This window comes from Nuphar pumila, chromosome 13, assembly GCF_984573655.1.
Source record: "Nuphar pumila chromosome 13, dmNupPumi1.hap1.1, whole genome shotgun sequence".
Lineage (NCBI taxonomy): Eukaryota > Viridiplantae > Streptophyta > Magnoliopsida > Nymphaeales > Nymphaeaceae > Nuphar > Nuphar pumila.
In genome coordinates this window covers 19,326,945-19,399,033 of record NC_143261.1, presented here as the reverse complement: position 1 = coordinate 19,399,033, position 72,089 = coordinate 19,326,945, and the positions used below count along the sequence as shown (strand labels likewise).

The window sequence follows — 72,089 nt, the reverse complement described above, 5'->3', positions numbered from 1 at the left end:
GGAAAAAGGGGGGGTGCACAAATCGGCTCCATCCCTTGTGTCATCCCTATCTTCATACCCCTCATTGGGATTTCATTGATGCAGGTTGTTTTGATCAGATGGGACTCCACAGATGTGTTCTACATAATTCATTTAGTGAAGATCAACATTTAAATCGCCCAAATCTGACTTGCGTGCAGGATTTTTTGATAATTAAAAAAATCAATGGTTGACAAAATACAAAAAAATTATTATTTAACAAATCATATTTTTTTTGTTGAACAAATACGATCCAATGGTCAATTCTAGATGGGAGATGATTAGAACTATTTTTTTTAGGAGCCCGGAAGATGAGTGAAGATGGCCTCCCATCTTCCCATTTCAACTATGTAGTTGGCAACTCACCTCCCATCTCTCATTTTCATCTCTACTCTCATCACCCTCTCATTTTCTCTAGGATGCCATCTCCCAAAGCTAACAATTTTTTACTGTTTTGTTGATCAAGCCCCTACAAATACGACCTAAGGGGGGTTGGCTTAGTGGGGTGGGGCCTTGGCTGCTAAACGGGCAGTCAAGGTTTGATTCTCATAGGTGTCACCTTTCTGCACTAGCCAATGCTTAGGATAGGCCCCAGGGCCAGGGGTCTTAGCCTCGCAATTTTACGCTGCCAACTATAGGTATGGCAGGCTGAGGGGGTGCGGTTTCTTCGGGTTATAAATTAAAAATAAAAAGCCCCTACAAATATGACTTACATATCTTGCTTAGTAAGGAAGATATTTTGGCCATGACACACACAAGGGAAAGAGACAGGGAGGAGACATCACCTAACGTTCAATTGTATAAAATAACTCAAAGCAAACAAGAAATGGGGGTTAAAGATGGAAGAAAGGAGGCTAACCAGTCTTTGATTCCAAGGCGTATTTCCTTGGGAAATTCGTTGCTGTTGTTGGTGGCCACCACTTTGTTAGTTGGCTTGGTTTCCGACGACTCCTCAAACTTGTGATACTCTTCTTCCTGATCAAAGCCACCAAGCATTTCACATGTATCAAGTTTTTTGCATGGTATATGTGTGCGTGAGCAATGCACACCAGAGAAAACAATTTCACTTGCGAGCTTTTATTGATATTTACACGAAGAAACCACCCCAGGATCAAAGACCTAGCTACACTGGCTTTTCCTGCCATATTTATGGTCGCTGTCCTGGCAGTGTAAAACTCTGTGGGCTTACCCCTGCCCCTAGGGAGTCGCCACTCTTTGGCTTGCGCATGGAGTGACACCCATGAGATTTGAATCTAGACCACCTGCCTAGCCAAAGGCGTAGCCTGCCTCCGGAAACAGTTATTTTTTTTTTTTTTTAAAGCTCAGTCCTAGCCCAGCCCTGATTCCATATGAAATAGATTTTTATCCATTTTTGTAGCCCAGCCCAGTCCTAGCAGGGCCCTGACTGCAGCAAATAGTTTGATTTGTCCATATGAAATAGATTTTTATTAATAATTGTAGCCATTTTTTATTTTATCTCAAAAAAAAAAAATTCGGGGCCGCTGCCCCCGAAACCCCGACTATCGCACAAATAAAACTGTTTTTGCTACACCCCTGTTTGCCCCCCCCCCCCCCTCACATGAATCCTAGCTACGCCCCTGTGCCTAGCGACCTAGGTCCCATCCTACTACACCAAACCCTTTTGGGGCTTCACTAACGAGCTTATTGGTGCAAAAGTTTCAGATCTTCCTTGCCCAACAGGGATCATACCCAACTGTAGCCCAGTCCTGCCTCCGGAAACAGTTAATTTTTTTTTTTTTAAAGCTCAATCCTAGCCCAGCCCTGATTCCATATGAAATAGATTTTTATCCATTTTTGTAGCCCAGCCCAGTCCTAGCGGGGCCCTGACTGCAGCAAATAGTTTGATTTGTCCATATGAAATTGATTTTTATTGATAATTGTAGCCATTTTTTATTTTATCTCAAAAAAAAATTTCGGGGCCGCTGCCCCCGAAACCCCGACTCGCACAAATAAAACTGTTTTGGCTACACCCCTGTTTGCCCCCCCCCCCTCACATGAATCCTAGCTACGCCCCTGTGCCTAGCGACCTAGGTCCCATCCTACTACACCAAACCCTTTTGGGGCTTCACTAACGAGCTTATTGGTGCAAAAGTTTCAGATCTTCCTTGCCCAACAGGGATCATACCCAACTTTGGCCTTGTGGCAAGGGACGCGCATTTGCTAGTTAATAAGAATTTTTTTAAGTGCCTAGGAATTGTGGTTCTCTCTCCCCCGATGGTGGAAAAGGATGAGGTTTTGGTCTTTTTTAAGATGTGGATCTTTTTCTTTTCCCAGGTTTGGAGTGGCATACTTGTGTTTGTCTACATGTGCGCATACGCATGTGAGAGCAATGAAAATATTTCTAGGCGCCACAATGAGTCTCCCAACCATGCTGACAAATGGAAAAAATAAGAATTGTAACAACCATTAATTTCTCCTAAGAAATTAAAAAAAAATCATATTTCTCATTTTTTATCAGCAAAATTCTGCAAAATAGACATATATATTTAAAATGAAAAAAATATGTCATCCATTTTAGTTCATCCTTTGAGCATCTAATTTGAATTTCCTTATTATTATGAATTTTTTCTTGGCAAGGCCAAGGAAACAACCCAACCCAACCCCCCCTAAAAAAAGAAAGGAAAACGATCGGATTTTAGTAATCCTAACTGAATCTAGAACACCAACACACCTAGCAGACAAAATGCATCATCGAATTTCCTACATCAAGAGCTAAGTCACAAAACTTGTTCTCAAGAAAAGCCTAGTCAAGAAAAAATTCCAGATCTTTTTAATAAAATAATTAAGATGGCACATATAAAAATATAAACAAGAATACACAATATAAAATAAAATGTACTAGCAATATTTCCAAAATATTGTATTTGCAATATTATATCAGCCTTTGAAAGTATCACAATAAAATTCAAGATTCCATGACATGGTCAAAGAACTATCAATTGGTCATCGTCACGAGCCACGACTTCACACACCCATTGTCAAGTAAGCAGAGGAAAGAAGCAAGGGACACTACAGGAAAAAAGGGTTTTATTGGTGCAGAATTTGCACCAATGAAAACATTTACTGGCGCATTGCTGCGTCGCGCCTCGCTGGTAAACGCTTCCACTGGCGAAAATTGCATGCGCTAGCTAAAATCTTTTTCATTGGCTCAGATTCAGGGCTAGTGAAAATCATTTCACTCAGGAGTGAACGAGCTTAATTAAGATATAAAAAAAAAAAAACTTAACAACACCACCAAGCTAAAGGGATGTCACGAGTTCGAAACCCACACTGCGTGTCCCTTGCGAGTGAGTGAGGTGATTTTCCTTAATTATTTAAAAAATAAATAAACAAAAGAAACTCACAGTGAGCGTCCGAGACTTGATCCTAGCAGCAGCCTTGATTGCAGAGAATAGGTGCTCCTCCTCCTCAATCTTCTTCCTCCGCCAGTACTTTGCGATCTCCTCCTTTGTGATGCACACGCTGCTCGTGCTGCTACTGCGGCCCTTGTTCGTCATGCCTATCCCACCACTCCTGGACCTCAACCAATCATCCATACTGCTGCCTCTGTAGTAGTTCACTTTCTTCTCTACATTGGTCATCATTTTCTTTTGCTTTCTGCCTCTATCTCCTTTGCTTCCAGTTATCTATGAGATTACTTTTATTTATTATCATTGTTGCTTTATTATTATATAGAGATGCACAGATATTGTTGGCAAGCCTGTCAACAGACCGTTCAAATCTACTGATCAAACCTAACATTCAGCAATCTTGGTGTGTGCCCACATTCTAGATTATCTTTCTGTTTGTTTTTAATAAGGGAAATAGGAACGGTGGTAAAGAGCCTTTTTACTGGATGTTATGGAGAAGTACAAAACTTGGCGTGACTTTGGGTCATGGTGACCTAAAAAGGTTGGTAGCTGACTTCTCTGCTGCCTGTCTAAACTGGCCTAGCAGTTAGCATCCACCAGGTCAAGCTTTCTTTCACGTTTGTCGTCAGAGAATTTGGGTTGGGCCTCTATCTATATATCCGGAGAAGGTGCTGAGCCCTTTGTCCAGGGTTTGACTCCCATTGGTGTACCGGTGCCTTTAACTGGTAGGCTCTGTTAGGGATGGCAGTGGACCGGGGTAGAGGCGGGGGACAAGGTCTCCACCCCCACCCTATCTTAAAATCCTAGCTTCGATCCTCATCGTTACCCCTGCACGGGTTTTAATTTAAACCTTTATCCCTACCTCCATCCCCTTTTCATGTCCTCCATCCTTAGTTCAAACGGGGCAAGGCGGGGCGGGGCTTTGTTTCTCCTCGGTCCACGACCATCTCTAAAAAAGGATTGGGGTGGGGAGGAGCGGAGATCGAAAGTCTATCCCCACCTCCATCCCTACACAGGTTTTGATTTTAACCTCCATCCCCATTTCATGTCCTCCATCTCCGGTCCAAACGAGGCGAGGCACGTTGGGGGCCCGTTTCCTCCGGTCCACTGCCATCCCTAAGCTCCGTAAGGGCTTGGGTGGAGAGCAACTGCATCTTAGGGATGACAGTGAACCAGGGTGGGGGGCAAGATCTCCACTCCCGTTCCGTCTCAAAATCCTACCCTCTGTCCCCATACGAGTTTTGATTTTAACCTCTATCCCCACCTCCATCCCCGTTTCATGTCCTCCATCCTTGGTCCAAACAGGGCGAGGTGGGGCTCTATTTCCCCTTGGTCCACTGCCATCTTTAAAGAATGATCGAGAATGAGGCGAGGCGGGGTAGGGCTCCATTTTCTTTCGATCCACTATCATCTTTAAAGAAGGATCGGGAATAGGGTGGTTGTAAGACCTATAATTTTTTAGTAACTTTTTAAATAAAATTCATGAGGCATTTCTATGTGAAAATAACATATAAATTTGAAATGCGAAACGAATCAATTTTTACGAACCAGTTATACTTAGGATATTTGTATCTTTTCGAATATATGCTCAAACAGTCAGAGAGCCATAACTTCCTCCCTAAGTAAAATCAAGAGATTTGCACGAGCCAACTTTCTTAGTTAAGTCAATACGAAGAAAATGACGTTGTGATCATCGCGAAATTTTTCCTCTCATAATATTCTCTCTCTTCCTTCTCTTTTCCTTTCTAACCTCTATTTTCCTCCTCTTTGAAGGGAGAAAAGATAAAAGACGGAAAGAAAGAGAGAGAAAAAGAAGAGAGAAGAGAAAATAAAGAAGAGAAGAGGAATTCTTTTGCGGGTCTCACTTGACCTTAATTTTGAAAAATTTTGAAATAACTCGCCTCCGTTTTTTAAATATTTGCGGGAAAACTGGGAGACGGGTTCCGCTCGTCGGTACGAGGTTCGACCGTTCCTGACGCCTTTACCAGGGGTAATCGAACCAAGGGTCGAATTAATGCTTTTTGTTTTGCTAAGAAATTATTTAAGAATTTATCCTAAGTCTAAATGCACAATGAATCATGCTTGTGCAAATGCGAAGATGTATGCTCTTTTTGAAAATGTTTTGAAGAATTTCCAAGTGAATCTGATAAAGTGAAGAAATGATTCCTAACTTAGAACTTAAATCTTAAGTTCTAAGTTTTTAGAATAATCAAGAGCTTGGGAAAATAAATCTGGATTTTGGAAAATGTTTTTGAAGTCCTGAGATAAAAGAAAAAAAAGAAAAGAATTTTCAAAGTTTATAAATGGACTTTGAATCAGAATAGAAATGAAAATGGAATTGAATCAGAAGGAAAGATAAAATTGAGAAATCTAAAAATTGAGAAATGGAATTGATTTAAAAGTTGGAATTTTAAGATGAAATCTGAATCCAAGATCTGGATTCTGAATAAAATTCAAAGTTGAAGTTTGAATTTAGGATAAAAAATGGAAACTCGATCTGAAATGAAATGGAATTGGTTTTAAGAATTGGAATCAAGATGAAATTTGGATCTGAAATTTTGAATGGAATTGGATTTGGAATCAAGATGAAATTTGGATCTAAAGTCTAAGATTCAAAGTAAAGTTGGATTCTGGATCCTAAATGGATTTTGGATCTGTAATTTGAGATCCAAGATGAAGTTGGATTTTTGGATCCCAAGATGGAATTGGATCTGAAGTCTGAGTTCCAAAATAAAGTTGGATTCTGGATCCTAAATGGATTTTGGATCTGTAATTTGAGATCCAAGATGAAGTTGGATTTTTGGATCCCAAGATGGAATTCGATCTGAAGTTTGAGATCCAAAGTAAAGTTGGATTCTGGATCCTAAATGGATTTTGGATCTGTAATTTGAGATCCAAGATGAAGTTGGATTTTTGGATCCCAAGATGGAATTGGATCTGAAGTCTGAAATCCAAAGTAGAATTGGATTCTGGATCCTAGAAAGGATTTGGATCTAAAAGTCTGAGATCCAATGTAGGATTGGGTTCTGGATCCTAAGGAATGGATTTTTGGATCTGAAGTCATAGATCCAAAGTAGAATTGGGTTCTGGATCCTAAGGAGGATTTGGATCTGAAGTCAGAGATCCAAAGCAGAGTTGGATTCTGGTTCCTAGAATGGAATTTGGATCTGAATCTGAGATCCAAAGTAGATTGGATTCTGGATCCTAGAATAGAATTTGGATCTGAATTTGAGATCCAAAGGGGATTTGGTTTCATATTTGGAAATCAGGATCCAAGTTGAGATTTAACTTTGGATTTGGGTTTTTGGAAGTCCAACTGGGACTTTTGAATTATGGATCTGGGTTTTGAAAACCCAGATTAAATTTAAGAAAGGTCAAACTTTTGAGAATCAATCTCAAACTGTGGTTTTTTTGAATAGATAAGAAGATGAACTTTTGAGAATGAGTTAAGAACTTCAAAGTTTAAATGGAACTTTGAAATTGAGTTTTTGAATTGAATTGGATTCTTGAAATCTCAAAAAATTGATTTAAGAATTTGAACTATAAATGAATTTCAAAGTCAAATTTGGACTTTGAATTTGAAGCTTTGAATTTGGAATGAATCAAGAATATAAAGATTGAATTTTGAAATTTCAACGTCAAATTGGACTTTGAACTTAGAATTTAAATCTTTGAAGTAAGATAGAAGAATGAATTAAACTATAGATTGAAGAAAGATATTTGAGATCACTTGGATTTTGAAAGAGAATTTTGGAAATATGATGCAATTTTTTCCTAAATGATGAAATGAATTTGAATAAATTTGAAATTGGATTTTTGAAAAGCTATTTCATTCTTTAAGTGAATTAAGAACGGGGTTGAGGATATAATATATCCCTGACTATGGTCATTGGATATATTATATAATAACCACATTTAAATTCAAATGAAGAATAAGATACATTTTTTTGTGCTTTTATAGAATTTAAAATGAAATCAACCCTCAATATACCCTGACTATGGCCATTGGTATATATTTGAGTTAATCCTAAGTTAAATTCTGATAAAAGAAAGAAAATAGTTTGAGAAAATATGATAAATTTTGAAAGTGGATCCAGTGTTATTTTGTAAAAGATAAAAATTCTAAGTTTTGTTTACACCCCGACTATGGCCGTTGATGTAAATTGTCAACTTAGAATTAACTTACCTCTTACGAAATGGTGCACGTGCCATTCGTGTTTCACCATTGTGGGAATTTTGAGAAATAAAGGAAAAATGCATGGAATAAACAATTCATGGCATTTTATAATGCTCATCCGTTCTACCTAAAGCAAGAAATGTAAATTTTCATTAAAGTCTAGATATTACAACTCATAAAATCAAATTTACAACTTCAAATAATGACTTTATCTACATATTTCCTGCAAAACAACCTGGTTAGTAATGAAAAGAGAGAGAAAGTTACATTTATCAAAAAAAAAAAAATCATATATCAAGATATACATGATGAAAAGATGAATAATGACATGCATACTTATATACATATATACGTATATATATATATATATATATATATATATATATATATATATATATATATATATATATATATATATATATATATATATAACATGCACTTAGTGTAGATGGATAAGGGTGTGCTTGAGTGACTCGAAGCTATGTTTGCAGGTAAAAATGGGAGCTTGCTGTGAACAGTGACATGGTGTCATTTTGTCGCATGTACTGGAGGTGGGCCGATAAAATATAATTTACAGCAAAATATATGTTGTGAACTTCAAAGAAAGAGAATTTAAATGCTAGAATATGAACAATTTTTCGATATCTAACCATATCAAGTTGTGTTATCATCTTAGGATTTAGCCTTATCCCATCTGTAACATGATGAATGCATTGAGGCCTTACTGCTCAAGGCCACTGGAGAACTTGTTCAATAAATATTTTGCAAAAATGGGATATCTGTGAGTAGATGCATAACTACCTGTTAAAAATCATTAAAGCGGACTTATGGCAGTCTCAGCTGAACCATGGTCATGAGTCATGTCAAAAACAGACATATAAAAGGAAAGAAAGGAAGGATATACAATTAGATATACAGCTATTCATCGTTCCAAATCTGGAATTTTATTGACAGAAGCTTCATTGTTCATTGGGAGAAAAATCTATTAAATATATATTTTGCAGCAAATATTAAGAGGGGGATTTGAAAAGGGAAATACATACCTATGATCGTACCATAGTCTGTCTTCATCAGATATACAACCACCGATTTTATCAAAGGAATCCAAATATATCATAGCAAACGAAAGAAGCTGTATCCCTGATTGCTTCCAAAAGGCAATAGTGGTAGCATCACATGATTGATTCCTGATTTTAAACCCATTTTAGAGAAAGGCAGAACCAACACTTTCAGCCGTGTTACCCAACTGAGGAAAGGAATTGCTGGCATAGCCAGCGGTCACCAAATGTCCTTTTAGCTTAATGTATTAACGAACACATCAGCTATCATACAGACCTATGAGTAGCTCAATTAGATTCCAAAATTGTAAAGGCAGACAAACCAGATCAACGTCTTCTGCCATACTGAAATATAAGGTTAGCATAGACAAGCTGTAACTTAATATCTCAAGAACCATTGTTATTGACAAGCACTCGACCAGATAGATTACAGTAATAACGAAATTGGGAGACCCAGTTCTCCAGCCACAACTCAGCATACCAGGAAGCATAGACACCTAAAGGATGGTTGTTCTTCAGGAAACGATCTATCTAAAAAAAAGGGAAGCAGTATTGCTGAATTCATTTATAGAGAGGCCCATCCTTACTTGAAATATGGTGACCAACCGAACCTACTGTTTAAAGCGATCATACACAAATCTAGTAAAAAGAGAAAAGAAAATGCACAGGAGACTTATCACTATAGAAATGCATGATGAAAGGAGTTGACAATCAATTTTAATTTGGTTTTATAGTGGATAGCCTCATTGTTTATGGACTAACGGTTGAAAGGGAAAGGTATGGGGAATGGCATCGTGCCTTTGGTTGCCCAAAATGCACGGACAGGGGAAATGCAATCAAATGTAAGAAGGCAAAAACTAAGGGAAATGTAAGAAGCAAAATCACGGCCAATGATATAGTTCATGACCCCATTAGCCCTAATGGTATTTGATGATTCCCTTGTTGAAGCATACACCATTTAGAATGACAAACCAGAGACATATAGGTGAAGTGCAGGAGATAGTATACCCAGGAAATGGGAGATGCTTGATGTAATCATGATCTGGATACAATGATCTACACACTCCGCATAGTAAGTGTGATGATCTGAAACAGATTCCACTATAATACGCAGGATCTAAAGACATATAACTTGTAATTGCAAATACAGGAAATAAACTAACACCTGAAGCTACTAATCAAAGATAAGATACAGATGGGAAGAACGAATGGGTTTGGCAAATACAAGAGACCAATGATGTGAGGAGATGATGGGGGCATCGATTTGGTTCATACATATAATAAAAAAAAAAATCAGCATTGCAAAATGAAGAGGAATTGTTGGAATATAAATATTTCGTTAATATTGCAAGGTGTAAACCGATGATGCTATATGCAAATCGACGTTCACACGGATGCCATTTACTAAAAAAAATGAAGAACAGAAACTACAGAATTCGTAACAGAGAACTTAGAAAAAAAAAAGAAGAGGAATAAAGGGAAAGGGCGGAAGTTCTTACCTCGGTAGAGCCTCTGCCGTAGGGTCTACCTTCTTCAACCGATAGGAAGAACCCGTGAACCTTGCAGAAATCCAGAGGTCGGAAAGGCGCCGAGAGATGAGGTTGAAGATTGATTGGGTGATGCTCGATGCCAGAAAAAGATCGATCTGGATGTCGGCCTCCGGTGGATGTTAATGATCTCCCCCCTTTGTAGAGGCTCGGAGGTCTTTTCTTAAAGGGAGCCTCGAATGCTCTGGAAGGTGAAGTAGTTGGGGATCGGATGGCTGCCGAGGAGGGAAAAGAAGATGGTAGGGTAGAAGACGGTGGCTGTAGGAGGAAGGAGAAGGTGCGGGGGTGGAAAACGGATGGTCCAATGGGGCCTTCTGCGAGTTCTTCTTAAAGAGGAGAAGAAGGTTCGGGAAGGGCCGAGCGGTTAGGGTTTGCGGTTGTTAGAGATGAGAGGTGAATGGAGGATCCGGACGATGGTTTCACGATGGAGGGTGCGCCATGGTGAAGAGAGAAGAGAGAATGGAGAAGGGTGATGAAGAAGGGTGCGGCTGGGTTTTTCCCCTTTTCCTTTCTTACGAAAGATTTTACAAAAACCCTAAAAGAAAAAATTACTGAGGAGCCCCTTTGTTTTTCAAGATTTTATAAAGAGGGGGGGCTCCCGAGGTTTTTAGCAAAAATTATTTTTCAAAAAGGCTCAAAATCATTTGTTTTTCTCATAAATTTTCCAATTTTTTGAATTTTATGTTATTTCTCAATTTTTTTGTATTTTTAAGTAAAAAATCTAAAGATTTGTGAGAAAACAAAGATTAAAACCAAATTTTTTTTTGTGTTTTTGCAAAAATATTTACAAAAAGGAATTTTTCTGAGAATTTAAAAGCTATTTTGAGAAAATTTCTTTAGAAATGGGTTTTGATCCGGATCTTGAGGAAATATGGATTTAAAGCGCTGGATTCGGATCCGGAGTTGATTTTGAATATATCAATATGAATTTTAATTCAGAGAATCTGAAGAAATGACTTGATTTTCTCAAAAAACGGGGTTTAGGGGAAAAAGAGTCATTTTTACAAAACTTTGAAAAATTTGGGGTGTTCACAGACGTATTCAAAAAAATTTTAAAAAAAAATCACCGAAAACCCAAAATTTTTGCGGGACTCATAGAAATGTTGGTGGGACCCACAAAAATATTCTTCAGAAAATATCTTGTGGGACCCACAAAATATTCTATAGAATATCCCATGTGGGCCCCACACAAAGGAACCTCTTGAAATTAAAATAAAGTCAAGGACAATCAAGGGATTTGATTTTTCTAGAAAAAATCAAAGAGGAGGTGGGCTTGGGCTATAAATAGCCCCCCCACTCTCTCTCTTCTCATAAAAATTGACCCCCCTCTCTCCTTTTCTCTCTCTCTCTCCTAAACCTCCTCTACCTAGCTTAGCCTGCCTGAGTGGGTCCGAGCCTGCTTGACCTGGTCTGAACCTACCTAACTTGGTTCAAACTCACTTGACTTGGCTTGAACCTAGTTGAGTTTAGTTAGAGTCAAAGTCCCTTTTGGTCCCAAACCCAAGTTTGATTCACTTGACTAAAACCCAACCTACTTGGGCTAAGTCTGAACTTGCTTGACCCAATTGACTTGCACCGAACTCAATTTGGTTTAAACCACTTAGGTTTAGCAGCTTGACCTACTCTTCCTCTTTCTCAACTAGGTCAAACTCATTTGACCTAGTCTAAACTCTAGAATGAAGGTTTGAACCTTGTTCGAAGCAGTCGAAGCATTCTGAAGTTGTTTCTTTACCGATCCATCTCTCTCAAGTATTTGATGTGATATATGTAGTATATCTTTTGAAGTAGTATCTTACCCTAGTCCTTGGTTGATGTTCTCTAGGATACTTCGATGTTCACGTGCATGTCTTGCGACTATCGTCTGATATATACATTGAGTTATGCAATATATGCGTTCTTAAAATTGATATCTAACCCTAGTCCTTGGTTGATGCCCTCTAGGACACTTCGGTGTTCACGTGCACATCTTGTGACTATCATTGGATATTGATTCCTGTGTATATACGTAGTTAAAGATTCATCGTCGCGTTGAACGATGTCAAGGCTACTGCTTTCTGCAATTTAAATTATGCTTTTAAGATTATCGTCGTGTCGAACGATGTCAAGGCTTCTACTTTCTGCAATTTAAATTATGCATTTAAGATTGCCGTCGGGTTAAATGATGTCAAGGCGCCTGCTTTCTACAATTATATATGTAAGATATTTCGTTCGGTTTCACCCACCGAACAATAAGTATGCACTCATTTATGTCGCCGCTTTATAAAGCACAGGCTTCTGCTTATATTACATATAGTGCGCATAAATGAGCGTGCAAGTGGATGATCAATCGTCAATACAATTCCATTGTTGCTACTCAATTAAGATTTTGCTTGACGAAGAAAGCCCCTATTAGAAAGGCTTCACCTTTGCACAAAATCATTTTTTTGTAAAAACCTAAGTCACTTGTGCATAGCCTGAACATGGCCCAAGGTTTCAATAAACCTCGATGAATGCAAAGTACGCACAACGGTGCACATCCATCCCTGAGTTAAATGTAGCAATTTCTCCTTCAAAGAAGATAAATGCTTCTGAAATTTTTGAGGAAGTCCAACAAGCTTATAAAGAACGTAGCATGTTACTCCATCATGTAGAGGAGGTATTGCCGAAGTTGTGAATGGTACTTTCTACAAAGTAGAAAGGATCAACTCATTCCTGTCGTCGAAGCAAGGGAAGTGATGTCGAAATGATTGGCAAAAGAGTTGCCTGAACTAGTTGAATGGCATGATGATTCCCTATTGTCGGAACGCTGCCAGAATGACTCATTTTCATGTTCACCTGTAAGGGCACTTTACTCGTAAGGGTCGTAGAGCCAGAGTAGTTGTCGCGTCTTGACTAGGCTAACTACTCGTTGTGGTGATACATGTCGATCAGTCGATTCATTGAGATCGTGTCATATGCATGCTCATTGAGATACTGTTACACAACTAGACTCGTAAGAGCCGCCGTGTCAGGGTATGTTGTTCACCCGAAAGAGGTGAGATGCTCGTGATGGCCGTAGATGCCGAGAGCAGAGTCAAACATGCATATAAATAAGACTTAAGGTTTCAGAACCCGGCGCTTGATGATCGTGTTAGGGAAAATACTGAATGGGGTCGGGTACATATTCCTAAATGCGGGATGCACTGGCTTGCCTGAAGGGCATTCGAATATCCAATAAGTAATCGTAAGATCGACAGACCCCTTTCAGGACTAATGCTCATTATGGAAGACGATGATGATACAACTGCGAGTGACTTGTATTTGATTATGAACCGGACAGAGTTCAAAGAACTTTCCGTCACTCAGGAGGTATGGAGGTTTTGGTTATCCTTAAATATCTAATGATTGAACCCGATTACTGCAATAGAGAATGCATCTGAACCAACTTGTTAGGGTTATTCCGGTATGAGTTCTACCATCCTAATATGGATAAGGTCAACAAGCTTCTAGGATATCTAAAATACATGGAATAATCAACCCCTAGAACATCGCGTTGATGCCTAAACAAAACTTCTTTTGAGTACTAGGGAGTGAACCGCTAATATCACAATAATACATTAGCTCTAGGTTCAGTGATGTATGAATGTATGAGTGAATGTATATTGTTGTGTCAAGTCTTACATAACCTTAATGAAGGTGTCATGATCGATATACTACTGGACCGATAGGACAAAGTCCCGTGTTGTATTTATACGACTAAGCGAAGTTCGAGGAGTTTGCGTCTTAGGTTCGTAGGATACAAATGTGCCAAGTATGAAGACTTGAGCTTAACATCCTAGAAGAGACCCTGAGGAGGTCTACGCTAAGTCGTATAGACTTGAGCGAGATATTTAAATCACAACTCAGAAAAAGGCTCACGCCAAGTCATGAAGGTTTGAGCGAAATGTTCAACTCATAGCCCTAAGGAGGCTCTCGCGATATATGCTAAGTCGTGGAGACTTGAGTGTCGTTGTAAACTGTGACCCTGAGTGGTCTTTGCATGAGTTGATGCTTGATTGAATGTAAGGATGAATGCTTGCTTACCATACCAGCAGTGGTTTTGACCCTGTTTAATGAAGATTTCAGGTGTTGAATCTGCATTGCGATATGCGAAGCAAGATGACATCGAGTTCTAGGGTTTCTCTAGACAGTGTTGTACTGCTTTTTTTATTAAAACTAAGTACTGCTTTTTCAAGCAGTGATGTTTGTAATAAACAAGTGGTTTTGATAAATGAAACACCTTGGTGGTCAATGAATGCTTGGCTATATACCTGTGACTTGCCCGGAGTCTTCTAAAATCGATGACTCATTATTATTTATTTTCACTGCTAAAACCTTTTCTAAGTTCCGCTGCAAAGAAACGAATTTTATGAAATATTTAACTTAACTTTGTTTTGAAAATTCGAGGCATTCCAATAGGACAAGGCAGACAATGATCGAGGATGGGGATGAGAGGAGACGGGGCAGGGAAAAGCATAAGTCCATCCCCCCAGTAGTTTTGATTTTAACCTCCATCCCTTGTTCAAATGGGGCAAGATGGTGGGTGGTGGGGTGGGGGGGGGGGGCTCCCTACTGCAGCTAGTTACTATAAACCATAAGTTTTTTTAGTTCCAAGTAAGTGCAAACCTTTTGTCCCTAATTCTAAATATTTGTTACACTTTTTTGAAATTTCAAATACGAACAAAACTTTTTTTCTAGAAATAGTAAAAAACTACTGCAGGTCAGCATCTATCGTCCTCATAAAATTGAAAAGTATTCATTTATCCTCATAAAAAGAAAAAAAAGTAGACTATTTGAACTCTTATTGATGAAGGGCAATGTTGTAATTTGGCGTGTGATGTAATCCGAGTTAAACGAAGATATTAAATGCCGGCCCCTGTTTGATAGTTTTTAAAAAACGTTTGTGCCCATATTTAAAATTAATTGCAAATGTTTGGTCCTAAAACAAAGTTTTCCCCTTTCATAATTCAAGTCTTTCTTGTTGATCCCATGAATGTTCATGTACGTATATTTCCTAGTAAAAAAAACAAGTTTTGGATAATGAGAATGTGACGGGCATGCAGGTCTTTTATGATCTTCAAATATCAAGAGCTCAATATTTACCAAAATGTTAAAAAACATGATCTAAGGTATGATTCCCATCAAATCATCTATGTTGAATACATCCCCATGGTTTCTAGTAGGTGGATGTGAGCCTTACTCATATTTTGCAGATGATTGAAGTGTTTAGCTTGCAATCAATGAATTTAAAGTTCAAAATATCTTGCTTGCTTATTGAAATATATTTATTTTGTAAACATGCTTGTTTAAGTTTTGGTCAGTAGAATTAGAGTCCAAATTTATTTATTTATTTTTATTATTATTATTTAAAAAAATATATTTTGCCTTTTTTTTAAAGGAAAGATGGGGTTAGGCAGACCCCCACCGGTTACACAACCAGCTATTAGGTTTTGAACTTGCAACATCCCAACACCTGGTGAAGTAGGCTAACAGCTCCTACCAAACAAGGGGAGCCCCTGTCGGTAAGCCAAATCGAGCTCAGCTTGTTTAGCTCGGGTTCGTCATGAGCTCACCACAAGGCTGGGCCAAGTTTGAATGCAGTTGGTTCGGCCCATTCACCAGCCCTACGGCTTTTAGTCTATGTCACAAGGATACGGGCACAACTTGATATGTGACTCGAGTTGACAAACATGTTTGAAAATGTTTTCAAAGATAAAATACAGCGACACAGGTTTTTTGAATATAAATAAAAACTATTTTTTGATGTTTGAATATATGAAAATCATATTTTCTACTGAAATATTATTAAGAAGAAATAAAATAACATGTCATCATCGTGTCACATTTACATGTTCCAATACGACGTGTCGTTGTGGCTTGGCTTTTAGGCAGGGCATGGTACCGACGTGTCGTGTCCTTTCGAAAGAACGAAGGCGTTTTAGTCGGTCAATAAAGAACGGTGGCGTTTTGCAATTTGGATTTTGGGACCGGCAAAAAGCGAAAGAAAGATCGATGGGTATGTGCGCGAACCGGCGTCGTCTGTGATGCCACCTGGCACAGGACCATCATCATTATCATCAGAAGAGTAGGGGGGGGAGAGGTTGCTGATTTCATCCGGTTTTCTGAGGGGGAGGTGTTGGTGGGTTAGGGTTTACAGGATATGATAGTGAAACGGATGCGTCTGTGAGACGAGATGGTGACGAGGATGCGTGATTTCTGCGAGTGTCGCGGTCCGTCGGCGGCTTCCGTCGCCCTCGTTGTGGGTTTCGTGGTCGTTTTCTGTTTTGATGTATCGCCGGCGTCCGCGGCTGCAGCCGATCCCGACATTTGCCCGGCCGCCCAATCGCTCGCCGACGCCGTCGTCTTCGCGAGCCAATGCCCCCTTCTTTCCCTTGCCACGCCGCTGGAGGTGCCGTCTTTCTTTTTTCCTTCCTTCCTTCCTTCTCTCTTCCGCTCTTTCGATTATCTGCATTTGTTTTCCGTTGTGATTCAATTTGTTGATCCGGATGAGATTAGGCTAATCCCCTTTGTTGTTTCCCTTCCTAGCCCTATGTTGTATCACAAGTGTGATGGAGATGATTCAGTTGTCGATCCAAATGCTGGGTCTAGAATTGAGTCGGATTGCCGTGTTTGCTTTCTTCTATGAAAAGAGACTGATGAATTTATCCCGGAAGTCTATGATAAATGCGTTTCTTCGTTTGTCTTTTTAAGTAACGTTTAAAGCAGGTTGTTGTTTGTTGCGATTCTTTGCTATACCGTGCAGCTGTATTCATCTGCTTATTGACCAAGATAAATAGTGTGCAGATATGTTAATTCCTTCATCTCTGAGTTCCATTCGAATCTAATCGGCAAATTTTTTGATGCGATGCATTCAGATTAGGTTCAAGGGGATAATTTGTGTTGTTTGAAGTTATTATGTGATTGAGTTCAGAAAGTTATTAGTGTAACGTTATAATTTTGGGTAAATAATGTCTACACAAGAATTTTTGTGCCCAAAGTTCAAGAAATGAGCATTAAACATGTTGATGTATGGGGGTGCAATTTGGAGAAGGGGTGTAGTGTAGTAGAGAGAAACAAATACTTATGCGCGTTGGAAAAGGGGGCGTTGGGCTGGAAATACACTCATTAGGCTTTTTACTAGTCTTTGCTAAAAGCCCTCATTTTACATTATGACTTCACGATTGGGCTTAAACTCGATTTTATAGATCCCACATATTGTTCTTTGGGATTATTTTATTCTGCGTTAGTATTTATCTGTTTCCTCTAGGATATATGGGACACCCTGTTTGTCTATTATTGAAGCCTCAACGGAGGTTTTACAAGCTGTAAAACTTCAATGAATAAGCAAAGGAGTTGTAGAAGCTTACTGTCTTATGGATTGGAGACTGCATGACATCTTTCTTATTCTAAAGGAAACAACCAAGTAGGCATTACCTCAGGAATCCTTAGCATTAGTAATGGAAATGTTAGGTAATACAACTAGACAATCACTCTTGCTCTCACCTGTTGGTCCTTAAGGCCTTGTTTGCATGCTAGACAAAAACTATTTTCATCAGCAAGTTTGCCTTAAATTTATTTCTTCATAGACAAATTTTATGCATTGTTTGATTGCAGCTAAAAATTTTGGAGAAAAAAAAAACTTCCAAAATGCGTGTGACACTTTTTTTCACGTCGCTAGTGGACATGGAGAAAAAGGGGTCAAAGTGTTTTTTCTTGAGACTTTTGTACCTAAATAAATCCCTTCCTCTCATATGTGTTGGTTTTCTTGTTAAGACAAGGGATGCTATGTGGTCTTCAAAGATGAACAAGTCTCTCTCAATCAACTTCTCGTCCATCTGTGGATCCTAGAAGAAATTTTAATAATGGAAGTTATATGATAAGCAGATTTCCTTATCCATTCACAAAAAAAGTGTTTTCTTTCCAACACTAGTTGAGTGAAATTGCTAAGTAGGGAAGATAATTATAAATGGTAAAGGAAAGGTGGACGTGCAAGCCAATGACAATGGGAAAGCTGCTACCTATTTTTATTTTGTTATGTCATCTTTGAAGTATACAATAAAAAAGTTAATGCAGGTGAAGTGAAGTAGTGGAACTTTTTGAGGCAGAGTGACTGTGCTGTATGCTGCTACCAGCTGACCATTCTTCCACCAATTAATACCTCATGGTCCTTCCCGAGCTCCCCCCCCCCCAAAAAAAAAAACAAAAAACAAAAAAAAAACAAAAAAATCTCATGGTTCATCAAATACCCTCAGTAGCCCTTGCTTTCTTTCGGGGAAACAAAATGATCTTGTTTTTCCAAGTCATGAAGTTGGAGGAATCTATTTTGTCTGTTACCAGCTGATCAGTAAAGGATGAATTTGTAGAACTGGTTAAAACCATAGACAAGCAAATCTGAAGACAAGTCAACAAGGGTCTTTGTTATCGTCACCCAACTGTTCCAACACCTCTTCCGAAGTCAATCAAGTGATTTGCATTTGTACTTTCATCCATTTGTTAGAGTGGACCTTTCTATATTTTATTCTCAAGGCATCTCAAAATTCCACTTATTCATACCTGAAGAAGAGACGAAACTATGCTGAATAGTGGCAGCTTATGCTGCCTCAATATGTTATCACAATACATGTCCATATAATGACTTTTATATCTTTTTGTGTTCATTTACTTTTGTTAGAAGTACAATCTTGGCAGGTTGGTCTTATGAATGTTGGGCATGTATTGCATTCTGTATTCTTTGCCTTTTCTATATTTGATGGCACTTTTTTCTTCTTTATTTGTTCTTCGAGGCATATAATCTTGGTTTTTTAAGCAAGATGAGTATGGTGTGCATCCTTAAGTCAAGTGTTTTTTATTTAGGTTGTTGAATATGTGCTTGTTTATTTATGTTAGATGCCTCTTTGATTAGCTGAATTTCTCTCGAATAAGAAATTGGACAAAAATATAATACAGATATGGGTTTGGATGACTTTTGTTGTGTGTTTTGAATTTTGGACCCGCTCCGATCCATGACCCAATCCGAAAATATTTTGGTGACTCGTACAATGGGAATTTTCAATGGGGGTTTGTGTGGTAGCGGAGGGATCGGGCTGTTAGGCACAACTTGTCTAGTTTTGTAATTTTCCCCTTTGTACTGGCTAGGGTTTTATGCCTTTGTCATATCATATATGTAGATGCCTCTTTTTGAGAGTTGAGCATAAGAGTTTCGAGTGTATTGGGAATTAGGGTTTTGAGAGAGCTCTGTATATTGCCTCTATATTTTCTTACATCTTGCTATCGGATTTTTTCTCCTCTTTCACCCATGGACGTAAGCTTAATTGTCGAACCACGTAAATATTGTCTTCTCTTGTTTGCTCCTCTTTATCTTATGGTTGGCTTCATTTTGGTTGTGGTGTTTTCATAACAAACTGGTATTAGAGCGGTTTTACTGATTCACAATGTTGATAGCTAAGTATGGTATTGAGAATTTCGATGGTGTCACGAGCTTCTGTTTGTGGCAAGTGAGTATGCCTGCTGTTCTGACTTAAACCAGATTGAAGAAGGCGCTGTTTGGAAAGGCGAAGAAGAGTCCCACCATGACCGATGATGACTAGAACGATTTCGATGACAAAGCCCTAATTGCAATTCAGCTTTGTTTGATAAATGGAGAAGCCCTAATCACAGTTCAACTTTGTTTGATGAATGATGTTCTCCAAGAGGTTCTCATGGAAAAGGCAGACACCCATTAAATCTTGCATCAATGAATTTAGTTCTATTACCATGGAGTTGAAAAATATAGATGTTAAGATTGATGATGAGGATCAAACCCTTTTATTACTGTGTTCTTTGCTTTCCTCATATAAGAATTTTAGAGTTACAATTATTTATGGAAGGGAATCCCTCACAATAGATGAGGTTATGACCAAGCTTATGAGCAGAGAGAAAATTGATGAAGAGTTAACTGTTAATGAAAGTGAAGATCGTTTAGTGGACTTGGTTGCTAAGGGAAGGACTAAGAAGAGATGTGAACAATAGCAATCATGAGTCAAGATCTAGGTCAAAACTTAAGAACTTGGCCTGTAATTATTGTCATAAGAAGGGTCACATCAAGTCTGAATGCTTTAAGTTGAAAAACAGGCACTAGAAAGATGATAGTAAAGTTTAGAAAAAGAATAAAACCACTGCAGAAACTAGTATTGCACAATCGGATGATGAGGCCGGTGTTCTCTTAGTGACTGAAGATAATAGTGGACTTAAGGATGAGTGGATTCTGGATTCTGCTTGCTTATTCCATATGTCTCCCAATAGGGATTGGTTCTCCACATATGAACATGTTGATTGTGGAGTTCTGTTAATGGGAAACAGTTGGTAAGGGATCAATTTGAATTAAAATGCATAATTGTGTAGTTAGAACTATAATTGATGTTAGATATATTTGAATTTAAAGAATCTTATCTTTTTCTGTACTCTTGATACAAATGGGTGTAAGTACTCAGCTGAAGGTGGAGTCGTGAAAATCAGTTAAGGTGCTCTTATTGTGATGAAAGACAGAAAGCTTGGAAGTTTGTATGTATTGCAAGGTTCTACAATGATTAGTTCTGCAGCAGTCACTTCATTAGTTCTATTAGATCCTTATATTACCAAGTGATGGCATATATGAGTGAGAGAGGTTTGACTGTCTTGAGTAAGATAGGTCTTTTGTGTGGCTAGAGTATAAGAAAGCTGGAGTTCTGTGAACATTGTGTTTTTGGAAAGCAATAAAGGTTGAGTTTCAGCACTACAATTCACAGGAATATTCATTCAGACCTTTGGGGACTTGCACAGGTTACTTCCAAAGGTGATACTCATTATTTGCTTACTCTTATTGATGATTACTTTAAGAAGGTTTGGGTTCACTTTCTAAAGCATAAAAGTGAGGTATTTAAGGCTTTCAAACAGTGGAAGACCTTGCTTGAAAAGCAAACTGGAAAGCATATCAAGAGGCTCAAAACTGATACTGGTTTAGAATTTTGTCATGGTGAGTTCAATGAATTCTACATGAATTAAGGGATTCTTAGGCATCACACAATTGTGAAAACACCACAACAGAATGGGGTTGCAAAACATGTGAACAAAACCCTATTGGAAAGAGCTCGATATATATTGTCAAATGCAAGATTGGGCGACAGAGTTATTGGCAGAAGCTGTTAGTATGGCGTGCTATTTGGTGAACCGATCTCTAGTGATGACCATACAATGTGAAACTCTAGAAGAGGTATGGTCTGATAGCCCTCTTGACTATTAAAATTTAAGAATATTTGGTTGTCTTGCATATGCTCATGTGAATGAGGGTAAATTTGAGCTTCGAGCGAAAAAATGTATCTTTCTTGGCTATTCATCAGGTGTAAAGGGCTATAGATTGCTGTGTTCTGTTCCAAGTCTCCTAAGTTTATAATTAGTAGTAGAGATATGACTTTTGATGAGACTTTTATGTTGCATCCAAAAGGGGAATCTTGTCACTACTACAAAAAGTGCACATAACATGCAAAGTTCAGTAGAAAAGGTAGAGTTGGAGATTGGTGATTATAGATCTAAGCATGGTACTTCACCTAATCAATTGTCTTCAACCCAATTGTCCAATGATATTGAAGCAGAAGAAATTGCTCAACAAGAGGTGGAGGAGTATACTATTGCTAAAGGGAGACACATGGGAGATATTAGACCGCCTCAAAGATATGACTATGCAGATATAGTTGCCTATGCCCTATCGGTTGCAGAAACAATTGATATTGGTGAGAGCCATGATCATATTTACATGCTATTTCTTCTTTAGATTCTGCTAAGTGGTTGGTTGCTATTCATGAAGAAATTGAATCTCTCCATAAGAATGAGATTTGAGAGCTTGTGAAGCCTTATTAAGGGATAGAAAATTGTTGTCTGCAAATGGGTCTTCAAGAGAAAAGAAGGTATCTTAGGATTGGAAAATACAAGATATAAGACACAATTAGTTGCGAAGGGCTGTGGTCAAGTGCAGGGAATTGAATTTTAATGATGTGTTCTCTCTTATTGTGAAACATAGCTCTATTCGTGTTTTACTTGCTTTGGTTGCTATGGTGACCTTGAAGAACACATTTCCTGGAGGTTTTGAGATCGAAGGTAAAGAAGAACATGCGTGTTTGTTGAAGAAAACTTTGTATGGCTTTCTAGACGATAGTATAAGAAGTTTGAGTCCTCTATATTGAGTTTTGATTGTTGTAGAAGCAAGTATGATAGTAGTATCTACTATGGAAGCTTCATTATGGTTCTTTCATTTATATGCTTTTTTATGTTGATGATATGTTAATTGCAAAGAAGGATATATCTGAAATCAAGAAGTTAATGACACAATTGGCCAACGAGTTTGAAATAAAGGATTGACAAAAGGAGATCCTTGGCATGCAAATTAAGAGGGATCGAAAAGTAGGAAAGTTATATTTGTTAATTGTTACAAAATAAATATATTAACAAAGTTTCGGCTCGTTTTGGCATGAAAGATGCCAAGCCTGTAAGTACTCTTGTTTCTCATTTCAAACTTTCAATTATTGTATCACCCAAATGAAGAGATAGAATATATATGCTATGTCACATAGGTGCGGGTGGGGTGATGCGACACTTTAAAAGAACTTGGGTGCAGGGGTGAAGGAGTCTATATATATATATATATTAATAGTTAACAGTAACACTAATGAAATAGAAAACAATTATCATAATATCATCAATTCATCATATATGCAATAAATCAAATTAACAATCTACAATTCTATTCTTCATCATAAAAACTAACACCACAATTAAATCAACCATAAATATATTATGGAAACAATGAAACAAGTAAAGCAAAAAAGAAGTAAATTATCCAGTATACTAATAGAAGAAGCAAACAATGCATAATTACATACCAAAAGTATATTAAGCACAATATATATGATGATGAGGTAATGATCCTAATAATTTTCTGATTTCTTTCTAAGTCATAATTTTATGGGTTTACATCCCAAAATTTGGAAACTTTGTTTGCATTAAAAACCTAATTTAAAAATGTTAAATACTTGCATATTTGATGGGATAAGAGCAACACTCCTTTGCATTGCATGACACATTCTTTCAATCCCAAATATTATGCAAAGTGGCAGGAAGGTGATGTTGGTTGTGTCCTTTCAAATTTAAACCCAAAGCTATCAAGACAAAATGTGTATGACAAGACTTTATCAAGAATCACATAATATAAAGCAAGTCACATAAGTATTTGAAAAAGTTTCATCTTCGAGGTTATATGGACAAACATTAATAGCGAGAGAGGAGAAAAATATAGATCCTATCACATGGTGGTCAGCATATAGATTAGAAACACCTCTTCTCAAACATCTTGCATTGAGATTGTTATTCCAACCTGTTAATTCATCTTGTTGTGAAAGAAATTGAAGCACATATGCTCAAATCCACAACACGAAGAGAAACAAACTTACTAGCAATCATGAAGAGGATTTAGTTTTTGTTGATTCCATTCTTTGATTACTTTTACGAACCAATGAAAAATACATATACTAATTGCTCTCTTAGTTATTTGACTATTTCTTAGTTTTTTCATTTAAATATGCAAGTATTTAGCATTTTTAAATTTTAATTATAATGCATACAAGGATTATCTAAATTTTGTGATGTAAACTCAGAGGAGTGTGATTTGGAGGGGGAGCATGATTTAACATTATAAATATGGACTTATCTGAGCCTACTCTTTATTCTTACGATGAATTTGATGATGAAGCAGACAATTATTAGGATTATTACCTCATCGTTATATACATTGTATAAGATATACTTTTGGTATGTAGTTATGCATTTTTTGCTTCTTTTATTAGTATAAATTACTTCTTTTCTGTTTGACTTGTGTAGGATATACTTGTCATATACATCCCTACCCGCACCACACCTATGTGACATATATATATATATATATATATATATATATATATATATATATATATATATATATATATAAATTTTTTTTTTTTGCTTATTTGACCTTGGTTCAAAGGGCCTTGACTCGATAAACCATCTCAAGCCCTCCCTTACACACACAGGTACCTCCTTCTTCTCTTTCTCTGCTTTTGGTTTTTGACTTCTCCTCTCTTTCTCTATCTCCTTCCATTTCAAACCCAGAGAGAAAGAGGCAGTGGGACAAATGCTTTTGGGATGTAAACTCAAAGGAGTGTGATTTAGAGGGAAACATGATTTCTTCTTTTCTACTTGACTTGTGTAGAATATACTCGTCATATACATCCGTACCCACACCCGTACCACACCTATGTGATATATATATATATATATTTGACCTTGGTTCAAAGGGCCTTGACCCGATAAACCGTCTCATGCCCTCCCTTACGCACCTAGAGGTACCTTTTTCTTCTCTTTCTCCGCTTTTGTTTTTTGACTTCTCTCTTTCTCTATCTCCTTCGGTTTCAGACCTAGAGAGGAAGAGCCCCCCCCTCTCCCCTCTTTCCTTTTTATACCCCACCTTTTCCCCCTTATTTATTAAAAATATCAACTAAACCCTTCTTTTATCATAAATATTAGCTAAACCCTTCTTTTATCATAAATATGAGCCTACCCCTCACATTTATTAAAAATATCAATAAAATCAACTTTTTATATTTACAAACATGGATCTTGGACTGAAACCCATAAAACCATCTCTCTCTCTCACACACACATCCGTGTCCCTGTACCTGCATTTTTTTAAAGTGCCATGTCATACTATCCGTACCCACACTCGTACTCATGTGACATAGGCTTGAACTTGATTGGTGTTTATTGCTCATGGAATTGAGTTCTTTTAGGACTCTTGTGGAGAAGATGGGGTAAGTTTGTTGATTGTGTGAGCATTTGATGGAAGTTAAGTCAAGGTGGAGATTTGTTGTGGTTGTCTTGAATTTTGGATCCGCACTTATCCATGACTTGATCTGAAAATATTTGGGTGACCGTACAATAGAAATTTTCAATGGGAGTTTGTGGTGGTAGTAGAGGGATCGGGCCTGCTGTCTAGGTTTTAATTTTTCCCTTTGTACTATTTAGGGTTTTATGTCCATCATATATATATATATATATATATATATATATATATATATATATATATATATATATATATATATATATATATATATATATATATATATATAGCCGCCTCTTTTTGAGAGTTGAGCTTAAGAGTTTTGGGGGTATTGGGGATTAGAGTTATATATCTCTCATTTGTATTTCCTCACATTTTGCTAGTGGATTTTTGCTCCTCTGCCTGTGGATGTAGGCTTGAGTGCTGAACCACGTAAATCTTGTGTCTTCTCCTGTTTGCTCATTCTCTTTTTCTTGTGGTTTGCTTTGTTTTGGTTGTGATTTTTTCATAACAACTTCTCGGTTTTATAGGTTTTAATGTGGTCTGAAGGGGTTTTTGTAGAGAAGGATTTGTAAGATGTAACTTCGGTAGAGCCTCTGCGGTCACACACATAGAGGCTTGATTTGGTCCAGACAATACAAAGCTCCTCCGACTTATTAAACTTTCCTAATGATTTTATAGATTTTGTGATACAGCTGTGGTTTGTTTGAACTTTTGAGCAATCAAAAATTTCAGCGGAGGAAGGATTTATGTTTTTGTTGATTTTAACAATACTTCTGGTTTTGGCTATTGCATTTGTTACTTCAAAGCTGCCTTTTACTTAGATATGTTTTAAGTAAAGTTATATTTTATTTTTGTCTGCCGTCTGAGCAACTGACAGAATTATCAACTATTGGAAGAGGATGAGGTGGTTGTATCTGGTTGGCTAAAGTGGTTTTCGGCTAACCTGGTTGGGGTGCATGCTCTTCATCTCAAATTTCTTTCTGATCCATCCAAAAGAATGGATGGATGCTCCTCTCCCCTTATCTATATGGCTGCCTTTGATGCATGCTTTATTAGCCATGAATTCTTCATGGTTTATCTTCCTACTTCAGGATAAAGGGAGATCTAATAAGATTCAACAGCATACATTTCATTATCATATTAGCATTCTATCACATTAAATATTGAAAAAGCAATTTTCGATTGTTATAAAATATTGACAAGAAAAAACATCAAGGTACATAAAAAAGTGAATTTAAATTTTTTAAAAATATTAAAAGGGCGTCAACATTTAAAAAATTTAAAAACTGAGGAAAAAATAAGGAAAACTTTTATTTTACCAGAAGAAAAAGAAAATAAGCATATAAAAGGGGAAAAAATGAAAAAAGAAAAGATGGCAACACATCACACATGTCAATCAGCCATAAGGTCGTTTCTGACTCCTATGGGCATAACATAGGAAACAGTTCCTGTCAAGAAGATGTTTCTTCTTTGGTGGAATTTTTAAAGCACATTTCTGAGAGATATAAGGTGCCTTTTGGTGATCTGGTAATTTTTTTCTTAATTGTTTTGTTGCCGTCTTTCTGTAGTATTAGCTAAAGAAAATGCTTGGATTAGGAAATTATACTTGTTGCATCTTTAGTTCTTTTAACATGAGAAGGTGATCAAGGTGCAATTGCTGCTTCCTTTGAAACAGTTAGCTTAGTCTTGAACAATTACTAGCTTTTATGTTGCTAAATTTAGTTCTTAAAAAAACTCGGGCTTCCTGACTATTGTGATCCTTGTTTCGTATCTTAGGTGGATGGTAATTCGCTTGACGAGGCTCTTAGTGATAAGTTCATGGGGGAGGCGTACACATCTGTACTCTTTTACGCAACCTGGTGCCCATTCTCACTCAAAGCAAGGGCTGAATTTGACGTGCTAAGTTCCATGTTTCCCCACATCAGACATTTGGCGGTGGAAGAATCATCTACCTTGCCAAGGTCCTTTGTTCTATAATCTTCTCACTTTTCATTCACTGCTTCATTTTTCTCTTCTACCCTCGTTCTTTGTTCACCTTCTTTGCCATGTCATTTGCAGTGTCTTTTCAAGATATGGAGTTCATAGCTTACCTTCATTTCTGATAGTAAACCAAACGTCTAGAGTGCACTATCGTGGTCCAAAAGATATAAACTCCTTGGTGCTCTTCTATAAAAGAATCACAGGTAGTTTATTCTTGAACCTTAAATTACAATGGCAACCAATCCATAACTATTTGCTGCTAAAATTGTGTCCCAATCATTTATGCAACTCCTGCAGGAACTGAAGCTGTAGTTTATCCCCAACCACTCTCATTTGGAAAGGAGATAACCATGAGAATTTGGGGTGGGTGCCTGAGGGAAGTACTCGTGAGGGAGCGCTACCTTGTCCTGTCAGTTTTGTTTCTGTGCTTCCGCTCTTTTGTGTGTGTATTCCCAGGGGTGTTTTCTAGATTGAGAGCCTTCTGGGCCTTGTATGGTCAGTATATAAACTTTGGGGCTATCTTCGGGAACAGAAGTCATCTGCTAGAGCAGGCAGCGCATGTGTTGAATTTGAAAAGGTTGTGGAGCAAGTTGAAGCTATCTAAGATGAGGAAGCTTCACAAAGGGGCAAAAAATGCACAAGTTTGGGCATCGTCCCTGGCTTCCGTATCATTGGGTGAATCTTCTTCGACTGCAAGAACAGACATGTAATGAAATCTTGCAGCTGTAAATCAACTTTGAAGGGTGTCCGAGACTCTGGGCTGAGCTGAGAATGGCATATTTTATTTTTCAGTTTTTTTTTTTGAGAGGTGGTGGGGGCACTGGCGTTTAACTTGTTTCTTTGGTTGGTAAGCGAATGTGGATTTGTAAAATTTGAGACTTTTGTATATTATTTCATCGAAACAACAGTTTGAGACGGACGTTTTAGGTTTGATCTCTCTCTCTCTCTCTCTCTCTGTTCTTAAGGTTATGTAAGGCTTGTTTCTCGTCCTCCCCTCATCTTGAGAATGAATGTCTGCAAGGATCTGCAGGACCCTCGATCAATCCTCTATAATCATGGTATTTATCTAAAACACTTAGGGATGTCAACGGTTCAGATGTTACCCGATATTTGACCCGAATCTGAATCCAATTAGTTGAATTCGTTTGCCAAATCCGGATTCGATTAAAAATTGGATTCAAATTTGGTATTGAGTTTTGCATTGAAACCCGAATTGAATCCGATTTAAAACCAAATCTGATTAAGTGTAATATCGGGTTTTAATTTAGTCGGATTCGGATTTGCTTTTAGCTTTTTTCATCCAACTCCCAATATGAATCTGAATCCGATTAAGTCGAATTTGGTAATGCCTAGATCTGACCCGAATCCCCGTTAACATCCCTAAAAAGCGTCGGTCATTTTTAAAGTTGTCTTTTATAATGACGGTTTCATTATCATTCCATGCTGCCAACATCATCTACTTCATTAAAGAACAGTGATGCCAATGATTATAGAGAGGAACGGTTTAATCTCTAAGGCTGCATTTGCATCCACACAGCACGCGTGGTGTTTGTCCTTTACTTGTCACTCCTGGGGTGTGACCAGTGCCTACTTTGTCGTGTCTTGGACATCATGCACCACACATGGGACAACACTCTGGCAGGACCGCTACATGTCGCTACAAAGCTCATGAATAAAATCAAATCAAGCTCAAGCTTTTTAAGCTCTAGCTCGAGCTTGAAATCGATGTTGCCTGAGGGTTTGTTTGATGCACCGCCCCCAAGTCCGAAATCAAACGGTGTGGCAGGTTGGACACGGCCATAGGCGGATGGGGGGGGGGGGGGGGGGCGCAGAACTGGGCTGTAGCCCAGTCCTGCCTCCCAGCCCAGTTAAAAATAAAAAAATTTAAAAGCCCAGTCCTAGCCCAGACCTGATTCCATATGAAATAGATTTTTATCCATTTTTGTAGCCCAGTCCTGACTGCAGCAAATAGTTTGATTTGTCCATATGAAATAGATTTTTATTAATAATTGTAGCCATTTTTTATTTTATCTCAAAAAAAAAAAATTTCGGGGGCGCCCAAACTATCACACCATTTTTTTTTTGCTACACCCCCGTTTGCCCCCCCCCCCCTCACATGAATCCTAGCTACGCCCCTGGACACAGCAGATGCACATTTAGCATGTCTGCCGCAACCAAAGAATGGTATTTCACCGTTTCACCTCCCTATTACGAAATGAACAGGGACAAAGGGAACAAAAAGTTAAAAAAATTTGTCATTCACTCCCGGCGTTTCTCTCGTATTTCTCCCTTGACTCTAGATCTCCCCTCTTGATCTCACTGCCTCCCAACCTCGCTCCACCTCTAGCAAGTGACGACCAGCATCCCTCTAGCAAGTGACAACTATTGTCCCTTCAGCGAGCCTCAACCACCATCCCTTCATCAAGTGACAACTATTGTCCCTTTAGCAAGCCTCGACTACCATCCCTTCAGCGAATAAGCAAACTCTTTTCGAGCCTCAACCATGGTCCCTTCAGTGTCCATCTGGCAATCATGCAAGCCTCTCCGAGATCTCATCCTTTCGGCCAACACATATTTCTCTCTCTGGTCTTTGGGCTCAATGTTTGTTGACCCTTCGTTAATGTTGATGCTTCATTTCGTCTCTCTCTCTCTCTCTCTCTATATATATATATATATATATATATATATATATATATATATATATATATATATATATATATAATGTTGTTATAGGATTAGACTTTAGGGAGGGATATTCAGGTATGCTTAGATTTTACGGATTTTAAATCTTGAGTGAATGCATATTAAATTGATTTTTTTTTGTTTCAAATATGCTTAGATTTTAGGGATATTCATGCATGCTTAGATTTTAGGGATTTTAACTCCTGGATTTGCAAATCTTGATGATTTTTTGTTCATGACATGTATGAAGAAAATCATCTTTGCATTCATATTGTTGTTCGAGCTTTTTGTACACAATAGGTTTTAGGCAATTGTATATTACTATGTATGAACATGTTACATTTAACCAAACATCGGAAAATTTTATTTCATAATTGGATCCAATAGGATACCAATTATAACATTGAGATAGCAAAACAATGGTTGTGTATTTGTTTTTATACAAGTTTTATACTGTTTTGGTATTTAGATCCAATTTGAGATCCATATTTGAGAAAAAAATCCATGATTTTCGATAACCATTTATAATTGGATCCAATATGATATAAATTATAACAATGAGATATCAAAAAAATGATATTCACATAAGATTTATATTGTTTTTATACAAGTTTTATATTATTTTGGTATTTGGATCCAATAAGACATTCATATCCGAGGTTAAAATCCATAATAAATATGTTAAAACATAAATATTGGTAGGCGGATGGGATCGGATCATACTATTTAAAATGAAGTCATTCGACCTATTATCAATGTCTTCAAATTATCTGCACAACAAAAATCAAACAATGAAGATAAGTAACACAACCTCACTGCACACTCCAAACAAATGTTAGACTCGGTACAATTGTTACAAAACAGATGAAACATATGTTCTGTCCGTTTTGTTCGTTCATTCTGTCCACTGCTGAACAAGACATCAAACATTCCCTAATCAACTAAAAGTTCTTTTTTTTAATAGCTATTGGTATGGTTTGTGCGTTCCATTTATGGTCGAGAGATGCCATGTTGATTTGTTTCCACGGTATAAAATGTGACAATTGCTTCTGCCCACGGGGACAGCTTGCAGTTGGCTTCGATCTTGCGGTAAAAGATGCACATCTAGGTATTGAACCGGCGACGTTCTTCAACTTGACCGCCTTAAGCTGACCCACCTGGAAGCCTTCAAGACTAACAAATTAAGCTTAAGCATAAGCAACCTCTCAATTCCCAAATATTTCCTAAAATTCCACTCGGCTCAGCCGGTTACGGTTTTCACTCATAGGATTTTGAGATTTTCTGAATATCTTGACACTGTTTGGGAACCGGCGAAAGAGTGGCGGTGAGTGCCGAACAATGGCGAAGCAACCGAGCGGAGCAGAGGATACGGTGGGATACAACAGCAGCGCGGTCAAGAAGGCGCGGCTACAGTCCATTCTCTCCGCCCTCTTGGACGATCCCATCCTTTCCGACGTCCCCAAGAAACCAACCCTCGCCTACGTCGACACCCTCATCAACCTCGAGATGGGGAGCGCCATGAAGCTCTCTGTTCTCAGAATGGACGGCACCACCTTCGGTATTACGCCTTCTCCTTATTGATGGCTTGTAGACTTTTCTATTTTTACGATTAGGGGCTGAGAGACGTACCCTTTTTGGTGGGTTCTTTGGTTTCTGTTTGCTTGGTCCTTTTAGACCCCAAAAAGCAAGGAAAACAATCAAGTGAGGTTTAACCAGTAGGAAATTCTACAATTTGCAGTTCTTTTGTTTGTTTGTTTGTGTGTGTGTGTGTGTGTGTGTGGTTTGTTTCATTCTTAACCAACCGTGTGAATTGCCATCAAGTCATTCCATTCGGCGTTTGAAGTTTGAACTGACTAGCAATCATGACTGAAGAGGTTGCAGTGCTGAACTCCGCCACAATTAAGGATTTAAAGTTGGCAATTGCGAAGAAAACCAATGAGATGGAGCAAGCTCAAATGGGCCATCGCCATATTTCATGGTACTTCCATCTTTGGTTACTCCATTTCTGTAAGATGTTCGATTGCCAACGTGCACGATTTTATATGAAATCCTGGCTTGAATTCTCTAAAACTTATCAGAAATGATGCCCTCTTTGCAACTAGTGTAAAGTGTCCTCAATTTTTTGCTTCTATCATATTGTTAAGTTTCCACTGACATGCTCAATCCATTATTACATGGTTGTATGTTTATTGTGTAGTCTGGTCTGTGGTTTCTAGTTTAGAAATAAGGATTGTGGATATGTTCTGTTGTTACAGGGATTTTCTGTTTCGTTTCAGACCTTGGCTATCCCATTTCTCCTTGATTGTTGAAATTCTTTAGCCTAACATCGTCTCCTGGATCTGTTATCATCTTCCTTGATTATGTTTTTCTTCATCTTTTCTTAAGCTTCCAGGCTTTTCTGTGGAGCTCTTATGCTTCATGAGATATCATATTAATGTAATCCTTTACTCCAACTTATCATGGTTCATGTTTCAACTTTTGAATGGCAAAAGTTCCAAATGATTTTAATAAGGCCACATTGGACCTGCTGCGTGTTAGTTTAATATTAGAAGAGAAAAAAAAAGATATCTTGAATCTATTGCTACACGAAGTTACCAGGTGATTTGCTGATTTTGCAATTTATACATGCAGAGATTAAATCGAGTAAGAGTTTGACTATGGAAAAGTTCTGTGAAGAGGGCTTTGGTGATGATGGTATACTGTTGTGTTTCTTCTTGTTCTTCAGTTGGAGCAATTTAAAATGGAACTATCCTAGGAGTTCCTAGAGGAAAATAGAAATTTATGCTTCCTTTTTTCGTTTTGGGTTTTCAAGTGGGAGAATATGATAGAAGAAAAGAACTTTAAAGGCTTGAACAGGACCTTAGGGTTTTACTTTTTGGCTGATTAGATATTTCTTACATGTTCTTTCCTCCTTAGAATGTTTTCTCAATGGCCTTAGCAAGACCCTACGTTGCACAAGTGAAAAAAACTATCAATTTCTTTTTATGTAGTTACTTTTGGTGCGCCGATCATTTTTGTCTTTTAGTGAGATAAAATTGCTTAAAGGTAGTAGAGTACACTTTAGAACTTTCTGTAAACCCCGCTTTAAAATCTTATTATGAGGCCTTGAAAATCTTGCAGGAGGCATGTATGGTCAAACTTTTGCCTTTCTTACCATAATGAAAAGCTTATCAATGACAAGGGCCTTCTTCAAGATTTTGGTATTCGAAATAACTCTCAGGTGAATCCCTGTCTTTTAACTCATGCAGTAGTTTTTGGATATCTTCTATATGTGTGACCTGTTTCAAATTTCAGTAATAGCAAAACAGTAATTATGAATTTGATTTTCAAAATTTGGTGAAGACAGCTTCTATCTGGAAAATTTTATCAACTTTGCCTTTACATTGAGAGCATGGATATATCCATTGACTAGTTACTATAGAATATATGGATGTGTAAGGAAACAAGAGCCTTTAATCAAGCACAATGTGTCCACCGAAGATTCAAGTGGACAAGCAACAACGTCCACTATGGGCACACTACCAAAACCCACACAAGGGGTATCCACAAGAAGGCTCTAAAAATAAATAATTAATTTATTCATAAAAAATGCAAGAAGCATTATTACAAATGAGAGGGGGATGACCCCTATTTATATACTAGAGAGGAAAGGGAAAGGACTCAATAGAGTCATTGGAGCTAGTCCAACGACTCCAAAACTAGTCAACTGAAAGTCGACTAATTGAATATCTAGTTCAAAATGAACTAGATAAAAAAGTAAAACTAAAAAGAATAAAAATAAATAAATAAATATATATATATATATATATATATAATATACATATATAATATATATGTACACATGTATATATGTATATAACATATTTACATACACATTATATCTATCTATCTATCTATCTATCTATCTATCTATATATATATATATATATATATATATATATATATAATTTAACACTCCCTCAAACTTACGGTACAATGACCAAAAGTTTGTCTAAAAGGAAATGATATATAGGAGCAACGAGAGGTTTGGTAAAGAAATCTGCTAATTGATACGCTGATGTAACATAAGGCAAATCAATAGTCCCATGAAGATATTCCTCTCGAACGTAGTGACAATCCATTTCAATATGTTTAGTACACTTATGAAAAATATGATTGGTGGCAATGTAGATCACACTCTTATTGTCACAACACATGCCCGTGGCGCCAGTCACTCGAACTCTCATATCAGCCAACAATCTTCTGAGCCAGAGTACTTCTATCGTTGTTGTTTCCATGACCCAATATTCAGCCTCAGTTGACGAAAGTAAGACCTTCTACTATTTTTTACATTGCCACGAAATCAGAGTCACCTAGAAAAACACAAAAACCTGTGGTTGAGTGTCTGTTATTGGGATCACCTCCCCAGTCATCATCAGTATAAGCAATTAAGTCTGATGAAAATGAAGCAGACAAAAAAAGACATCGAGAAAGAGAAGTTAAGATATCTAATAATACGTAAGACTGCTCCCATGTGAACAAAAGTGAGAGCGTGCTGAAATTGACTAGCTGTGTGTACAACATGTGCTATATCAAGTCTAGTAATTAAAAGGTAAGACAATGCTCCAATAAGCTGTCTCTAAGGAGTAGTATCCTCAAGAGGTTCTCCATCATCAAGTTGCATCTTGGTGTTGACAATCTCAGGGGTATCAACTCTCTTATCATTTATGATTCCAGACCTGGAGACGACGTCAAAGGAAAATTTAGACTGAGACAATAAGTACCCTTTAGGAGAGAAAACAACTTCAATTCCTTAAAATATTTTAATAAACCCAAGTCAGTCATTTCAAATATTTTTTAAAGAAGTTTTTTAATATTTTCAACTCCCTATTTATCTCCTCCGATGATGATCATGTCGTCCACATAGAGAAGTAGAATAATAATACCTGACTAGAAACTTTAATAAACAAGACAATGTTAATCAAACACGTTTTGAAACCAATATCAAGCATAACTTGACTAAACATATCATACCAATTCTTTAATACTTGTTTAAGACTATAAAGAGCTTTATCTAGATGAAGAGTTTTACCCTTAGGAATATTTATACCGGGTGGTGCCTCCATGTAAACCTCTTCAACTAAAGTTCCATTAAGAAAGACATTTTTGACATCCATTTGAAATATAGGCTATTTTCTAACATAAGCTAAGGCTAATAGGATCCTAACAATCATTATTCTAGCAATTGGAGCAAAGGTTTCTTCGTAGTCTATGTAATATTCTTGAGAATATCCCTTGACAACTAATCTAGCTTTATATCTTTAAAGAGTTTCATCACTCTTGGTTTTAACTTTATATTTTTCACATATAACTTATAGGTTTCTTTCCTTATGGGACATCTTGACTGGTCCAAGTACTAGCATTTTCTAAAGCTTCTAACTCTACCCTCATGGCTTCTACCCACTCAGGATATTCTTTAGTTTGAGCATAGGTTGAAGGTTCTACATATGAATAAATTAATGCAATGAATGCTTGTATTTTAAAGAAAATGAATCATAGGACACAAATTTCTCAGGTGGTTTAGAAATCCTAGATGACCTTCTGGTTTTTACTTAAGTCTTTTCAGAATGTTTTTTTGGTGTACATGGGTGATTGGGATCCCCACGCCTAGAATGCTGCAAATAGTTCTTTTTCCTATGGGGTTGCACTTCATTAATCATATCATTATGACCATTACCAAGGTCACATTTATCTATCATATCAAGACCATTGTCAAGATCACATTCATAATCACAGTTATCATAATTTGAAATTAAATCAAATAAAAGGGAATACTCAGTTACTTCCTTACTTTTTTCAAAATCAAAGAAACTTTCATTTTCTAAGAAAAATATTTCTTGAAACATAATTTTTTATTTTTAAGATCAAAGCACCTGTAGCTTTTTTTGGTTATCTTCATAACCTAAAAAGACATAAATTTTTTTTCGAGGAGAAAGTTTATCATTCCTATTAGTAAAAACAAAGCATTTGCACCCGAAAACTCTTAGTCTAGAATAATCAGAAACTAATTTAAAGAGTTTCTTAATTGGTATTATATTTTGTGAAGAAGAAGATGACATTCTGTTAATGAGATATATAGTAGTTAAAGCTGCTTCAGCTCAAAATTCTTTTGGTACTTGGTTTGCTGGTTGTAAGGTTCCGATTGTTTTCATAATGTGTGTGTTTTCGTTGGGCAAACCATTTTGTTGTGGTGCGTGAGGACATGATCTTTGATGTGTGATGCCATGCAAATTTAGATAATCTTGAATTTCTTTTGATAAAAATTCTCTTCCTGGATCAGTACGAAAAATAGAAATATCTTTTTCAAAAATATTTTTGACTAAGTTGTGAAATATTTGAAAATGTAAGAAAACTTCATATTTATGTTTAAGAAAGTAGATCCAAGTATGCCTACAAAAATCATCAACAAAATTTATATAGTATGTATATCCACCTTTTGATATAATACTGCCGGCCCTAAGACATCCGAATGTATTAACTCAAGCGGTCTAGAAGAAACAAAAGTTCTTTCAAGGAATGATAATCTCTTCATTTTATTAAGAATACAGTCTTTACATGTAAAATTTTCAGAATGACAAAAATTTTCCAAACTTAGAAAGTGTTGTATTTTGGATACATTAGGATGACCAAGTCGTTTGTGCCGCAAGTCCAAATCTAATTTCTGAACATTACAACAAAAAGTATCCTTGGGTATTTCTAAAAAATTCATGTAGTAGAAGCTTCCTCTATGACCTTTCCTGGCTAGCGATCCTGCACCCAACAACCATCAGAAGAGAAGGAGATATTACATCCATGGTCAAATATTTGTGAAACAACTAAAATATTTAAATTTAACTTAGGAATATATTTAACTTTTAGAATAGTAAACTTTTTAGAATTTTAGAATTTTTTGAAATTTCTTACTCATTTTATTTCAAGTGATGTACCATCAACCGTAAAAGCATTTAACACGATTGAGTTGGTATGACATTTAGATAAAATTTTACTATTGGGAGTTATATGAAAAGAAGCAACAAAATAAAGAATCCAAGGAGTTTTACCGAGATCGGAGAAGGATGAAACTGGTGTTTCAGTCGAGGCTTCATTTGAAGAAGATGCCCTTCTAATAAGAGTTGGAGAATTTTTATTAGTTAAGATATGGATACGGGTGCATCATGAGATTTGTTTATGTCATTTGACTATTGTGGAGAGCCAATTGAAGTCACATTTTTTTCTTCTCTTCTTCTAAATTTTGGACATTGAGGTTTAATGTGTCCCTGTTCATGATAATTATATCAAATAACCTTTTTTATTATACTTGTTGCCTTATTTCTAATAAGGCTTGTTATCATACTCATTTACTTGTTTCAATGAGGTAGTTTGTAAGGGCGCATGTAGTTTTCTGGTCTAGAGTCTGCTAGAATGGAAGCGTCTTCATTCTTCAAAGTATGCCCTCTTAGCCTATTCTCCTCTATACTTAACTCTTTAATAGTGTCAGCAATAAAGAAAATTTTACCTCTATGGAGGAGGGCCGATTTGGTACTTTCAAACTTTGGTTTCAAACCATTTATGAATTGATAAAAGTGCTCCACATCAAGTTTTTGGCAGAGCTCTATATCTTCGGGACAATGTCATTTAGGCTAAAGAAGAGACAACTCTTCTCAAAGTTTGAAAAATTTGTTATAGTATTTGTGAAGAATTCTTGCAAACAATCAAGTTTTCAAATAACTTGATACTTCAAATACTCAATACACAAAATAAATGCACAGTGTTTATAAGCTTAAGGAGACAACTCCTTACTCTAATACTTGCATACAATGGGCTCACATAGCCCTTATTTATAAGCAAACTTAAGAGACGTTGGGCTATTCCCAATAGCTCTTATTAGAGACGTTGAGAATCAGCCCAACAACTATATTTTTAAAACTGTGTACACAGTCAATGGCTGACTGTTGTACACTGTACACAGTTAGCTTATATAAAATACAAAAATAAGAAATGAAAAAAATTACAAAAATTAAAAAACAAAAAGCAGGAATTACAATCATATTCAAAAACATGAATATGCGTAAAATGTAGAAATGACTAAAATACCCCTACAACCAATACAATAAAGAAATATATATTTTATATATACAAGTAGATGAATACATATACATATATGAAATATATATGTATTTTCTTTTATATATATAAAATATATATAGAAAATACATTGTCTTATAAATTGCAATTTAACACCCCTCCTCAAACTTAGGGCAAGATGACCGAAAGTTTGCCAAGGAGGAAATTAAACGCGGAGCACACAAAGCTTTGGTGAAGAAATCTGCCAACTGATATTCTGAAGTTACATATGGAAGATCTATAACTCCTTTCAGATACGCTTCCCGAATATAGTGACAGTCCATCTCAATGTGTTTAGTCCGCTCATGAAAAATATGATTTTTAGCAATATATATTGCACTCTTGTTATCACAGCATAGCTTGGTGGGCCCTTCTATTGAGATCCACATGTCTTCTGATAGCTGATGAATCCATACAATTTCCGCCATGGCACGATATTCAGTTTCTGTTGAGGATAGAGACACTTTTTGCTGCTTCTTACATCTCCATGAAATCAGCGAGTCTCCTAAAAACACACAAAAACCAGTGGTGGAGTGACGGTTATTTGGGTCACCTCCCCGGTCAGAGTCAGTATACGCAATTAATTTTAATTCAGAAGAAGAGGATAAGAATACTCCCTTGTTTAGTGTGCCTTTTATGTATCTCACAATCCGCAAGATGGCACTCATGTGAACTGATGTTGGTGCATGTTGGAACTGACTTGCAGTATGAACTACATGAGAGATATCTGGTCTAGTAATACTCAGATACATCAAAGATCCCACAAGCTGTCTGTAGGGGGTGGGATCAGAGAGAGGAATACCATCATCAATCTTCATTTTGGCTCCTACTATAGCAGGAGTTTCACAAACCTTATCATCTGTAATACCTGACCGATCAATAATCTCAGAGGCAAGCTTAGTTTGAGATAAAAAATACCCTCTATGAGAGTAAGCTACTTCAATACCCAAAAAATAAGTTAGAAATCCCAAATCAGACATTTCAAACCTATCCTTCAAAATTTATTTTATGCTGTTAACCCCTTTAGAATCACTTCCGGTTATAAGCATATCATCCACATATAAGAGCAGAATGACAATCCATGCATTGGTTTTTCTAACAAATAAGGCAATGTTAGTGAAATAGGAAGAAAAACCATTTTCTAACATTACAGAGTTAAATCTATCATACCAAGCCTTAGGGGTTTGTTTTAAACCATAAAGTGCTTTTCGAAGACGAAACACTTTCCCTTTGGGAGTCTCCATTCCTGGTGGAGCATCCATATATACCTCTTCATTCATATCACCATTTAAGAAGGCGTTTTTAACATCCATTTGATAGATGTTCCATTTGTTGATTGATGCAACGGTAACGAGACATCGGACAGTGACCATTCGGGCTACAGGGGCAAAAGTTTCTTCATTGTCAATTCCGTATTCTTGACTATATCCCTTTGCAACTAATCGAGCCTTATATCTCTCAAGAGATACATCGCTTTTAGTTTTTACCTTAAATACCCATCTACACCCTATTGCTTTCTTACCCTTAGGAAGATCTTGGAACTCCCAAGTCTTTGCCCTGTTGAGAGCTGAAAGCTCACATTCCATTGCTTTCAGCCATTCATCATTCTTTTTGGCTTCTTCGAAGCTTTTGGGTTCTATATAGCAATGAATGGCGCTAAGGCAAGCTCTATGTTTAGGAGTAAACGAATCATATGAAATAAACCTAGAAGGCATCTTTCTACTTCTCTCAGTTCTTCGTAGGTTTTCATCATTTGTTGAATTTGACCCACTAGGTTCACTGAATTTTTCAATTGCACTCCTAAAACTGTTTTTATCTCTATGGGTATATGTTATAGGATCTCTTAATGCTCCTTCACTTCTATGTTGGGAGATAGGTGGATGGGAAGATCCATCTTCTTTATCATTGACGTTATTATGAATGAAATCGTCATCACTATTATCATCATGTGCTAACATTTTAAATAAAAAAGAATAATCCATGTTTTCTTCAAAGGGTTCACTCATTTCAAAACCATTAACATTTTCCAGAAAACTCACATTTCTGGAAACATATAGCTTGTCATTCTCAATATCATAACAACGAAACCCTTTTTGGGTTTCAGAATATCCAAGAAAAGCACAGGCAATGGCTTTTGGCGAAAGCTTGTCATTCTTGTCAGTAAGAACGAAACATTTGCAACAAAAAATTCTCAACCGACTATAGTCGGGTTCTTTGGTATACAATTTTTCAAAAGGCGAGATATTGTTCAAGTTTTTAGAAGGTAGCCGATTTATCAGATAGACAGATGCTAAAGCCGCTTCAGCCCAAAAACCTTTTGGGATGTTTTGAGAAACAAGTAATGTTCGAGTTGTCTCTATTATATGTCTATGCTTTCTTTCGGCTAATCCATTTTGTTGAGGGGTTTTGGGACAAGATCTTTGGTGAAGAATACCATGACTTTCAAGATAATTTTTGAATTCACTTGAAAGGTATTCTCCACCAGAGTCAGTTCTAAAAATTTTTAGATTCTCATTAAATTGATTTTTAATCATCATATGATAGGTTTTAAAAATTGAGAAAACTTCATATTTGTGTTTAAGAAAATAAATCCAACAATATCTCATGTAGTCGTCCACAAAAATGACATAATATGCAAAGTCTCCTTTTGATAGGACGGGTGCCGGTCCCCATACATCCGAATGGATAATTTCAAAAGGTCTTGTTGTAAACATAGATCTTTCACAAAAAGGCAATTTTTTCATTTTCCCAAGAATACAGTCATTACAAGTTAAATCACTTTTACATAGACTTTTAACAAAAGGTAAATGAGAATTTTTTGCAATATTTGGATGTCCAAGTCTCTTGTGCCACACAGTAATATCCTTTTGTTGGACAACATTACAAAACAGGTTCTTTGGAATTTGAAGGGAATCAACATAGTATAGATCGCCCTTCCTAGAGCCTTCCCCAATCAATCTCCCGGACCGGCGATCCTGTATCCAACATTTGTTAGATGAGAACTTTATATCACACCTATGATCCGAGAGTTGAGAAACAGAAAGCAAATTTAAGTTTAATTTGGGTATAAATCTAATTTTTGAAATAAAGAACCCTTGTTTTTCAAAATTTCCTATTCCTTTTACTTCAAGAGATGTTCCATCCACAGTTGAAACAAAAGATGGAGAGGGATTTTTTGAGTATTCGGAAAAAGAACTAAAACTTGGGGTCATGTGAAAAGAAGCACCCGAATCTAAAAGCCAAGAGGTCTTACTGGGAGGAGAAGAGGTTGACATGGCGGCTCCGGAAATAGCCCCTTTTAAAAGAGGTTGAAGTGCATCCACGATTTGTTGCAATGAAAGAGCTCCATTTGAAGATGACGAGCACTCTTCTTTTTGAGGTTGGGATGTAGTAGCCATGGCAAATAACTTTTTCCACTTTGGGCAAATAGGCTTGATATGCCCCGGTTCCTTACAAAAATGACATAAAATCTTGCTATAATCCTTCTTCCCTCCTTGACCACTTGAGTTTTGATTCTTGAAGTGAGAAGGCTTGTAGGTCCTTAAGTTGCTTCCCGGTCTTGAGACAACATTAACTCCTTCATTTTCTTCATTATAGGAAGGTGTAGCTAGAACACTTGGGTTGTTCTTGCTTATACCCATACGAGTCTCTTCCCCACTTAGTTTAGTAATTACATCTTCAAGAGAGGGGGAAGTGAAGGCGGATAAAAGAGAAGATCAGATTTGTTCGAATTCAGCCCTAAGCCCATTCAAAAAATTAAAAAATCTATCTTCTTCCAATTGTTTATAACGAAGCTCTATGGCTTCTCCACTCCACTTGGGTTCGAGCATAGCAAGCTTATCCCAAATAGAAGAGAGTTCGGCAAAATACTCCCTTATAGTCATTTCTCCTTGACGAAGAGTTAGAGCTCTCTTTTGGAGGTAATATTTATGAGACAGGTCCCTAGAGGTGTACATCTTCTCAAGGTACTCCCACACTTGAGAAGCCTTCTTAAACTTGATAATATTGACGTTAATTCTTGTTTCTACGGATGAGAAAATCCATGAGAGGATTTTAAAATTCCTCATCTCCCATTCTTCATGCTTTTTGGTGTAGTCTTTAAGAGCCTTGGCTCTTTCTTCGCCTTTAAGGATTTTTATTTTTCCTTTCTCTATCAAGGTTATCTTTGGCTCCGGTTCGGGAATCGAGCCTTGAACATAACCCCAAAGCCCTTTTCCTTTAATATGAGTCTCCATGTTTCCGGCCCAGACGTGATAGTTGGACCCATTGAGTTTGAAGCCGAGAGAAAAATGAAAGTCTTTTTCACCCATTAGAGAGGAGAGATGATGAAAAAGAATACGTACCACAAAGGATTTTTAGACCTTTCTTGATAGAAGAGTCTTTTAAAATATTGGATGAACAAGTGAATCCACTTCAATCACCAAAAAAATCGAGGGCACACTTTTCGAGGCATCTGAAAAAGTGAGAATCCACACGATCCTTTTTTTTTCTCCAACCTTGCTCTGATACCATGCGAAGAATCCTTGCAAACAATCAAGTTTTCAAATAACTTGATACTTCAAATACTCAATACACAACATAAATGCACAGTGTTTATAAGCTTTACACCACAAAAAAAGTGCAATAAATGCACAATGTTTATAACAGAGTTACCGGAAGCGCCTAGGCAAAAGGGGAAGCGCGCTTCCCCGAAGCGCGAAACGTCGCGCTTCCGAAGCGTGAGGGGAAGTGTCCCCCTTTTTTGGGAAGCACGCTTCCCCCACACTTCCCCCACGTTTCCCCCACGCTTCCCCCATGCTTCCCCATTTTTTCCATTTTTTTCGCTTCCTAGGTCGCTTCCGATTCGCTTCCTAGGTCGCTTCCGAGACGGTTTCGAATTTTCTTCTAAGTGGTCCCACGCTTCCCCGCTTCCTAAATTTTTGAAAGTGCCTCGCTTCCCGCTCCCGCTCCCGCTTCCCGCTCCCGCTTCCTCGACTGGTAACTTTGGTTTATAAGCTTTACACCAAAGAAAGTGCAATAAATGCACAATGTTTATAAGCTTAAGGAGACAACTCCTTACTCTAATACTTGCATACAATGGGCTCACATAGCCCTTATTTATAAGCAAACTTAAGAGACGTTGGGCTATTCCCAACAGCTCTTATTAGAGACGTTGGGAATCAGCCCAACGGCTATATTTTTAAAACTGTGTACACAGTCAATGGCTGACTGTGTACAAAAACATTATATAAAAAACAAAAATAAGAAATGAAAAAAATTACAAAAATAAAAAAATAAAAAGCAGGAATTACAATCATATTAAAAAACATGAATATGCGTAAAATGTAGAAATGACTAAAATACCCCTACAACCAATACAATAAAGAAATATATATTTTATATATACAAGTAGATGAATACATATACATATATGAAATATATATATGTATATGTATCTTCTTTTATATATATAAAATATATATAGAAAATACATTGTCTTATAAATTGCATTTTAACAGTATTCTCTAATACTTTTATCTTTTTGAGTCATCGTTAAAACTTTGTTTTGCAAATTGCACACATGTGCAATATCCTTAAGGATATGCATATTCTTAAGGTATTCTCAAGCCTTATTTGCATCCTCAAATTTCGTGAAACTAAAACATTTATTAATATATACGCTATTGATTAGCCAAAACATAATCTTGGCATGCATTATTCTCTATTCTTTATAATTTCTCATAAGTGGCTAATGCGGTAGCCTTCTCACCATCTGTAAGAGGTACTTATTTTTCCTTCTTTACCTTTGTGAGAACTGGTTTGGGTTTCGGATCGAAACCATCCACTAGTCCCCAGAATCCTTTTTCCCAAATGTGGTGCTTAATGATTGAAGACCACGTTACAAAATTAATATCATTAAGTTTCATGGACATAATAGTGACTTTTTTTATTGTCATCCATTCTTACGTAAGAGAAAGCGAGAGAGAGAGATAAGATGAGAAAAGAAAAAGGAAAAATAGCAGCACGAACTTTGAGTGGAGTCACACGAGCCAACAAACCACGTTTATCTTTAAATGCAGGATCACACAAACACTTGAATCACCAAAGAACAAGAGATTTCTTCTTGCTCCCACAAGCATGAAAAATGAGGCAACAATCTTCAAAGATTAAAAAGCACAGTGTGTCCACCGAAGATTCAAGTGGACAAGCACAAGTGTCCACTAAGGGCACACTACCAAAACCCACTTAAGCGTATCCTACAAGAAGGCTCTAAAAATAATTAATTAATTTATTCATCAAAAATTTCAGAAGCATTATTACAAAGGAGAGGGGGATGACCCATATTTATTGTAGAGAAATATACTTGGGCAGTGGAAGAATGTGCGAGAGAGAGAGAGGGAAAAAATGAGAGAGGGAAAGAGTCTATTTTCTTATTCTTCAATTAGGTCTAATCACCTATTTAAGTAGTGATTAGCCTTAAAAGAAAAATTACATTAAGGTCCATTATTTTTATAAAATGCAAAGAACCACCTTAAGCATTCGACTAATCTTAACACTCCCCCTCAAACTGGAGCATAGATATCAATCATGCTCAGTTTGCCGCAGCATTTTGAGAAGTTGGGCCTGACAAGAGGCTTTGTAAAAATATCTGTAACTTGATCTTCAAAGATTACATGCTTAGTAGAGATATGTCCAGCTTGAACCATATCTCGTATGTAGTGACAATCAACTTCAATATGTTTTGTCCTCTCATGAAAAATCGGATTATTTGCTATATATGTGGCTGCCTTGTTATCACACATCATCACCATAGGAGATAGGACCTTCACTTGAAGATCAGTCAGCACTGTTTGAACCCACATTAATTCAGCGGCGGTTTGAGCCATAACTCTATATTCTGATTCAGCACTTGACCTAGCAACCACAGTTTGCTTCTTGCTTCTCCAAGAAACTAAGTTACATCCTACAAAAACACAAAATCCTGTGGTAGATTTTCTATCCTCTACAGACCCGACATAATCAGCATCAGAATAAGCGATTACCTCCAGAGTTCTTCCTTTCTTGAATAACAACCCTTTTCCAGGAGAGGATTTTAAGTACCTAAGTATCATCATTATAGCATTCCAATGTACCTCAGTCGGTTTGTCCATGAATTGACTAACCTTGCTTACAGCCAGAGCGATGTCTGGTCTAGTAACTGTCACATACAGTAACTTTCCTACAAATGAGCGATAGCTCTTGCTGTCAACAAGTTTTGATCCCTTATCCAACAAATGAACTTTGCTCTCCATAGGGATATTTGTTGGTTTAGCTCCCAACATTCTTGTTTCTTTTAGTAAATCAAGAACATACTTTCGTTGTGACAGAACCACACCCTCACTGCCCCTGGCTACTTCTATGCCCAGAAAATATCTAAGGGACCCAAGGTCTTTAGTAACAAAATGTTTTTGAAGATGAGCCTTTATAGCTGTTATCTCCTGTAAGAATGACGTCATCCACATATACCACCATAACAACTATTCCTGAGTTAGTTTTCTTAATGAATAATGTGTGATCTGACGCTGATCTATTAAAACCAAACTTTGACATCACCTCAAACAACTTTTGAAACCAAGCCCGAGGACTCTGCTTTAGACCATATATCGCCTTTCTTAATCTACACACCTTCTGACACTCCCTCTCAACCTCGAACGCAAGAGGTTGCTGCATGTAAACTGTCTCAGACAAATCTCCATACAAGAATACATTTTTCACATCGAGTTGGCATAGACTCCATCCACGGTGAACAACTACAGACAGAACAAGACGAATGGTGCCCATTCGTGCAACATGAGAAAAGGTCTCAAAGAAATCAACCCCATATGTCTGAGTATATCCTTTTGCTACTAATCTGGCCTTATACCTCTTAATTGAACCATCTGAATTATACTTAATAGTATATACTCATTTGCATTTAACAATGTCCACATCTCCTGGGGAATCAATGAGGTCCTATGTCTGTTGAGACAATAAAGCATCCATTTCATCTTGCATAGCCTGCTTCCATCAGTTATCGAGGACTGCCTTTTGATAACTCATTGGAATAGTTTCAGTTGATAAGGCTGAAATAAAAGCTTTCATCTAATTGCTGAGTCTAGCATCAGACACAAACTTAGAAATAGGGTGAAAGGTACATTGCCGTGTCCCCTTCCGTAGAGCAATTGGCCTACCATCTTCAGCATGAATATCGTTGCTATCAAGAGTACTTACCTCAGGGGAAGAAGATGGAAGCACCGGAGAAGATGGAGGTCTACACACATACACCAATGAAGGATTGTGAAACCGTGAAGTAGGTGGAGTTGTATGCGAAAAAGAAGACGCCGATTCCAAAAGGAAAGGAGGAATAGGAAGTGGAAAAGAATCATTTTGATCAGCTTGCAGCCAAGTACCAGTACTAGAATAGTATGAAATAGACTTTAAGAAGAATACATCCGCACTGACATATTCCCGACGAGAGATTGGATCATAACATCGATACCGCTTTTGGTTTTTTGGATAGCCTATAAATATACATTTAATGGCTTGAGGTGTTAACTTATCACGATCAGGTCCAAGTCTGTGCACAAAGCAAACACACCCGAATACCTTAGGCAAAAGAGGAAATATGGGTGCACTAGGATATAGAATATGTAAAGGAATTTGGTCATCCACAGACGATGAAGGCATGCGGTTGATCAAATAACAAGCCGTAGTAACTGTATCACCCCAATATGAGGCAGGAACATTGGATTGGATCATAAGAGTCCGTGCTATGTCAAGAAGATGCTTGTGTTTTCGTTCAGCCACCCTATTTTGTTGAGAAGTATAGGCATAGGAGGTTTGAGGTTGAATTCCATGATCCCGGTAAAATTGCAATAGAGCTGTGGTTTTAAATTCAAGAGCATTGTCAGTGCGAATAATCTTGACAACTGAATCAAACTGAGTTTTTATTTCAATGACCAAAGATTTTAGAATATTTGGAACTTCAGATCTTTCTTTTATTAAGAAAACCCAAGACAACTTAGAGAAATCATCGACAATGACTAAATAATAATGACACTGAGTCCTGGTAGGAATCTTACCAGGACCCCATACATCGACATGAAGAAGTTCAAAGACCTTATTACTGGACTGACTCTGACTAGAAAGGAACGAACTTCGATGATGCTTGCCCAACTGACATGCTTCACACTGGAATGATGTAGTAGACGAAATCTGAGGAATGACACGACGAAGCTTCGACAATGAAGGATGTCCAAGACGACGATGCCACTGAATAGGACTCGAAGAAGAATCGACTGCAACATAGCTGTTTACCACAGGGTGATGTAGGTAGTAGACTCCATTTTCTTCATAGCCTTCACCAATCTTCTTCCCTGTCAGCAGATCTTGAAAATGACAACACACAAGATCAAATGGCAACTCACTGAAAGTAAACTTTGAGGAAAAGAAGGAGCATGAAGGACATTTTTCAACTGCAAGGAAGAGGATATAGAAACATTTCCCTGATCGATAACCGGGGAGGAACTCCCATCAACTAATGAGACTCCCCGATGCGCAGTAATAACTTTTAGATCTGAAATTTTTTGAGAGTTTCCACAAAGATGCCTGGAAGCACCAGAGTCAACAATCCACTTACTATCAGTGGAAGAGCGATGGTCTCCAGAAGAGTAGGCTACACCAGCTACAGGAGAAGAAGAACTTGAAGGACGATGAGAGACCAACTCTTCATATTCTGCATGACTGAGAGTGATAGATTCACTAGGAGAATTTGTTTCATGCTCCACCTCCAGTTTTGTAGCATTAGCTTTTGGAGCATTTTGCTTCAACGAAGAGACTGCAGGCCGTTCATGTTTATCCCAACACCGATCTTCTAAATGTCCTGATTTTCCACAATAGGTACATTGGAGTTTACCTCTACCTCCCATACCTCTTCCATGACCTCTGCCTCTAACATTCATAAGATTTCCTCATCCATAACTAGATGAAATAGCCAAAGCAGATGACTGAGATGTAGGTTGAGATTGTGAAAGAGAGATGACAAGTCTGCTCAACCGATTGTATGCATCAGCGAGGGTAGGAACATCAGATCCGGCCAACATTTGGACTTTAGCAACTGTGAATTCTGATGATAGGCCTGTGAGGAACCGAACAACCATAGTTTGTTCTTGATGGTCCTTCTGGATTGAGCAACACAGAGGTCTATGAGCATTCAGTCTCTAAAAAACAACCTTAACAGATGCATAGTACTGGGACAAGGTCTGATCACCCTGCTGTAAATTATATATCTCCTGTTCAACTTGGAGAATACGACTCACATTCGTCTCTTGAGAATATGTATCCCGAAGATTATCCCACATTTGTTTAGCTGTATTATAATAGATTAGTCCATCTGCAATATGTGGTTCAATACTATTCATGATCCATGACATCACAATGTCATTATCTTTTTCCCAAGTAGTATACTTTTTACTTTTATCATTTGGCTCAGATTCCAATAAAATGTGTTTTCTACGATGTCCAGACACCGACATCATAAACATCCTGGACCACCTGGCGTAGTTTGTTTCATTCAGTTTAACCGACGAACCATATGAGTAAGGATTGGCAAAGGCCTTGTATTCCCCAATAGCCTCATGCTTGTAATCAGATTTGGAAGCTTCACCCATAATATTTAAACCACGTTACACTGATGAACAAGGATGGTTTTTCGCAACACGACACCCAGATTTGTGTCAGACAAACAATAATAAACTTATCTGTGTTCCAAAAAAAAATGCAGATTCAACCTTCAGATCTGTGACAGACTTTACGCAGATCAACAAAACCAACTGCTTCAATGGGCGATGATGACAACCTTCAGATCTGTGTTAGGACTTTACACAGATCAACAACACACAAAAAAAATTTGCTTCAATATACGACGATGACACCCTTCAGATCTGTGTTAAAAAAAAACTGCAGATTCTACCTTCAGATCTGTGACAGACTTTACGCAGATAAAAAAAACTGCTTTAATGGACAACGACGACACCCTTCAGATCTGTGTCAGATTTTACTCAGATCAGCGACAAAATAGAGGTTGCTTCTTACTGTCATTCCATCCTTATCAAACACGAGCAGAGTTAATCCCTGTCTCCCACTCCACGACATCAACGTAGTGTGCATATCCACACTCACCAGATCGGGTCGACTAAACATCCATTGTAGATCTGAGTGGGCTTTGCAACGATTTGTAGATCTGATTACAGATCTGAGTCATGACGTTGGTCATGACTACAGATCTGTTATCAGATCTGTACCAAAAAGAAACCAATCAACTAAGCCTTACCCGATCGCCAGCGTGTGATCTCCCTTCACGTGATCTTCAGATTCACACGTACCTTACCCGATCCTTCTGCAAGTGATCTCCCGATCCACAGTTGCACGATTTCCTTCACACAGGGATTGAAGAAGATCGAGAGGTCACGTTTCCAGGAGCGTTGGCTCTGATACCATGTAGAGAAATATACCTGGGCAGTAGAAGAGAGAGAGAGAGAGAGAGAGAGAGAGAGAGAGAGAGAGAGAGAGAGAGAGAGAGAGAGTCGATTTTCTTATTCTTCAATTAGGTCTAATCACCTATTTAAGTAGTGATTAGCCTTAAAAGAAAAATTACACTAAGGTCCATTATTTTTATAAAATGCAAAGAACCACCTTAAGCATTCGACTAATCTTAACATTTATATACAAGAGAGGAGAGGGAAAGGACTCAATAGAGTCGTTGGAGCTAGTCCAATGACTCTATTTATAGCCGTTACAGCTCCAAAACTAGTCAACTAAAAGTTGACTAGTTAGATATCTAGTTCAAAATGAACTAGATAAAAAAGGAAAACTAAAAGAAAAATAAATAAATAAATAAAAAAAATATATATATATATATATAACACATTTACATACATTCGTATGTACATATGTAAACACACACACACACACATATATATATATATATATGTAGAATTTAACAGGATGTTCTTGTTTTGAAATGTAATTGAAATTTCTAATGATGATAACTGATATATTTATCCTTTCCCCAAATTTGTAGGTGCAGTAAATAAGTAACGTTTGGTGTGCTTTCTTGGTTATGACCCTCAAACTTTCTTTTCTTTGTTCTTCCTTCTCCTGAATGTGATTAGTTCAATGTTTATTATTTTTCATTCTTTTATTCAATTTGTCATCCTTTTCTTAACACTTCACCTCTCATGCTTCATGGAAAATGAAATCTTACTATTCCCCTGGGTTGAGTTTAATTATGTATGACAATTCAGTTTCAGTCCAAGTGCATGTTATTAATTTCATCCTTTCTTGTCAACAGTTCGGAGAAATGCTTGACAAAATGGTATTTGTCCCTATTTTACCATTACAAGTCTTATACCAAAGTTTTTTGCATGTAGTGCTGATTGCTGTCTGACACTGTCACACTGGTTTTAAGCGTTAGAATTTTTTATTGCCCCTTAAATTAAAAATTTTCCAATATTCTATTTTTATCAGAAAAAAATGGTTAGGAAGGATGCATGATCCCCGTTTTGATTGTGGATATCTCCTTGTGCTCCTCAAGGATTACTTTTACATCCACATCCACAGGGTGATCCTCTTGTTCCAGTTACTACGTCTTTACTAGAATCTTGCTCACCCATTTTAGAAAATTCATAATTACTGAACTACATCAAAGATGCTATCCGGCTTTGTTGGTTGTAATAGTTTTCCTTTGGATACACTTCAGGTTCATTTTGTTCCTTACGTTGCATCAAAGGAATCTCATAAGCACTCAAAGAGGAAAAAACACAGGTTCTTCCATGGTCTAAGCAAGAGGCTTTAGCTAATAACCACATCACCAAACTTATGTTGGCAATTTGGCAATCACATTTATGGTGCGAGCTTTGACGTCTTGGCTGATCTGCTTCTGTAATGGGAGACTGGATGGTGTTTTTTGTGTCGTAAAAGACCATCCATGCACATGCTTTCTCTTTTACGGTTTGCTGCATGAATTGTTCTCATGTATGCAATGGCAGAAAGAAATGCTATTCAGCATGTCAATGTGGCATGTGCTGTCTGTGTCAAATCTGGTTCTACTTTTGTGTGTGTATAAAGTGGAGTGGAATATGGATAGCTTCGCTATCACTGTGGATTTTTATTTCTGTCGTGATAAAGAAAATTTCGGTCTTGCTTGAAGGGGAAAGTTGCATATGCATTATCAGAAATATAGTTACTGGAAGCTTATTAAAACCTCAGAAGCTTATTAGTTCAAAGAATTTTATTAGTTCTTTATAAGACAATAATAGCATGTGGGAATAGCTTCTTACACTTTATCATACTGCCCACATTGGTTACACATTAATAATGTACACAAGAAATCAATATTGTAACTTGCAATGCATCTCTACAAGGAAGAGGCAACAATCGGAATTAGTCAACATTGAAGCACGAATGCAGTTCCTTCTCGTGGGTGACTTTTGTAACCTTCATGTGAGAGGAAGAGAACAATCAGCATGGCACCCAAGTTGTTGGAAAGAATGCAAGAAATGAACCTCACAGTTTGGGAGAGGATTTGCTTCTCGAAAAGAAAAACGTATCCCAGTCTTATCATGAATAATGAATCTGATGACTCCTGAATAGTTTGCAAGGCTCAGCTCAGTCAGAATATGTTCAAATATCGGCAGCCTCAAATGCAATATCCCACACGTAATGAATTTCTTATACCAGTCTAGCTACTCCAGGTACCGCCCCAGAGTGCTTTTTCACCTTCTTTACAACGGCGATGTACTTCAAAGATTCTTTCAGCAGACTTGCAGATGCCACTGCAACTCCAGTCAAAAGATGCAATACAAGCATGTCCTGCACGTGCCTTCCATTCACAATCTGCAAAAGAAGTTACATTATAAAGCCATTTCTCCAAATATATATTTGAGATCCTGAGATGCTTATGATACAGTCTTGCGCACCTGGTGGTGTACCACAACAGAGACTTCGATCATCGATATGCTCAACGTCCAGCCCAATGAACCAAGCTCCAAGTGAGACATCCTCATTTGCATATTTGTGCAGCACATTCCTAATAATTCACAGTTCATGAATCATAAATCTGATTTATTTCACAAACAAATTGTGAAAGAAAAAAAGTGATATGCTTACTGGTTCTGTAAAATGTATGCTGCCAAGTCCTTTGAGATGGCATACAGTTGACCGGTGGCATGTCTGAAATACCGGTTTCCCCTCCTCACCAAATTTCCAGTATTCTGGTTCATGATACCTCACTCCCCTATACAATTGACAGATAAGTTGAAGATAAGCTAAATCTGCAAATGCTAATTACTAATTCATCTTTGAGGGGAATGGTTTTTTATGTTCCCTACTTCTGTGCAAGGACTGGACCAGACTTCATGCAACCTATATACACACTCTTCTTTTTCTGGTGCTTTGCAAGAGTTGCTCCAAGGGCTCCTGCAATCCCATATTTTTTGTCACAACTGTTGGTTTACTTATCTTCAAGAAGGAAAAATATATGTACTATCTAGCTCACCTATATTTACATGCACATCATCATCCACTTTGATGTAGAAGTCTGCATCCCACATGGTAACAGCAGTAGCAAAATATATCTTTGTTTTAGCTGACAATTCAAGATAACCTTCAACGTGTTCCTGTGTGGAATGAACACTTGAAATCAATTCAAATGAGGATTTTCAAAAATTTCAATTGTTGCAACCAAAATGATGATGGATCCATACCAGCCTCAAAAAGTCTCCATGTTTTCTATTCTCAGCTTCAATCGCTCTATCCAGAATACCACCTGGGGTAGCACTGAGTTAAAAAATTATTAGTTTATAATTTTTTGTACATGCAAATCAAAATTGAAAAAGGATGAAAGTTGCGCTTCCAAATGCAAAATATAGAAAATAAAAAATATTAAAAATTGGACTTTCTTTTAAGAAATAAAAGAATCTTTCTTCATAAAGTTGTATTTAGAAAGACGGCAATGGGCTATAGGTGTGCACCTGTGTCCAATAACAAAGCGAATGATGATTCCTTTTTCTTCCTCCAACCTCTTTCTTTTCTCACCTGCTCATAGTTTTAGAAATGCAAATTACTCGTCCTCTTTTCTTCATTTATATGAACTTCATGCTAATTTTTACTTAGAATAATAAAAAGTAAAAAGAAAAAAGAAAGGACCTTGTGGCATCCATGTTGCTCGAACAGAATCTCTACGCTTTCTACTACTAAAAGCAGTGTTGATACCAATAACTATAAAAGCTTGCCGTTTAATGGTAGTAAGTTCAGAAACAGCATGTTCTGATGCAGGGGACTCTTTGAGCACCGATTCATGAGCAGCTCTTGCTGCTGCAAGTTCCACTTCAAGATCTGAGATTTTTTTATCGAGTGACCTGGGACATAAATCAAAATCATATACAATTCAATAAGCTATAAAAAGCATGAAATGTTATGAACGGGATTAGGATTGGTTCTTTCTATAAATGAATGAATGAGTTCCACTAAGCATAGAAGATCATTGAGAGAAAGAAGTCAGCTAAGCTTACTCCACTGTGTATTCGTTCCTGGGAACCTCCCCAATGTCAGTATCTTTCTTCACTTGATCCTGAATCACATGCATTTTGGTTAATGCAAAGAGCAGGATAGTGTGTGCATCATTCTATGTATCATTAAAGTTGCAAACAAAAAAAGCACATATACGAAAACAGGGTACATATTGTAACAAGTATGAAAGAGGTACGATAATCAAAACCAGATAACTGTAAAAGGTATAAACTGGTGGACAGAAACCTACAGATTTTGCATCGCATCCTTTGGAAACAAATTTGACTCCGCCAACAGCTTCATCTTGAGAATGGGTTATATTTCCAAATCTGCAAAGAATCCAAAACATCTTTAGAAATAATTCCCCTGAAATATAATCATAATACACATGAAAGTGGGCTAGGAACATGATTGCCTTTGATGGTATCAAAGAAACATCAACAAGGGGAATTCAGAAAGGTTTAGTTATTCACTTCATTGTAGGTGTTCACTAAATGCTTGTATACCAATTATTACTAACTTCACACAATAATGCATGTAAATAGTTTCACTCTTAAATCATATGTATTGCTGAAGTGCTTTTACACCGAGGGCATCGAAACAGGTCACAGTCAACGTTGCACCTCTTGGTGACCAAAAAAATTGGTGGTTTCTCCCCACAACAAAGGAAAAAAAAAAGAATCAAGATGACTAAATTTAACAAAACAATTAAATGAGAGGAAGTACTCTAACAACCAAAGACCACACTTTGTTTATCCAGGAGATTGCCGTTATTGCTTCAAGAGCCTGAAAGCGACATGAGAAGTACAGAATTGCCATCACTTTTTGACCAAGAATTGTAAATCAGGAAATAAATGTATACTGTAACAATTTACAGGTTTCTCCATCTTTAGCTAGCAAAGCATACTTCACAACCAATGCTCTAGACTATCGAAGAGTCAACCAATCTATCGAAGATGCCATCGAGTAACTTGTGATTCCAGAAGATGTGTTGCACTATGGATATCAGTCCTCTCAAAGCAAATCCACGTGATAAGTCTTATGGATCCATTCCATTGCGAGAAGACGATACTTCCCACACTTAAAGGCGATTAACCCTCAAAATCAGAGGCAGGATTCTGCGTCAAACATGGCTTCACAAAGTGTGGACAAGAGATTTATGGTTGTCCAGGAAGAAGCCTTAATGATAAAACTTCAACCTTAGGACAATAATTCTCACTTCTCCAGTAAGAAAGACTCCTCCCGACCATACTGAAACACCCAATCCAGGTGAAATCTCATGGAGATTATGGAAGGTTAGGACATGACAAAGCTATCAGCAGTAACCGCTCTAAAATAACATTTAATCAGTGAGATCTATAAAAAGGGACGAATATCGTTCACGGCAATATTGTTGATGTTTCTCCTCCTAGAGAGAGGATTCAATAGATACTGTAAGGAATTCTATTCTTCAAGAGCGTTCCAAATATCACTGCTATTATCATCTAGAAGACTTTAGATGGCTCTAATTCATAAAGGCAGAAGAAAAAGAAGCGAAGTTCAACAGAAGGAACAAACAAGTATTGGATAAAAACACTTTAATAAGCTAAATATCTATAAATAGGAATAAAGCCAATTATATGCTTCCATGCCGTTGTTTCCATAACAATTATCTCAAGAGGGTTATGAATTACTAAAAAATGCAGGACGGACTCCATATACTGATGGAGCGGAGCAACAGATGGCTAAATTATTGAAGTAGACTATCAATTGGACGAAGAATCTCTCTCACCATCCACAATTGGACATTTTTGAAGTGTGAAATAATTTGCATAGATCCTTATCCTCCATACTTTTCATTTTGAGTTTCTTCACAGAAGAAACCAGCAATTACCAATTGCGATTTAATTTATTTTAGGCCAGGGGATCACCAACTACCACTTCAAGCAAAAACTCAACAACCAATTACCGAAAAGAAAAAAAAAGCAGAAAAAGATCAAGCAACTGGAAATTCAATCACACCTGTTAGTGAAAAGCAGTCCAAGACAGAAGAACCCAAGACAGAAAAAGAAAGTCAACCTCCTTGATACATTCCTTCCAGACCCCTCCAAACCTCTGATCTTCACTAACATCTCTCTCTCTCTCTCTCAATTGGGAGCTGTTAAGAGACTCAGATGGGCAATCTCTCGCTCTCTCTCTCTCTCTCCAATAAAAAATCACCAATTGGGTACTCTAACAGGACTGAGAAGGGCAAGTTTGATCGTTCTAACCTCACCCAAACCCTGCTATTTGGCAGGACTCTCTCTCCAATCAAAAACGACCACTTGGGTACTTTAAAAGCACTGAGATGGGCACGTTCTTGGAGGCACCGACAGCAGAATTTTCTTTTTCCCTCGGTTACATGTATCAAAATCAGCAAAACGAGAGAAGATGTGGGAAAGAGAGAGAAGCAGCAAGCAACAGAAAGGCCACGATAGAAGAGAGAGGAGTGAGGCCAAGGTGTCAGAACGCCCTGTGCTTAAGGCAGAAGCTCAAAGCTGTCCTCCCACCCTTCAAGCATACGACAAAATGTGGGACGTTGGTTGTTGGCAGAGGGTGAAAGAAAGAGGCTTGCTTTGCTCCCCTCCCCCTCCTCGAGATCCCCCCCAACCTTCCGTCGGATGAGAGAAAGAGAAAGGCCAGCTAAGGGGAGATTGCTTCACACACCAACGAGAATCAAAGAGGCTCAGTTGATGCCTGTGAACAATGCTGGTAACTGAAGAAAGAAAGGTGAACTAAAGAAGGGAAAAATGGATGGGATGGTGTGGGGGAGCGCAGAGTGTCATGTGGAATGAATATTAATAGTCAGTACGAAGCAAATCCGAAGGCGGTAATCACTAGATTGCAATTACCGACGATAGTAAAAAAAAAAACCCAGAAAAAAAATAAAAAAAGAAATAGTTTGGTAGTTGTAGCTCTCACTCTCTAAAAAAAGAAATGGTTCAGTAGTTCTTCTTCTCTCTCTTTATATAGATATAGATCTCTCTCTCATCACATGGGATGTTTGGTATCGAAGTAAGTACACAGGGTAAGCCTTCTTCTTTGAAGATGACGTCGTGCTGTTGGGGATGAGAAAGTATCAAAGCCATCAGTATGTGCAGATAGGAAACAGCAGCTGGGGGCTCACAGAGCGTGCCATGCATGAGCTAATTACTAGTACGGCTTTCGTTGTGGGGAAAATCTTGCGATGCTTTGAATTTCTCTTTCAGAATAATCTAGAAAAAAATTATCACCATATACATTTTTTAAGGAAACGGTCGGCACATATAAATGATACCATGAAAACAATTTTATCGTGTTGATATCGTGAAAATAAGATATTTTTTTTTAAAAAAATGATATTTTAACAATAGCATGTTTAAAAAAATATTTTGATATATAAGGAGTGATTACACAAGGAAGACTTGATGAGACCATCTTATGGACCATCCAAGATGCACACTGGGGCCCATATTTCATTCTTGATAAAGGTGAAAAGTAAACCAGGACCGTTGGATCTTCGAACCAGATGCTGCAGAGAATTGAAGCTCATCCACCAGTGGCACACATGGCTAATGTGATGCTCATCCTTAAGCAAATTGCAAAGAGTGAATACATTTTTTATTTATTTTTAATTTTATATAATCTCAAATCTCAATGAGTGTGAATTTGGCACACCTTTTGAATTATCTTTGCTTGATTGCCATGTGATATGAATTTGATTAAATGATGGACACCTTGTTTGGTGGAAGCACTTAGCTTGTCATCCTAACACAGAGCTATTTTATTTAATAGGAAATGGAAATTGGGAAGCAACCCCTTTAAGATTTGCTTGACTTGGATGCTTTTGACTACTATGCCTCTGATTAGATAAGATTTTGACTTCCGTTTTTTGCATCCATCAAATTTTTTCTGTTTTTTTATTTGTAATCCAATTCTCCTATGGCTCTTAATTATCTAATCCATACTCACAAATATCGCCAATATTTAGAAAATATCACAAAGATTGATATTATATAGACAAAAACTTTGCCGTTTGTTCTAAAAAAATCGCTCCAAAAACACTTTTTGCAGAACTTTTTTTTTGAGAGAATTTCGCAGAACTTTTTATATTATTCAATTTAAGCTTTAAGTGCACACTGATATTTTTCAAGAAAAACTCAAATTTCACACTAGGGCGGTCAGCGGCCAGAGTAAATCCTTCTCTTCAGTCTGTCATGGGTCAGTGCAATTATAACTCAAGTATGGTTCAAGCTCGGAACAACTGAAATTGGGAGAGCCGAAGGGCTAGACCGCTAGTGTGGGCTCTGTGGATCGTACTGTCAGTAGCTACGCAATGAGATATGAGATTTTGCATAGCAGGATATAATAAATGGTGTCAGATACATATCATACATACAGTGGCGACTGCCTGCTACATTTTAAATAATTAGTTATGGTCGAATGTCATCGAAGATGTGGTAAAAATACCACAAATTCCCCTCCATGGAAAGCCCACCAAATTTTTTTTATTAGTGGTTCATAACCAATAGAGGGCCCATTCATTTACTTGTTTTGTTTAACAGTTTGCATAATATATATATATATATATATATATATAATCTAACCGTACAAATGTGTTTAACATGACGATCATTTTATTTGATATATTAAAAAGTTTTATCATGTTTTAATATAATATAATAAATAAATAAATGTTATATATATAATATAAAGTAATTTCGTACCTCGATACCATACGGTGGTACACTCTTTTTGCATAGATCTAAACACCAAATGATAAATCTGACCATACATATGTGTTTAGCATGTTTTATTGGCTCACAATTCATGAAAATAAAAGTGACTTAAAGATTGTATAAACCATCATGCTTGAGTTAACTTTAGCACGTGAAAATAATAAACAGAACATGCTAAACATGATTCTTTTTTTGAGAAATGCTAAACATGATTTAATGGTTAGATTTCACTCTTAAAGCTTAGATCTATGTAAATCAACTGTGTACCAACACACACACACACACACACATATATATATATATATATATATATATATATATATATATATATATATATATTAGAGAGAGAGAGAAAGTTACTAGGCCATATCTATTTCTTTCATTGTTAAAGTTGACCACATCTAGGTTTATGGGAAGGAATGGAATCAATGACAAATTGCAATAAGTTATCCAGCATATCATGGTCCCAACTCTATAAAAAATTAGACCTTTTATTATGATTTTTTAAAATTAATTATAACCTCTCTCTGACCACAAATATGTTCATGTGCCTGTGGTTGACTGGAGCCTAAAGTCGTTTTATTTTTTATTTTTCTGTCCTAAAACCTAAATAGCCTCCCTGAGAAGCATTCTTATCATAACTCATCTAGAATATGCTATTGGAATAAGGGCAAAGTCCTACCCTACATTGAGGGCCCATTTGTTTCATGGGGTGGCAAAGGAAGTGTCTTTTCCAGGGAAAATCAAGTGCAATGAAAGGCACTCTCACCAATAAACAGCCAGGTACATATGGGTCCCACATTTTCAAGGAAAACGTTTTCCTATGTGGGCTATGAGAAATGATTTTCATGTAAAAAAGAATGCTTTCCGTGAGTAAACATGAGCCACATATCATTTTCCCATGGCGGCATTTGTTTCACCATAGTAGGAAATTGACCCCATCTTGGTATGAAAATGGGCCAGTTTTCTATGAAACAAATTAATTAGCCTGGATTGCTAGGTTCATGAACTTGGTCCCTGCTAGCATGACCTGGCCATTATCTAACCAGTCAATTAGAATCATAATTTTTTTTTCTCTTAGAATAATCTCATTTTCATCGAGTTATTGACTGATTTCATACAAGGGGAAAAATCAAGAAAGAGAGTTTGCCAAAATATCTTTTTTCTTTCTTTGAGTTCTTCCAATCAAAGATCCTTCAATTGTTAAATTGTGTTATACATAATCATGCTTGCATATAATGCCTCAATTATTTTTAATTTAACCATGTAATGATCAATATTAAACTAAAACCATCATGATCCAACTGATCTCGAAAACAGAGATCCAGGACTAGACAAACTTTATGCAAAATTGGAATCGCCCATGCGACAACAAATTTTTTTATTAAGAATGTAAAAGGTTCAGATTCAGGTTGGATGCTAAATCTGAATCAGTTTAGTCAAATTTGGTAGCAGAAGTGCTATCTGATTAATAATTGGCTTAGAATTTGGTATAAAATATTACATCTAAATCTGAATCCAAAACAAATCCAAATCTGACATATATGTGAATATGAATACATGTAAATGTTACATCTGAGTAGTAATTTAAGCTAGCCGAATCCAGATCCAGTTTTAGCTTTTTCATTCGAGCCAGAATCCGAATCCAAATTTGATTATGAAAAATGAGATTAGGTTGGATTTGGTAAACCTAGATCCGAGATGAATCCAACCCGTTTACGTCCTCGGGTTTTTTATATTATCCAGGTGCTTGTATATTTCCCAACTGTACCGGGAAGTCCAGCTTTGATTTCGTGGTAAGCAATGCTACTCATGGGTTTTGAACTTATGACATCCCGCCAACTTGGTGACATTCGCAAATCGCCGCTGCCAGATGAGCGGAGCCCTTCTGGCCTTATGAAAGGGACCCTTACCAAAGCAGGCCTCTTTCTCAGTAAAGGGTCAAACAAACACCAGATTGAGAAAGAAGTAATGGGGTTCACTTATTAAATGCTTTAGGATCGTTTTCTTACAAAAAGTGGGGACTTCCCTCCTCCTCAGGGAACCAGTTTCTTGCGTGGTGGCCTTGTAACAAACAAACCCTAAATAATAAATAGCTGAGAGGAATGGTTATTGTGACTAACAGAATTTTCTAAGTGTGGGCAATGGGCCAGCTCAACCCATTTTTGACCGGGCCAAGCTGGCGTGTTATGGGCTGCAGCCCAGTCAAACAGGCCCATACAAATGGACCGGCCAGCCGGATAGCTGCCTGGTTTAGGCTTAGATTGGAGCTCAGGACCCTAGCTCATGCAGGCTGGGCCACGTGCTGCCTACCGTTGTATAAAGGCTAGCTGCCAGACTGGCCTGACCCAGGTCAATTTTGGACTGGGCTGACTAGCTCAGTGCTATTACCCTCGGTCCCAGGGCCTATATGCCTGTTTGGGCTTATGCAAGGGGATAACGCTAGCAGGAATAGAACCCCAACTGCCCGACTAGCAGCCGAGGCCCTTTCCAACTACGCTAACCCCTCGGGGTCTGACAGACTAGTTCCTTGATGAGCCAGTCTAAGCCGGGTCAGGGTCCACAGTGCCGGCTAGAGCTGGCCCACAGGCCAATCCCGGTTCTAAAATAATAAAACGAGCCCTCCCTAGTCCCTTCCCTCCTCCAAACCAAAAAATAAAAATAAAAAAAAAGGCAAAGGATGAGAGAACTAAATATGGGATATTTTTGTTTGACAGAAAAATATCAGATATTTTATTATAGATTATAATGCAATTTCCTAGCTTATCAAGTTTAGCATTGCAAAGGGTTCCATCCAAACACCCAATTTAAAAAAAAAAACCCATAAAATGAAAAGTGTGAGGACAGTTTGTGATCACCATGTAAAAGGACTTGTCATTAAGGATGGCGGTAGACCGGGGCAGGGGCGGGGGACAAGGTCTCCACTCCCGCTCCGTCTCAAAATCTGACCCCCCATCCCTGCATGGGTTTGGATTTTAACCTCTATCTTCGCCTCCATCCCCATTTCATATCCAAATGGGGCGAGGCAAGTGGGGCCCTGTTTTTCCTCAGTCTATTGCCATCCTTAAAGAAGGATTGTGGATGTGGCAGGGCGAGGCAAGGCAAGGCAGGGATCCAGACGGGGATGGGGCAGGGTGAGAGAAAGCGTAAGTTCATCCTCGCACGGGTTTTGATTTTAATCTCCATCCTCATTTCATATCCTCCATCCCTGGTCCAAACGGGGCGAGGCGGGACATGACCCCATTTTCCCCGGGTCCACTGTCATCCCTACTTGTCATCCAGGTACTATTTCTCATCTTAGAGATAAATAAATTATACACCTAGCTAGGTGGGTGGCTTAAGGCTTTTAAGCTGAAAGACATCATGAGTTTGATATTAGAGGTGTGCATCCATTGCTGTAAGTTTCAATCAGCAGGCAACTTGGTGGACGAAGGGGGGCCGCTTCGAGGTTTTGAAGTTCCATAACTGAATCCAAATCTAAGCTTGAATCTAGTTAGGTTATACATAAAATTGTATCCCAGTAGCTATTTTAAGCTAGCTAGATCCAAATTTAATATGAGCTCTTTCCATCCAAATCTGAATCCGACTCCTAATTCAGTAAAGCTTACATCTGAATCGAACCTGACCCATTTTGGGTACGTTGTTGCAGATAATGGGTATCTGTTGGGCCAGCTTGACCAATGCTGGAACCTCCCACAAAAACAAACAGAGAAAGAGAATGCTTGTGGGAAGCAAAAGTCAGAAGTGAAAACAAAGTCTGACAGATGCACAAGACGTATATGGCAGACATTGCATTTCCTTGAGGCCCCAGTAGAGAAAGTAGATCCAAATACATGAGAAAAAACAAGGAATTTTTTTCTTTTTTATTGGCACACAACAAAAAAAAATTCTTATTTGAACAAAGGTAGCGATCACTCTTAAACAAGTATTCATCTTTTGGCAACTTTGTATATCTACTTAACTATTCATTGGCTACCAATTATGGGGGCTCTGCTTGTCTGGTAAGAGCAGTTAGTGAACGTCACCTTGTGTTGGGACGTTGCAAGTTCTAATCCCATTGGTACATGCTTGTATAACTGGTAAGGGTCTGCCTTATAACCCCAGCTTTCTCTATCGAAAAAAATGGTTAAACATTGGTTATATATGGTTTAACTTGGCATAAACATGTGGTATACCCTTACTGTTGTGGGCTTTTCTACTTTATTCATTTGCTTTATCCTATGTCACGCCATTGCCAAAATAACAAAGAGAATTTATTATGGTTTTCTTAATTTAAACATATCGAAATCGCAAGAAGCATGTCTTTTTTAATGTACTTCATTATAATCTTATATGATTTTCCTGATGTTTATGTTTTATTTTTTATTTACGATTGATGAAAGACATTTCATATATATTTTCTAAATGTTTTTTCTTAAAAATATTTCAGGATTTCCTTTGAAAAAAATCTCAAGAATTAATGAGCTTGCACCTACATCGATTCAGTAGAAGCACATGGTCTCTATTTGATGATTCCAGCATAATGGAGGATGAGTTCGGAATGAATTCTGATATTCTGATCCAAGTTGCCATCTCCCTCAGTAAAAGTTGTGAATGTTTAATTTTAAGGCATGTATGGAAGAGAGAAACTCTTGTTGGAAAAGAAAGTTTTGCCTATAAGAGCTTTTGATACAAAAAGTTTTTCAAAAGAAAGTTGTTTGCCTGTTTGTGTAGCATGAGAAAAATAGAGTGAAAAAATGTGAAAAAATGAGAGATTGTTTTGTTTTTTCCCCCTTATGTGTGTGTTTTTGGGTGGCGGTATATCATGGATGTTTCCCCCCAAAAAAAGAAATGTCAAGAAGTTTGTAACATATTTGTTCGAACTTCAAGATGTTGGAAACATATTTGTGCAAACTTTATGAAGTTTGTAATATATTTGTGCGACCGTCGAGAGGTTTGCAACATATTTGTATAAATGTCAAGAGGCTTGCATGTGAACGTAAAGAGGTCCGTACAAATATGTTGTGAAGGGTAAAAATATCCTAAAAAATTGTAAATCTGAATTTTGGACATGAGGATTTCGGCAAAATTCCGAGGTATTTATGAAATCACGCTATTTTACAAGAAATGTATGATCATTTTTCATAATTTTTAAAAGTTTTCTTAAAAAGAACGCAAAGTCTAATTTATTGCAAAACATTTTCTCACCGGGATTTTTTTTCAAATCACTGGACCTACGACACTAGTCTAGAGGCAAAAAAAATTAACTGTCTAAAGCTCTCTCTTTGGGAGCTAGTAGTTAGAATGAGAGTTAGAGGATTTGAGTTTAAATTTGGTCAAACTAACTACTATGACGGTGGTTGCTTGTGAAAATGACATTGAGAAGGTAGTTTATGAAAATGAAAAAGGAGATGGACGCGGTCTCCCCTTTGTATTTGCACCCAAAACTAAATTTGTTAACTACCATCTGCTAGATGTGGTAACTGCCAATTTCAGGAATTGATAGCTTCCACTTTTCCAATTTCTCGTCTTTCAAAGAAAACCTTAGTTTAGGTCATCTGTCCAACAATGGAAATTGCCAAACAATTTTTTTTTTCCGGATAACTGAAGAAAACCACCTCACTCTAGGGATGGGGTGGGGCAGGGGACAAGGTCTCCACCCCCGCCCCGCCTCAAAATTTTATCCTCCACCCCCGCCCCGCCTCCGCGGCGGGGATGGATTTTATCCTCCACCCCCGCCTTCATCCCCGTTTCATGTCCTCCATCCCCGGTTCAAACGGGGATGAGGCAGGGATATTGTGGGGAAAAGTGGTCGGGGCGGGGATCGTGGCGGGGACGGGGCGGGGCGGGGAAAAGTGCACGTCCATCCCCGCCTCCACCCCCGGACGGGGATGGATTTTAACCTTCGTCCCCGCCTCCATCCCCGTTTCATACCCTTCATCCCCGGTCCAAACGGGGCGAGGCGGGGCGGGCCCCCGCTTTCCCCCGCTCCACTGCCATCCCTACCTCACTCTCACAATCTCATTAGTGTAAAAACCTCGGGTTCCCTTGTCCACCAGTTGGACTCACGGCAAGGGATGTGCACCTGTGGGTTTTGAACTCATGACAACCTTTGGACAGTTGGACTTGGTGATGTTCAAAGTTTCACGTTGCCAGGACAATGACCGTAAGTACTGCAGGCAGAACCAGCGCGGTTAGGTCTCTGATCATGTGGGCAGTTTTTCCATGCAAATATAAAAGAAAAATATAATATACTATTACTGCATAAGTATTGTACAGATATATCAGCATGTAGTAGGGCTATATACAGGTGGTTTTCCCACCTTGTTTTTCAAAATAGTTGCACAAAGATTGGATCTGGATCTGGATCTGGAACTGGATTAGAAGGGTGTGGCTGTAGCTGGACCTGATTCAAACTCATAAAATATGTATCATGGCAGTTTTAAAAGTAGCTACAAATATCGGAACCGTCAAACTCCTGATATTTTCAAAATATCATCTGTTTTTAAGATGTCATATTTTTGGCGATATTTTTTTGTTATTGACATGATATTTACATTTCTTTTACATATTTTCATATTTTTAATTAACAATAACGTAGATGGTCCTTGCTTTTATTGGAAATACCATTGCTAACAGCAGTTAGATAATATAACGAACATGACCAATTTACTGTTCACTTGACCTTTTGCCCTTTGTCTCCTACACAGCATGTGTTTTCTCTTGCAACAACTTACATGATGCCTGATTTTTCTAGGTGGCACTTAGTTTTTTTAAGCAACAATGTAGACAAAATGGTTTAAAGAAGGCACCTATTTTTGTAGGCAACAAGAGGGCAAAAGTGTCAAGTAAACAATAAATTGGCCATGTTGGTTATATTTTAAGTAGTAAATTGGTCATGTTTGCAATATTTTTTCAAGTTGCAGTCAAAACTCGGATTTGTGCCAAAAAAAATGAGTACCATCTACGGCATTTCCGGTATTTTAAATCTTTATATATTTTTTATAATATCTTATGTATCCTTAAAATATAAAAATACTGATATTTTTCCAAGAAAAACAAATTTTTTAATTTATTGCCAGTTTTTCTTCGTTGGAAAAATCCGGATAACAAGCTTGTGCTTTTAAATGCCCAGTGTGTTAACTTGTGTCCATATGCACGCAGGGCATTTTAAGCGATGTCTCATTTTTTTTTTATCCTTTTCTTTTCTATATGAATCTTAATTTGGTCCCTTTTCATGGACCTAACGGTTGTAGCACTTACCCATAAATACGTCATATTACCAAGGGAGGGGGCTCCGCGTGGTTGGTAGGAGCTCTCAGTGCACGTCTCCTTGTGGTGGGACGTTGCAGGTTCAAACCCCAGTGCTACCTTGAGTAATCAAGGGGGGGGTCTGCCTAACCCCATCTTGCCTTTAAAAAAAACATAATTGCATCAGATTGAAGTGAATGAACAGCTTATTCTTTTAATCACACAAACCTTAATGTCAGATGACATTGTACCAAAGCTTAAGGTTTGGATTCTCTTCTTCATTTGAGTGGAACGCAGGTCTTGAAAAGTCTAACACTGACCCAAAGGAGTTGTGGGCCTCGATCGAAAGTGTGCTGTCATAAATCTCAAGGTTACATCTGCAACAAGGGATGATCTGCCTTTTACACGATTGGGAATCTAAGAAGCAACTAGTATTTGGAGTCTATTGCTGATGCTTGGTAGTGAGTTCAGGGGTCTGTTTGGGAGCCTTGCATTGAGACGGAAACACCATTTCCATGTGCTGCCAAAATATGGTTTTGCTAAAATGTGGCGTTGAGGATGGAGTGACTTCTGATTCAGGGCTCCCAAAAAGAGCCTTAATGATTTTAAGAAAGAAAAGCCTGGTGGTTTGGAGATGATCTGTTAACCAGTGGTTGAGAGGCGTACGCCTCAGTACTTGAAGCGTACGCCTCACAGGCGAGGCGCACGCTCAAGGTACTAAGGCGCACCCTCAGTACCTGAAGCGTTCTGGAATTGCTTTGAATACATAATTATCTAAAATAATTTCAAATATAACACTGTTTGGATTGCCCTCACTATGATTTCAGCTAAATGTTTGATGCAAGTTTCAATAGCATTAATAGCTCCCGATTAATTGCGTGGTGGTAAACCACTAAAAATCTTGCATTAGTATAACTAACTTAAATTTACATATACCTGTATATAAGTAAGAGATGTGCGCAAAAGTGCATTGCTGAAAAACTATAGTTTCATGATAGTTCTATTGCATGTATGCATTTGATATGTCCAAGAAAAAAATATTTATATGCATCACTAAGATTTTTTTTTTTGTTTAGGCCGTTTTTGATGGAAACAAATTCAAGGTTATAATTTAAAAAAATTGGGAGCTATTTATTTTTCAAGTCCTTCAAAAACCTGATATTTACTAAATCAACCATCAAACAAACTCATATATGTATATAACAATCTCATATATGTATATTTATATTAAAAAACCATTTACTAGTGCTATTTTATTAATATTATATATTTTATTATTTTGATCATGAAGCTTACGCTTCAACGCCTCGAGGCTTACGCCTCGCTTCATAACATGCTCAACGTCTCGCTTCGCCTCATCGCATTTAACAACCTTGCTGTTAACATCTGAATTTTCTATATTTTCTATCCACCGGAAGCCTGTTTGGCTGTAACCTGTCTAAACAAGAACAATATTTCAGTCCTTTCTATCCTATTCTGCTTGGTTTGGTCATTTTTTTTGTGTGTAAAAGCTGTGGTTGTAATGTGTTGAAGCATGTCTGTGATAAATGTTTGATTGCAGAGATAAACAGAGATCATATCTATGGGGACTTTGAAGTACAAAACATGTAGTAATATGTTGAAAACTAATAAATCATCTTGAACAGGTAAAAAATGTTCCGCAGATGAAGCCTTGTCCTGCACATTAAGTTGCCATTAACCAAAACCAATCATCACGCAAACAGCTTAATAAATACCTAAAGTTAGCTGCCAGAAACAGTTATACTTTGCCCTTGTTCATTTCATTCAAAATAGTCGCAAACACAACAGTTCCATTTTGTCCGCAAGAACCTCCTGCTCTGTGGCTGCTTCCCACATAAAATTCATCAAGATCACAAGATTAAACCAATTTGTCTTCAGAAAATTTCAAATCCTTGTTAATACGCAACAGTTAGAACGATCCAAATAATTTCAAAATTGAACAGATTGACACAAACACAGCAAAACTACACTGTAAAAACTCTCATATCCCAACTCACTCTTCTTGTTTGTCTGTACAATTTATCTCCTCTGAGGTTACCTTACCACCTTCCACAATATCATCAGCTACAAGAAATATTTGTGATTGTTGAAATGTAAAATCACGGCTTCACTGAAAGCACTCATTGGCCTTCCAGAAGCACATCTACAGTTTCACACTCGCACCGCATCGATTTCTAATCTCTTCCATCCTTACAAGGCAATCAATAGAATTTTATCCTAATCTCAGAAGTGTTGGATCGCCAACAATGAACTATGGGTGCTACTGTGGTCATAACTACCAAAAATGAAAATCCAGAACTGCACCACATTACCAACATGTTCACACTGAAGCTGTCATTTGTCAATAAGCAGTATAACCCTCTCCATAAATTTGAGTTATATACACCATATTTCATTCTTGTGGTATGAAAACTGAATCCAATCACTGTATCACCAATGAATATAGCCTTCCATATGGAACCGAGAAACGTGCCATATAATGGAGAAATATTCCTTTCAATCTTATAATAACCGGAGACTCCCAGCCGACAACTAGTCCGCTGAGGTGCTTTCCCTAAGCATTTCTTGAAATCAAGACAAACGTGAATAGCAACACTTTTAGCACCACCGGAAAGCATTCCATCAAGAGTAACGGATAACACAAATAACAGAAACTCTGTTACAGCCATTTTGGTACATTCTTTTACTCTATCTACTGATGCACAACTTCCCAAAATGGCACATGTCCTGCCAGTTTTAACTCTTAAGTCCATGAAGTAAATAATATATTTCCACGGTTAATTCATGTGTATCATCACACACCGAAAAGGTGTAGATGCTACCATCCACCTCTATCATGCTGTAACCTGCAGTTTTGGTTGCCCTTCTTGTTGGGTCGGTTTCCGACAACGCCTTCCCAAAACACTGTTATTTAGAACAGTTTAATCGCACAGGAGAGGGCGTACCTGATGCCGCCATTGCTGAGCTGCGGTGGTCACCGGAAAAGAGAGGTCGCCAGAGATTCTCTGCTCATCCAGGCTGCAGCCACCACAAGCGCAGGCTTCCTCAGGCAGCCGATGAGTAGACCCTGTATTCCTCTTTCGCACACCAGGGTCGCTCATGATACCCTGTCTATATAAAGCATACGGTGAGAACGGTTTGCGTAACCGTTCTCCCTTATCGTATGCTCATTTATTGGATGGATCATCCCTGATGTGGGGATGTATCCACATCGTGGATAACCACCACGTCAATCGTGGTGGTTAATCCAACATTCTCCCACTTGATCCGACGATAAATCTTTTAACCAGAAAACCTTATGGGAATAACTTGATGAATAGAATGAACTTTATAATCTATTCTATAGAGCCTTAGTTGAATCTCTAATCCTTATGAGATTAACAACAACCCGTAATGAGAATCAAGAACTGAAAGTGATCACTTTATTTATATGCATGTCAAAAAGAGTTTAACAATCTCATCCTCATTACATGTTCAGAATATAATCCGGTGCTAGCCCTTCAGTAAGAGGATCAACGATCATCTCTTTGGTACCAATATTGACAATATGCACTAAATGATTCTCCATCCTTTCTTTAACAACAAAAAACTTCAATTCCATATGCTTACATGACGTAGTACTTTTGTTGTTATTCGAAAAAGACACCACAACTTCATTATCACAGTAGACCTTCAGTGGCTTCCCAATGGAATCGACCACCTTTAACTGTGATATGAAGTTCTTTAACCATATAGCCTGCGAAATAGTCTCGTACAATACTATGAATTCTGCTTCCATGGTGTGGGCAACAGTGGTCGTCTGCTTCCCACTCCTCCAAGAGATTGCGCCCCCAACAAGTAAAAAGACGTATCCAGTAGTAGACTTTATACTATCAAGGCATCCTCCTAAATCCGCATCTGAGTAGCCAATGACCTCAAGGTGATCAACTTTATGATATGTTAACATATAGTCTTTTGTCCCTTGCAAGTACCGCAAGACTTTCTTATCAGCCTTCCAATGGGGTAAACCTGGGTTAGACTGAAATCTGCTAAGTACCCCTATTGTAAAAGAAATATCTGGTCGAGAACATGTCTGCGCGTACTGCAAGCTGCCAACAACTGATGTATATGGATAAGCACTCATCTGTGCTTTGTCAATATCGTTCTGTGGACAATCTTTAGGCTCAGTTTATCACCTTTTGATATGGTGTAGAATTAGAAGAACAATTCTCCATCCCATATCGCTTTAGCATCTTGTCTATATAGGATCTCAGGGAGAGGCCTAGAACACCTTTTGCTCTATCTCGATAGATCTCAATGCCAAGAACATAATCAACCTCACCCATATCTTTCATATCAAAATGTGATGCAAGAAACTGTTTTGTCTCTGAAAGCAACTTTATATCGTTGGTTGCAAGTAAGATGTCATCCACATACAACATCAATATAATGAACTTACTCCCACTTTCCTTAAGGTATATACATTGATCAATAATGTTTTCTGTAAACCCGAAAGTCACAATGACTTGGAAAAATTTAATATACCACTGTTGAGAGGCCTGTTTAAGTCCATATATTGATTTGTTAAGCTTGCAAACCAAATAATCATTTTCAGAGAAACCAATAGGTTGTTCCATGTATACCTCTTCATTCAGATCCCCGTTGAGGAACGCTATTTTCACATCCATCTGATGTAGCTCTAAGTCATAATGAGCTACGAGGGCCAAAATTATCCTTATTGACTCCTTAGTTGAGACAGGAGAAAATGTCTCATTATAGTCAATGCCCCCCATTTGGGTGAATCCTTTAGCAACCAATCTTGCTTTATGTCTTTCTATGTTACCTTTGGAGTCTTTCCTGGTCTTAAAGACCTATTTATACTCTACGAGCTTTACTCCTTTAGGTAACACGACAAGATCCCACACTTGATTTTTAGCCATAGAGTTTAACTCTTCTTTCATGGCTTCTATCCAGTGCGAAAATTGTTTGCTTTCAACAACTTTCATAAAAGTCAATGGGTCATCATCCATATCTATGAAATCACCAGACTCCTAAAGGTACACCACATAATCAGGATGTATGACAGATCTTCTAATCCTTGTAGATCTCCTAATCCTTGTGGATCTCCAAACAGTTCGTTCTTCAGGCTCAGATTAAACCTGATCATCCTGTTCGTGCTTTGCTGCATTGTCCATAATAGGTTCACTTTGGATTTGTGCATTAACAATCAAATGATCAACCAAACCATCATTAGAAATAACAATGTGGTATCTTTCGATGTTTTCCTTAACATGTGACGAAATTGGATCCTGTACTTTTTCAAAACCAAGGCTTTGAAGTGCACTTAATCCTACTAAACCATCTTCTAAGAATCTTGCCTTATCCGTTTCAACAATCTGTGGTGAGTGAGATGGGCAATAAAACCTGTACCCTTTTGATCTTTTTGGATAACCAATGAAATATCCATTGGTTGTTCTTGGATCAAAGGCTTTAATGTGGGGGTTATACAGTTTAGCCTGTGCAGGACATCCCCATATGTGCATATAAGACAGTGATGGTTTCCTACCTGTCTATAGCTCGTAAGGAGTTTTAGGCACAGATTTCGTAGGAACCTTATTCAAAATATGCACAACAGTCCTTAAGGCTTCACCCCACAACTTTATGAGAAGTGTTGAATAATTCAACATAGCTCTGACCATTTCTTTAAGCGTACGATTTCTCCTTTCAGCTACACGATTCTGATAAGCACTACCAGGCATGATATATTGAGGTACAATACCTTTCTCTTTGAGAAATCGCGCTAATGGTCATTCCCTTTGCCCCATCTCAGTAAATCTACCATAATATTTGTCACCTCTATCAGACCTGACTATCTTAATAACCTTATCGATTTGTTTCTCTACTTCTTTATTAAATTACTTAAACATCTGAAAAATATCAGATTTTTTAAAGATCAAGTAGAGATACATATACCGAGAATAATCATCAATAAAGGTGACAAAATATTTTTCGCCTGTGTAACAAGGGGGAAACGGTCCACATACATCCGTATGAACTATCTCCAATATCTCACTGTTGCGTTTGACACCCTCTTTATATGTGTTTGTATGCTTAGCCTTTATGCAATCAACACATGGGTCATTATCGGTAAAATCTAGAGATTTCAAGATCCCTTCATTTATGAGTCTCTTTATTCTCTTTTCAGAGATATGACGCAACCTTCGATGCCAAAGCATGTAAGATTTATCATTTATCAATCTACGTTTATTTCCAACCAATGCGTATTCAGAAGTCAGAGACTCCTGAGTTTGGATCTTCACATTCATTCTATATAAACCATCATAAACTGATGCAGAACCAATTTCAATTGAATTTATGAATATGAACAATTTGAAGTTTTCAAACTTAAAACAATATCCAAATTTATCCAACTTTGAAATTGAAATTAAGTTTCTACTATATGATGAAATATAAAAGACATCATGAAGATCTAAAACTATGCCTGTATCCAGAGTAATCCTGCAGGTTCCAACACCCTTCACATGTGAACACATCTTGTTTCCCGAATAGATGCTTTCTCATGCATTATTGGTTCCCTTCTGCTCAGGAACAACTATAGACAGTTGGAAATATGAACAGTAGTACCAGAATCAATCCACCAACTATTTTCAGGAATTTATAATAAATTACATTCATGAGAAAT

General features: G+C 37.6%; 3 protein-coding genes and 1 pseudogene across 4 annotated transcripts in view; 2 read left to right on the top strand and 2 right to left on the bottom strand.

Moving 5' to 3' along the window:
• LOC149818001 (Big1) overlaps window positions 1-3,663 on the bottom strand; it is a 4,517-nt gene extending 854 nt beyond the window's left edge. Inside the window, exons 1-2 of the mRNA XM_089984719.1 lie at window positions 3,384-3,663; window positions 878-993 (exon numbers count right to left, since the gene is read on the bottom strand). Coding sequence (XP_089840845.1) covers window positions 878-993; window positions 3,384-3,623 — 356 coding nt within the window. The 5' untranslated portion in view covers window positions 3,624-3,663. The remainder of the gene's footprint in view (window positions 1-877; window positions 994-3,383) is intronic.
• A 12,585-nt stretch (window positions 3,664-16,248) lies between these two features.
• On the top strand, window positions 16,249-27,962 carry LOC149818000 (5'-adenylylsulfate reductase-like 5). Its single transcript, XM_089985866.1, has 4 exons — window positions 16,249-16,577; window positions 26,826-27,010; window positions 27,108-27,232; window positions 27,327-27,962. The coding sequence occupies exons 1-4, from the start codon at window positions 16,362-16,364 to the stop codon at window positions 27,737-27,739; spliced, it is 939 nt and encodes a 312-aa protein (XP_089841992.1). The 5' UTR covers window positions 16,249-16,361; the 3' UTR covers window positions 27,740-27,962.
• A 3,087-nt stretch (window positions 27,963-31,049) lies between these two features.
• On the top strand, window positions 31,050-51,008 carry LOC149817999 (Ubiquitin-like superfamily protein). The gene is made up of 4 exons (XM_089986131.1): window positions 31,050-31,269; window positions 31,584-31,689; window positions 32,832-32,931; window positions 50,611-51,008. The coding sequence occupies exons 1-4, from the start codon at window positions 31,050-31,052 to the stop codon at window positions 50,704-50,706; spliced, it is 522 nt and encodes a 173-aa protein (XP_089842257.1). The 3' UTR covers window positions 50,707-51,008.
• Window positions 51,009-51,123: 115 nt separating this feature from the next.
• LOC149817998 (putative beta-1,3-galactosyltransferase 2) lies at window positions 51,124-56,090 on the bottom strand (annotated as a pseudogene). Its single transcript, XR_016427423.1, has 11 exons — window positions 55,422-56,090; window positions 53,671-53,749; window positions 53,423-53,481; window positions 53,058-53,269; window positions 52,883-52,946; window positions 52,616-52,688; window positions 52,408-52,528; window positions 52,241-52,328; window positions 52,020-52,146; window positions 51,830-51,939; window positions 51,124-51,746 (listed from the first exon to the last, which is right to left on the bottom strand). The product of XR_016427423.1 is annotated as a putative beta-1,3-galactosyltransferase 2 (transcript).
• Window positions 56,091-72,089: the final 15,999 nt, after the last annotated feature.

Excerpts from the sequence above, each read along its gene's own strand:
- LOC149818000 (XM_089985866.1), top strand. The coding sequence starts at position 16,362 with ATGGTGACGAGGATGCGTGATTTCTGCGAGTGTCGCGGTCCGTCGGCG. Across the intron at positions 16,578-26,825 it reads CCCTTGCCACGCCGCTGGAG|GTGGATGGTAATTCGCTTGA; the intron begins GTGCCGTCTTTC and ends TTCGTATCTTAG. Across the intron at positions 27,011-27,107 it reads GAATCATCTACCTTGCCAAG|TGTCTTTTCAAGATATGGAG; the intron begins GTCCTTTGTTCT and ends TGTCATTTGCAG.
- LOC149817999 (XM_089986131.1), top strand. The coding sequence starts at position 31,050 with ATGGCGAAGCAACCGAGCGGAGCAGAGGATACGGTGGGATACAACAGC. Across the intron at positions 31,690-32,831 it reads GGCCATCGCCATATTTCATG|GAGGCATGTATGGTCAAACT; the intron begins GTACTTCCATCT and ends AAAATCTTGCAG. Across the intron at positions 32,932-50,610 it reads GTATTCGAAATAACTCTCAG|GTTCATTTTGTTCCTTACGT; the intron begins GTGAATCCCTGT and ends GATACACTTCAG.